Here is a 69,007-nt window from a genome sequence, read left to right as displayed (position 1 = left end):
TCAGAACAAGATACAAAATTCCCAAATACATCAACCCACCAACACACCCTAGAACAGACATAAAATCCAACAGCTAAAGAAGATCTTTGTCAGCAGTCTGACCTATGCCATAACAAATTGTCAAAGACAACAACTGATCCTGCGAGAAGAGAACATAACCAGAAAAACATGCACAAATCAGAAACAACTTTCAATCGCAACCCAAGACAAACATATCAATTCATCCCTTTCAGGTACAAAATCGTATTTGGTATTATCTGAAAATTAAAATATTATTTAATATATTTATAATATGACGTAATATAATTTTAAAATTGTTTTATTTTAATATAATCATTTTTATTTTTAATTATAATTTGGCGCAAGATGGTTTCTATCAGCCCTCTTAAAAAAACATAATCGATTTCATTTTCTTAAAATATATTATTTATAGAAAAAAAAATCCACCTGATGTAGCCAATTCCTCCTTCATCTGTGGACAGTAATTATCACCACACACAGATTCACAAATGCCCACATGATTCTATTCCTCATTTAAGATTTTGTAGTTTTCTTTTTACTTCAACTATTTAACATAAATGCACAGTGTGTACACAAATTATAAATTACTGGTTAAATTGTACCACTTAATCTCATAAATGTTTTTATATTCTTGAAAAACTAACATGAAAATAGAAGTTCTTTTGTAATGCTTAGTTGAAGAGAATAAAACCTTTTCACTTTTGAGCATTCCTCACTCACAATCAAGTAAACAAACTCATAAACTTTCCAAAACACAATTAATCTGTTCCACAAAGAATCCATTTTGTTCTCTACTAATCTTCAGCAGACACGTGATCTCTGCAACAGTGGTACCCTTTTCCTTAGATAAAAAAATGCAGCAAGGACCCTTTGGATTCAAGCTCCAATGCTGGCAAAAATTTTCTCCAATGTGAAGTAAACAATATAAGGGGTTTTGACTTGTGAGCAACTAGGCTTTGATAACTGTGCATAATCTGTGATCAAGCAAAAGTTAGTGGTAAGAATCTGATTCAATAATTAAGAATTACTGTGTACAATGAAGGAAGCTTATTGATTTTGTTGATGCTGTGTGGATATCTGATTAATTATGATTTCATTTCATATGATTGGATGAGTTGCCCCTAAGTAGGACAGTGTGCCTTAAGAGTGGGGTAGTGTCCAACTCCAACCATATCTTCCCTCTCTAATCAATCTATGATACTAACGTATCTGCACTATCTTTTATGAAGATCCAGAGAAAATGTTTAGGTACATAATTGCATGTTTCAGACAGTACTAGGACTACAATCCAACATCAACATGACTAGGTGAGCTTTATAAGAACATGGCTTATACTCTTTATGTTGTCTTATTGCTGTTTTAGATCAGATTTGTGTGTTTTTTTCTTAACATTTTAAAACTAATTTAGTTTAGTGAAACTTATGTTTAAGTAATTTGAAGTCAATGATAAGTTTATGTTTTTTTACACATTAATAATTTTATAATGGAAGTACGGATTTTTTTTTTGTATAATTATATGTCTTGAACAAGTGTTTAGTAGTTTAATCTTGAGATAAATATAAATGTATATTAAAAGATGTGACATTTAGATGGATGCGTGTACTTCTCTTTAAGGATTTATATTTTTATGCTGGAAATGATTAGTATTTAACAATGTTTTTAAAGTTGGAATGACATTAATTAAACAGTTTAAAGTTTAATGGTGGAATGTTGAATTGGTATTAATAAAATAATGTTAAAAGTATATAATATGATAATCTTATGATGTGAAAAGCTATAATAAAATATACATTTATTGGTTTTTAACATTTAAAAGCTATATAAAAAAATTAAATAAAATTTGACTATTATAATTAAATTGAAAGAAGAGCAAGGCAGCATAAAAAAAGAAAATAAATGGTATTTGAGTTGCCCCTTTTTGAGAAAAAAATGAGTTAAAATTATTATTTATTAAAGTATTTAAGTACTATAATTTATAAAAATGAATGGTACATGAATTAATTAAAAATAATAGGGAACTATTATCATGTTGACGTTGCTCACACATCACCGTTTACCAAGATTCATGCACTGTGCTCTGTTATGTTTTGTTCTGTTCTGCTTTATCTCACTTCATTCAGAGCAATTATATTATAAAGTCTGCAAACCGTTGACCACAAATATCAAAGATGCTTCTTGCTTATTTGCTTTGCTTTGCTTAGATATTTATTTCCTTCAATATCTATGAAATTCAATATACTAAGTTTTTCTTGGACCGTACAATTATTATTCAAGTTGTTTTTTCGTTTAAAGTGTTTCAAACTTTGAAATAATCTCTTACTATTATATTATGCAGCATACAATTAAATAAGCACTTCCACTTCAGTTCTTGTCTCTCACTAAATATTCTTAAAATGAATTTTGTTTGAGAATTTTACTGTTACATATATGAAATTGGCAACATCTGCTTAGATATATCTGATGTAGTGTTTTTAGAATACAGCTTGATTTGTAAATCATAGAGTTTAACAGTGATGTAGTGAATTTTACTCTGTTTTTCAATCATGGTTGGTATAATTCTGAGATGATTGTTGTATAACTTAATAAATTGCTTTATATGTTTCTTCAATTATTTAAAGACATTGTGATAAAAGTTGAACTCAATGTTTGATTGTTTAATTATTGCAATCTCATTTTCACACTGTTTGATTCTGGAGTGGTACTATAGTTAAAGACGGAGACGGATAAAAGGATGTCAAACATCCTAAACGTTCTTCACACTTTCTTCTCAGATCTTCACACTTTTATATCTATGTTTTTAATTTTTTGCTTTTCAATTCAAACAATTTCTAATCCAAACAAAACATTAATGTTTTCAGAAAACTATGAATAAATTTGATTGATGTGCTGATGTTTACTGTCACACATGAGGCCAAGTTTTTTTGTAATCTTATTTTGAAGATTTGAGGAAGTGAAAAGAAGAGGGTTAGTGTAAAGAATAAGGAAAACAATAATACAGTGAGTGATGGGAATGAGAGATGAGAGTGTGCAGCAATTTGATTATAATTGTTGGAATTGTGTGTAGGGTGTCCTCCTTAGGACTCATCCAAGGACACTCCATCGGTTGATCAGGACCATTGACTTGTTCAGTTGGTGGGCCGTCCCTAACTCTATTTACATGTGAGGTTGGTGAAGGGCACTATCAAACTTTTTTTCTTTCTTTCTTGTTTATTTTATTGTTGTTTTCACATTTTTTTCATTTCTTTCACATCATGTAATGTTGTGTAATTTCTTTTGATTTTCCCCCCTCTGGTAAACCCCTTCCCTCTGCATAGCATAGGTTGTAGTCATAGACATTAGTCTTATAGCTCAGTGCTCAGTGACTGTCTCTGAATTATTTACTCACTCGTGGGCATTTATGGCTGTGGGACACACCTACCCATGCCGATATCAATTTTTAAGTAACACTTGAGTGAGATTCAACCATTTTGAATTTGCCTGTAATTCTAGTGTGTGTGTGTTTTCTAGCTAAAGGAAAAGTAGAACCCTGTCTTTATTAGGAGGGATTAGTAATTAGTAAATAGTACTAAACAACTACAACAACGTGAAAATCTAAAAAGATGTCACTACTACATCAGATAATGTACTCCATATGTGTTTTAAATAGTGATGACAGTTCTACTTGTAATTTGATCACAGTCTGATATTGTAGAAAATTATTGTGGTGTGATTGAGATTGGGTGGGTCAGTGGGTGAATTTTAAAACCTGGGATGCATACATTATCTCATCATGGAAACAGCAGAAGATTTTTTACATTTACTATTTCTGTGGAGTGACTTTGGATTATATTTTTATTTCCTTTCAAGAGATATTTAGTAGTAGGATTGTTGTGATAAGAATTATTTATTTACACTAGTGAGCTAGTGATTGGCATGAGTGCACCCCTCAAAAAAAAGTGCAAGAAAAGGGCATTCAGTGAGGAAGCAGAGAGGCCAGTTATAAATTGATTGTCAGTAACTCAAATCTCACCTTCACAGTTCACACCACTTGTGTTGTTGTTGTACCACTCTGTGTCTTGTTTAGTTCTCCCCGTGTGTGATTAGTTTTGTTGTTTTCCTTTGCCTGTTGTGAAAGAGTTGTGAAAGAGTGAAAAGCAAAGCTATCTTCTAATCTTGTGAGTAGTCTCAAGTAACAATGGTGGTGAAGAAGCCTCGGATAGTGATAATTGGAGCAGGAATGGCAGGTCTCACAGCTGCCAACAAGCTCTACACTGCCACTGCCTCAAAGGAGTTGTTTGAGCTGTGTGTTGTGGAGGGTGGAAGCAGGATTGGTGGCAGAATCAACACCTCAGAGTTTGGTGGTGACCGTATTGAGATGGGTGCTACATGGATCCATGGAATTGGAGGGAGTCCAATTCACAAAATTGCTCAAGAAATCCACTCACTGCGCTCTGACCAACCTTGGGAGTGCATGGACGGGAACACTGATGAGGCCATCACCATTGCTGAAGGTGGCTTCCATCTCCACCCTTCCATTGTTGACCCCATTACAAAGCTCTTCAACAACCTCATGGAATATTCTCAAGGGAAGCTCAATGAAGCCACTGCAAAGGGTGAACTTGAAAGTTATCACAAGCTGGCTGCTTTGGCTGCTAAGGTTGCTTCCAACAGGTCTGGGAACAGCCTTAGTATTGGCTCTTTTCTGAGACAAGGCCTAGAGGCTTACCAGATTTCAAAGGAGCAAGAGGAGGTCAAAGGGTGTGGGGACTGGAGCAGGAAGTTGCTTGAGGAAGCAATATTTGCAATGCATGAGAACAACCAGAGGACCTATACATCAGCTGATGACCTCTTGACACTGGATTATAGTGCTGAAAGTGAGTACAGAATGTTCCCAGGTGAAGAAATCACAATTGCTAAAGGGTACTTAAGCATAATTGAGTCCTTAGCTTCTGTGTTGCCACCTGGTTTGATTCAGTTAGGTAAAAAAGTCACAAGGATTGAGTGGCAGCCTGATGAGAGGAAGAGTGTGGAAAATGGCTGTTGTTCTTCTAGGCCCGTGAAGCTGCATTTTTGTGATGGCTCCGTTATGTCTGCTGATCATGTCATTGTCACAGTTTCACTGGGAGTGTTAAAATCTGTTATTTGTGATGATTCAGGTATGTTCTGTCCTCCTCTTCCCCCTTCCAAAACTGAGGCAATTTCAAGGCTTGGTTTTGGGGTTGTTAACAAGTTGTTTATGCAATTAAGTCCAAAACATGGAGGAGGGAAACTTGAATATCAACATGAACATGTAAATGAAGACTCCAACAAGGGGTTCCCTTTCCTGCAAATGGCTTTCCATTCACCTCAATCTGAAACGAGGCACAAGAAAATACCCTGGTGGATGAGGAGGACAGCCACCCTTTTCCCCATCTACAACAAATCTAGTGTCCTCTTGTCTTGGTTTGTGGGGGAAGAAGCACTAGCACTTGAGTCACTCAAAGATGAGGAGATCATAAATGGAGTTTCCTCCACAGTTTCGTGCTTTCTACAACATCCTCAGTGGCAAAAGGGTTCCAGTTCACATAAATTGTGCAATGGGAATGTGAATTCTGAGGAGAGATCTCACCAAAATGAGGTGAAGTTCAGTAAAGTCTTAAAGAGCAAATGGGGAACTGATCCCTTGTTTTTAGGCTCATACAGTTATGTTGCAGTAGGGTCAAGTGGTGATGATTTAGATGCAATGGCCGAGCCATTGCCAAAAGATAGCAGTTGTCAGCCTTCTGCTTCATCTCCACTTCAAATTTTGTTTGCAGGGGAAGCAACTCACAGAACTCATTATTCCACAACTCATGGAGCTTACTTCAGTGGTCTCAGGGAAGCCAATAGGCTTCTTCAACATTATCACAGTGTTGGGATTCATAATAACTAGTTTTTTTTCCTCCTTTTTTTCTTAAAATTTTTTAACATTAATCTCTATGATATTATTCCCATTTTCATTTCAAACGTCTTAGTTTCTATTTAAGGATAGTAGTGAGTGATTTGGGAAAAATCAATATTAGAAGGGGGCAAGATGAATAGTGAGATGGGGACCTTTAGATGTACTACTTGAAGTAAATTTTCCCCAATATATTCCTTTCTCTTCATTTATGAGTGTAGTTCGTTTCATTTAATCTCCTTGTTAATCATCAAAAGAAAACTAGATGAGATTTTTTTATGACATTCAGAATTTGAATTTAGGACCAGAAAGCTTCAGAAATGCAATGCAACAACAACCCCCATCTCCATGTGTGTGTCTCTGGCTTCTCTCAAAGGACAGGATCCGCCAAACCCGGCTCTTTCCAGCTTGGAATCTCCTCATTAGTTCTATGAAATGAAATATGGCTTGTCAAGTGCTCAGGCCTATGTGTTCCTGTCATGTATCAACTCTTCTCAAAACATTGATGCTACCTTTATGAGAATTGCTCCTTCATGTGATATAGATATAGCTTCTGTAATTAAGTGCTAAGGAGTTCAGTTCAATTCAATTCATCTTTGTTCATTCCATTACATGTAAAATCAAGTTTAATTTCATCAGTGTAAGGCAACAAAATGGATAACTTTCTATGTACATATATTGTTTATAGCAATAAGCAAAACCAATGCAATGATGCTGGTTTGGTTGGGGCTAGTAAGCTCTTATGCATGACTTTAATTTATACATATGCATATCTATCCCAAACCAAACACACACTTAACAACTTTGATTCAAAAAAACAAAGGGTAACAGGAAACTCCATTGATTTTTTTGAGTCATATATTAGAGGGTGTGTGCGAATGAGAAGTTGGGACAATAAATGAGCTGGCTAAAACTGTATGCGATTCACATGAAAATGGATAGAGGCAGCAGAGGTAGGGTCCCATTATGCACCCCTCCTGCCCCCATGACCAGTTGCGGTCGATCAGACCAATAACCAAAATGTCCTTTAACAATGAGACAGAATTGTAGATGCTTATAGCCATCTGATTGCAGTGATCTTTTGTGCAGAAGCTCTCTTGGTCAGGATTCATGAAAACGACTGGTCCCATTCTTCTGCCTAATAGTACGTATTTTGGCAATAGGACAGACATACATATATGTAGACCACTTTGCTCCAAGTAACAAAATCCCCTACCTACCAATTCTTATTCAAAGCAAATCCACTATCATTCAGGCTTGTGTTGTTGTAGAAGTAGAAGAACAGCACCATGTTACAATAATACATACTTTCTGTCATAATGTGTCTGTCATTGCCAACTTCTATCTTCTGTGCTTAAAAATTTCATCCCTTTGAATTTCATTCATCATTGTAAATTGGCCTTAAGGGGCCCCACATATGTTAATCACTGCCTTAAGTACTCATCCGAACTAAAAACAGTACTTTTTCATATCATGAATAAATAAAACTTTAAAACCAATTGTATTTATGAAAAGTGTTTGATATTGTGAATTAGTAGTAACCTCAGGATAATGATTAGGACGACCCTTTTGGTAATAAAACACTGAACAAAAGTCACATGGAATAACAACCTGTTTTGGGGTCACTAAAATTCTGGCAATTTGGCTTCGTGCATTTGCTAGATAAATGCTAACGGATTATCTAAGAATATCTGTTTGGTGACTGTGTAGTCAAATCAAGTGCAATGTAAAGTGAGGATTATTGTAAGATTTCCCAAGGCCCTCCCCGTTCCCCATTTCAAGCTCTTTTAACTCCACCCTCCCCCTCCTTTTAAGAGAATAAACAAGGAAAAGAAAAGAAGAAAAAAATAAAACATTGAAATGGCCCACTTGTTCTCTCCTTTTGCCTCTTGTGGGCTTCAATCACCCTTTGATGATTGCACACCACAGACCAATCTGTCATCTAGTCCTTGTCTGATACATAAACCAACAAATGAGAATCTACATTTCTCACCTGCTAATCTAACATCTTAATTACCAAAACATCACCCTCTTTCCATCCAATTATCATTATGGTCACACCCCTTCATTAGCAATATTTCATGCTCACCACCACATGTAATTGACCACAACATCTGAGGTCTATTCTGCTATAATCAAGTTGGTGTGATAATTACCCCATTCATTGCTGAAAAATCTTTTCAAATTAATAAGAAATCTTTTGAATTAAGAATAGTCAATGCCACACAATCCTACTCTAGGCTTAGGGGCTGCCCCTTGATTTAGTTCAACTCTAGTAGGACCATTGAATTGACTACACGTGCACATTGGAAAGATTTCATTGTAAGGAGCTACACCACATCTTTTTATGATACAAACATATAGATGGCTTGTATGATTCTATCAAATTCAAGTGTATAATGTGCTCTAGCCAACAAAATACTCCCTCTAATCATTGAGCATATATTTAACACAAGGGCAGACAATTACCTCTCATTATTGGACTCATGGCCCTATCATGCACTTGGTATTGCAGGGGAACTGATTTAGTCACCAATTAGAAGCAAACAATATAAAATTGCAGAATGTAAATCACATCGTGAGACTTACTTTACTCCTTTAAGCAGTGGATGTTGTTTGTAGAAGTGTTGATATAATATACGTACCACTCAACTCCATTGCTTCTTGCTTTTCTGTTTATTCAGTTGGATGTACTTTAATCATTCTCTTTCACAAAATTATGATTCTTCCTATCATATTCACCTTTGGACAAACATTTCTTTAACTTTACGTGTCCAACTTCTTTATCATGATGATCCTGCTTTTCCTTTTTTGCAAATCTTAGATTAAAAGTTTAATGATAGATGATTAAGAGGTCTCCATCCCTTCATTCTTTCTAAATGAGAATAACGTTTTTTCATTCCTTGAGAGCCAATGATGACAAAGAGGAAGATGACAGATTTAAATAAGTTATCACATTGGAGATCTGGATTTTTCTTTAGGAAGACCTAGGTAGTGATAGGGGTAGATCCTTTACCAAATAATATATAAAGAAAGATCAAGAAGTAGGCCACTTAAATCTTGAGAATGGAATCTTTGGAGTAGTCATATTCGTAGGCTAGCTAATAGGCTTGTTTTGAGGTTTCCCAAATTCTTTTTTCAGCATCACACTTGAAGGGTCGATCCAACTATTTACCATCTTTTGCCCACATTCTCTTTCATGATGATTGAAGCAAAGCATAATATTTTAGCTGGACATGTCCGTGACATGAGAAGGACAATCCTCCTTCAATATGTTCTTTTGGCAAGTGATCAACCAAACAATGCTAAATGATAACGATTTAAGAACTAAAGTTCACTTCTTTTCCCCTTTTTTTTTTGTTTGAGTAGAAGGGGTGAGAGTGAGATGAGCTACATCCAATGTATACATGAATCTCATTCAATGGTGGGCTCTTCCAATTCTTTAGCTAAAGTGTAAACTCACCAAAGCCTTTCTCTTTTCTTACTATTATTATAATAAAAAGGAAGTAAACTTTGAGGGTAAAGGAAAGGATTCACTCATCCACCTCAGAAGAGGTTCTTACTCATCTCTTTTACATGCTAATAGCTTCTACACAAAACTGTTTTCTTATCAGTGTGTGTTCTTTTAATCAGTGTATCATCTTCTTTTACTTTCTTTTCTAGATTTCTAGATTTCTAGATCCCATGAGCTTCAACTATATAATTTTGTACAACCTAGGTGGTCAACTATGATGTCTAGGATGCAACAAAAGCTTGTGAAAAACAATAGTACATGACAAGGACTTCACAGACTAAAGATTTTTTGTTTGATTGAGGTGAAGGGAGTGGATTCTGAAGTTGGATTACTAATCTTAATCCAATATTCTTTCTGTCTAATACTTCTGTTTAAAAATGAAAAAAACAATAACTAATTGACCTTCTTTTCTTATATTTTATTGTGTTTTCCATTGGTTGTTGAGGGCTAAAGAACTAAAGTGGTGCCATCTTCTAATTAAATTATAAAGTTAGTGACAAATATCAGATATCATCTCAGATTTTTGTTTGTTTGAAATGAATGAATGTTTTGACAGTGTTTCTAATTCAGATTATTCTGTAAGCACTTCCTATCCTTATTGTAAGCACTTAATACTGAAGTTGCTTCTCCAAATTATTCCCATTGTGGTGTTCATACAATAATTATTAGCTACTTTCTTAGATTATGTCCGTTTATGTTCTTCTTAGCAAAAGAAGGTATCTACACCCCAAGTATATAGGATAATATTTATTATTAATCAAAGTGAATTCATAATTTCATTTGTTATAACCGTTTGTAATTATATTTTTGTTTGTGATGACTAAAAAGTCTATATAATAACATCTTCACTAATAGGAAGATAATCTCATAACTCATTTTTATTTTTATAAAGTTCTATATTTTTATTTACACAAGTGTTAGGAAGTTATCTTCAAGTGGATTTTTATTCGGTGTTTACACTATTGTTCTATTAACATTCCTATTTTATTACATATAATAAACATAATCGGAATAAAATATCAAAATATATATATATATATAATTCTTTCATACAGTATTTTAAAATATATATTTTTCTGTAAGAATTTTTAAATATTTACATAAAATTAAAACAAAATATTTAAAATAAAATAAAATATTTTCATCCTTCCGTTGCTCATGATGAATCGGTATTATCATCTACTTGTGTTTAGGGTTTAGGGTAAGCTAACTACTTTTAAAAATTCTAATATAAATATAACTTTAATTATCAACATAAAGTCATCAATTTCATGCATTTTCACCAAACCAAGTTGTGTCTATCATAATTCATCTTTATCATATTTTACTGACTCACAACACATAGACACTTGATTCTACTTCGAGAGGTTCATAATTCCTTTTATTTATTATATTTAATAAACATTCCTAAACTTTATCAAAATAACAAATGCTATAAACACTACAATAACATTATTAAATAGCAATTAAATTTAGAGACAAAAAAATAATTAGTCACTATATTAACTAAACTAGATACTAATTTAGAAACTAAAAACTTATTGATATCTAAAGTGGTTTTCTATTATTAATAAAAAATTATAAAATAGTTTCTAAGTTGGTATCTAAGTTAGCTACCTATGTTTTAGTTACTAATATTTTATATTCTAAATTAGCTCTAAAAGACTAATAGAGACTAATTTAGAATATAAAGTAGTAAGTAGCTAAAACCTTGGTAGCATAAGGATTAAATACCAATAATTATTTTATTTTATAAAATGATCTCTGATTTATTCAAATAGTAACTAATTTTTGTCTCTAAAATTAGTTTCTATTTAATAATTTTATTGTAGTGAAGGTGATATTAGATGTTAAAATAAATATTTAAATGAAGGTACCTTAATTGTACTCATCGGTAATTAAAATTAAGTTTTTTTAATCATATGAATATATATTATTTAGTCACTTTCAATTATTTTATTATTCTTGCATGCATGGTTAATAATCAAAATAAAATTCAACATACTATTTAATTAGTTTACAACTAGCAAAAATTGACAAATAATTTTCTATGGTTTTTACTTCAATGTTATTTACCCATTTCAAAAACTATAGGACCTCAATACGCATACTGATGGAAGAGGCACAAGCTCGAGCCCTAGTTCAAGCCCAACAACTAGGTCCATGACAAAGAGGATTCAAGAAGATTGGAACTCTGCTACTGATGGCAGAGAAATGTTTCTTTATATGTTCAAAGAGGACCACAGGAAGTAACCTAGCTTCTAGAACTTTGTTCCTAGGGTGCTACATTGACTTTAGTCAAAACCCTAACAATTGCTCTTTTGTGTATTCCCCTTCTTACCCTTGCTCCTTGTTCTCCAAGGCACTTGAACCTATATAATGGGGTGCTTGGCTCATGTTTTGTAAGATCAATTTTATGATTAAAATGCTGCCAAATATTGCAAGTTTCTACTCCCTTGTCTAGTCTCTCTAGGTTAGACACTTTGATCTTCACCTCCACCTTTCTCCAAGTGATATGGCCCAACCAATCACTCTCCATACCTTTCATGCACCTACAAAGAACTCATAGCTCTATATGAGCCCTCTTTGATCAATCACATCCATTGCTTCCGCCACCCTTTTCAAATCTCCAAGAAGAACAACCCATCTTTTTGGTATCAACCCATCATTTGGTATTTAGAGGCAAGGTTCTTCAAGAGATAAGTGTTCTCTTCATTTTATTTTTTATTTTTATTCAAATTCGTGTTGTTCATCTTGCCTTGATTGTCTTGCTATTTTTTAAGTCATTTAATTGTGTTGCTGTTTTTAAATTGTTGTACGGTTTTATTTTGGTTCAAATTATTCTTGAGCTTCCAAACTGTTTTTAGGTTCCATTGAGTATTTTGTGTTGGTTGTTTTGTTTTTAATTTTATTTGAGTCTTATTGATGTTTTAATCGGTCCAAAGTGTTTGTGGTTGAGTCTTTTTTATTTTTGAATCCATACAAGTTTTGTCAAAGTCATGTTCATCCTACAATGTCATAAATTCTCAGTGATGCCTTTTGGACTCACTAATGCATAGGTAAATATGTAGTAGTTTATTTTGATGATATATTAGTATATAGTCAAAGCCTAGAGTCCCACCTAAGTCACCTTAGGGAGGTTCTTTTAGTGCTTAGGAAAAATAGTTTGTTTGCTAATATAGATAAGTGCATTTTTTGTGTAGATAGTGTAGTGTTTTTAGGTTTTATAGTAAACAAAAATGGGGTACATGTTGACCCCGAGAAAATCAAAGTCATCCAAGAGTGGCCAACCCCACAAAATGTAGGAGATGTTAGGAGCTTTCATAGTCTAGCAAGTTTCTATAGGAGATTTGTTCATAACTTCTCAAGTCTAGCTTCACCACTCAATGAGTTAGTGAAGAAAGACATTCCATTTTGTTGACGGAGAAGCATGAGCAAGCCTTTCAAAGGTTGAAAGCTCAACTCACTAATGCACCCATTCTAGCTTTACCAAACTTTTCAAAAACTTTTGAGCTAGAGTGTGATGCATCGGGAGTAGGAATAGGTGTTGTGTTGTTGCAAGGTGGGCACCCAATTGCATATTTTAGTGAAAAACTTCATGGTGTCGCCCTCAACTATCTCACCTATGACAAAGAGCTCTATGCACTTGTGAGGGCCCTGCAGACTGGGAACATTATCTAGTTTCAAAAGAATTTGTCATACATAGTGATCATGAGTCTTTGAAATATTTGAGGGGTCAACATAAGTTGAACAAAAGACATGCAAAGTGGATGAAATTTCTTGAGCAATTTCCATATGTTATCAAATACAAGAAGGGCAATACAAATATTGTGGCAGATGCTCTATCAAGGAGACATGCCCCCTTTTCTAAACTTGGAGCCCAAATTCTTGGATTTGAAAACATACCTGAACTTTATAAAGAAGATCATGATTTTGCACCCACTTTTGTTGAGTGTCAACATAGAGCACAAAGAGGTTTTTATGTTTCTGAGGGATACTTATTTAAAGAAGAAAAACTTTGCATACCCCAAGGAACACATAGAAAACTCCTTGTAAAAGAAGCACATGAAGGAGGACTCATGGGCCATTTTGGAGTTGATAAAACTCTTGAGCTTTTAAAAAGAAAATTCTTTTGGCCACACATGAGGAAAGATGTCCAAAGACATTATCATAGATGTATTTCATGTTTAAAAGCTAAATCTAGGACCATGCCTCACGGACTCTACACTCCTTTACCTTTTGCAAGTGCTCATTGGAAAGATATAAGCATGGATTTCATATTAGGACTTCCTAGGACACATAGAGGTTTTGATTCCATCTTTGTGGTAGTGGATAGGTTTAGCAAAATGGCTCATCTCATACCCTGCCATAAAGTGGATGATGCTAGCAACATATCTAAGCTCTTCTTTAGAGAAGGGGTAAGACTACATGGTTTACCCAAGACCATAGTTTCGAATAGAGATCCTAAATTTGTAATCCGTTTCTGGAGAACTCTTTGGGAAAGGCTTGGAACTAAGTTGAATTTCTCAACTTCTTGTCATCTCAAACGAATGGACAAACTGAAGTTGTAAATAGATCTCTTTCCACTATGCTTAGGTCAATCATGAAAGGAAACCACAAATCTTGGGATGAGTACCTTCCTCATATTGAGTTTGCATATAATAGAGTAGTTCATAAAATTACTAACATTTCTCCATTTGAGGTTGTGTATGGGTTCAATCCTCTTACTCCTTTGGGTTTGTTACCTCTACCTAATCCACAAGATTTTGTGCATAAGGAAGGAGTAACAAATGCTGAATTTGTAAAGAAAATGCATGAGAGGATTAAGAACAAAATACAACAACAAACAGAGAAATACAGGAAACAAAGCAATAAGGGAAAGCGAGAGGTGATTTTTGAGGAGGGAGATTGGGTTTGGCTTCACCTTAGAAAAGATAGATTCCCTAATCAGAGGAAGTCTAAACTTAGTCCCCGGGATGATGGTCCTTCCAAGTTCTCAAAAGAATCAATAATAATGCATATCAAATTGACCTACCTAAAGAATATGGAGTACATACTACCTTCAATGTTATGGATCTAACACCTTTTGCAGGTAGTGAAGATGAAGCGGCAGAAACATATGATTTGAGGACAAATCCTCTTCAAGAGGGAGGGGATGATGGAAGAGACTCAAGCTCGGACCCTAGTTCAAGCCCAACAACTAGGTCCATGGCAAAGAGGATTCAAGAAGATTGGGACTCTACTACTGATGGCAAAGAAATGTTTCTTTATATATTCAAAGAGGACCACAAGAAGTAAAGCCCAAGCCATGAGAGTTAGTTTCTTTATTTGTAATTTCAGTAAAATAAGGCTCCTTTGGCATAATGGAAGGGTGTGCTTATCATTGTAGCTTGAGTAAAGCCTTTTAGGGTAAAAAGTTAACCTAACTTCTAGAACTTTGCTCCTAGGGTGCGACATTGACATTAGTCAAAACCCTAGCACCGCTCTTTTGTGTTGTTCCCCTTCCTACCCTTGCTTCTTGTTCTCCAAGGCACTTGAACCTATACAATGGGGTGCTTGGCTCATGTTTTGTAAGATCAATTTTATGAGTAAAATGCTTCCAAATATTGCAAGTTTCTACTCCCTTGTCTAGTCTCTCTAGGTTAGACACTTTGATCTTCACCTCCACCTTTCTCCAAGTGATATGACTCAACCAATCATTTTTCATACCTTTCATGCACCTACAAGGAACCCATAGTTCTATATGAGCCCTCCTTGATCCATCACATCCATTGCTTCCGCCACCCTTTTCAAATCTCCAAGAAGAACAACCCATCTTTTGGTATCAACCCATCACATACAAAAGTAAAAAAATTATTAATATCAAAATCTTGTTAATAAATCTTACAATTCACAGTACAAATAATTCATCATTCAAAATACAATTTTCATGTGAAGAAAAATCATAACTATAGTTAAAATCAAACTCACATAAGGTGACTTAACATTGTTGTCTTATCACATTAAATAAAAAGCATTATAATTTATAAACATATAATTTACCCTACATTAACTAGTCATTACTACAAAAAGTTAATCTTTGCACAATGAAAATTGAATGTAATTAAATATTGTAATCAAATTTAGTATTTTTTTTTAATTTAACTAAAATTGTTTACAAATATGACAACTTCAAGAGTTTTTCTTTTGTTTCATCAAAGCTTGAGAATTTCTTCAAACACGTAAACTTTAAACCTTTCACTTTTTCTTTTCAATTTGTGAAATGTGCAGTTATAAAAGCATTTTTTACCAGTACTTTATCTTCTCCAATGTGTAATCATAAGACAATAATATAAAGGATGTTTTGAATTCTCTTGTATACTTTAACCAGCTACCATATTTAAAATATTGATTTTGATTAAATTTATGAAATAACTCGCAAACTATTCTTCTTCATTTGGATGATAATATTCTTTTACCTTAAATCAGGAATATCACAGAAAATTTCAAAATTTACTGTAAAGATTATTTTCTCAGAAAAAAATTCTAAAGCTGTAATTAAAAATAATATAACCCCGCCTAATATAGAACAAATTAGCCAAACTCTTGATACAAGAATAAATCAAGACAATTTATAATAAAAAAATTCAAATGATTGATAAGCAAGAATAGAGTTATAAAACATTCAACTTGTCCTTTTGAGATAGTTAAAATATATTATAGGATGGAGACAATATATACACACACACAAATTGTACATGAAAGTAAAGATTATTTAAAATGGGTGACTTAACAATAGTAGAGGAATCATGCTACCATGTCAGGTTCATAACTTCATACTTCAGATTTTATATATTACAATATAACAAGTGAAAGGATCTTTGAACTATACTTTCTCTAGTTTAGAGGAGTCTTGCATACAAAGTAATAATGAGTTTTAATGTCAATTTTTCGAAAAAAAAACTCAAATTATTTCATGTTATTATACAAACTAGTGTCAAAAATATAAATTGAGTTTAATTAACTCGCTTAAAGTTGAGTGGAAAAGTTTTTGATAATTTGTTGAAACAATGGCACCATCTATTAACAGTCTATAATACTATCATCCAGCAATTAATTATGGGAACAAACATAAATATAGAAGCATCCACAATTTGCCAACCAACCTTAGAGGATCATGGATTGGTAATGTATATTCCGTTCAGGGGCTGGAATGGAACAGTGTGCAGAAGAACATGAGGTTCATGAACAGAAACAGTAAAATAAATTTAAGGAACACTAGACCACAAACCCTCGTCAGTTCTATGTTAATCTAAGTTTTCCCTACTCCAACCCCATGTGGGTGGTTTTAAAATGCTGAGAAACATGCACCGCAAATGTAGATTAAGTAAATACAACAGCAAGAATAACTGAACTCTTTTTGCCAGCGAATTATATCATTTTTCAGACTTTGAAGCGCAAGCCACTACATGAGATTTGAATTTCTCCAGCTCTGCCAAAACCTCCTCTTCTGGTCTGTAGATCAAATCACTCATGCGCCATATCTGCACAAATGAGTTTGAATGGATCACACAGGCAATCATTAAAACACACTAATAACTACTTACTAAACTTGAAATGCCAGAACCACCAGTTCAACCAGGAACCAGTTCATTTATGAGTCTAAGTAAACTATTCAGAAATGTAATGCACACAACCTGATCTGGTGTAAACCGGTTTGACTTGGAACATGAGAATCATTCACTTTAAAAAATAAATAAAAGTAAAAAATGGCAAAGAAAACTTGATCTGCAAAGTGCATACTCCACATCAAGCCCATTGTGCCCAAGAAGGGTGAATGAAACAGTCTTGTCACTGTCTCACCCATGCCAGCCCTCTGAATCTGCTCTACTGTGAGCACATCCCCACATCCAATAAAAAAACAAATGCCACTAACGAGCAGAAATACCAGAAGTTGTGTGCAAGTTACAGTGTATGATGTTCTTGGAAGAAGAGAGAGATGAGTTGCTCTTAGGGATCTGGTGTCGTGAATAGTAATAAATTATGCTTGCCCCATTAGGTCTAACCTCAACCAACCAATTTGATCATGTCACAGACAAGTTGCTTCCAAAAAGTAGAAATCTTCAATATAAAAATGAAAAAAATAGCCATTTTCTATAATCTATATTACATAAGTCGAAAAACGTTTCTCATACCTGCAATGTTCCCCCTCCACCGGTACTTTCACAGTCATCAGACACGCTAACAATTGTCCATGGATCATATGCATTCCAATGAAAATCAACTACTTTATCCCTGCATATAATAAATAACAGAGGTCGTAAATTACAAACAAAATATTTTGAAAAAATAATTAAAGAATTGTATCCTACAGAACAAATTCAGTATTATTGACAGGACTTCCAACATATGGAATAAACAATTCACGAGAGAAACAGTCAGAAGAAAGCTGGCAGAGGATAACAATAACTGCTATGCAAGATTAACTGATTTAGTCTTATCTTAGGATATCAGTACTGCAGAATTCCTGACGAATTGATATTGCAGGCTTGTCCCTTATACAAATTTATATTTGATATTGATACAAACTATATCAGAATTAAAGAAAAAAAAACTCTGATTAACAGAAAAAGTGAACAAATGACTTGCAGGATTTTGAGAGATCTGGACTCTCCCTCTGAAATCATTAGATAAATTCATCCTCAATCTCCCTCTCAACCTTTTTTCTTATTTATAACCAATAAGCCTTTTTCTCCAATTATCTCTCATCCCCCAACTAACTCAAATTAATTTACTATGTAACTAATCATGGAGGTTTCTATCACATATCCAGCATTTCATCAAAGTTTATACCAAAAGATGTCATGACAGACGAAAACATTGATAATAGGGAAACAGGTGACATAAGCATCAAAGAAAAACTCAACATCATAAGAAACTTTGGGGAGCTCCATCAGACAATGAACAAAACAAGAGCTTCAGATATGAAAGACGTTGCTTTTGGCCTTGGCTAAAAACTTTAAATAATGAAGGTTGATTACAACTATATGATTGGAATAACGAACAAAAATAGTTGACAATACCAGAAAAACAAGATTTATACCTATGACCTGCATGTTGGAAAAACAACCCTGGAGGAGCACTTATTGATTTTCCAGATCGCTCTATTTTTTTACCAACCTACATTGCAGGAAAAAAGAGCAAGAGACATCATGAGCAATTGACACCAAATAATATTTTTGGAGAAAGAAAATAGCTAGAAACTAATGAGATTGCACCTTCTCATAGTCCCAAATGTTCAAGAGACCATCCTCAGCTGAACTTCCGAATACAGATGATTTGTCTGGAGACCACTGAATTAAACAGTGATTCACATATATTACAGTGCAATAACAATATAATGCCAAGACGAAGGAAGAATTATTCATATACAAAAAGCATGTCCAAAATTACCTGAACACAAAGAACAGCAGCTTTGTGACCCTCAAATTTATGGATGGGTGATCCAACTCCATTAGTGGTGAGATTGCGGCGATCAAACATGCGAATAGAATTATCTGCTGACCTGTAGATATGACAACAAGTCAAATAGGGATGTGAATCTTCATCTTGTACACGATATGATCAAAAGGTAGTGTACATGTCAAAGCAAAATTTAGTGATGAACTAGTGCCAATAAGAACTGTAAAACAGCAGAACGTACCCAGTTAGAATCAGATTATCATCATGTGGATTCCAATCAACACAGTGAAGATCAGCATTATGAGCTTTTTCAACCTGTTACCAAATTCATGGCAGAGGAAAAACAATTTAAAAATACAAAAGATACAGTGTATTATTATGGATATGAATATTTTAAAATAGTGTAAGAAAATACAAAGATCTGGGGTGTATAAGTGTTATTTTATGAACATGAATACTTTAAAATCGAGATGCATGTTTTCAAAGATGATAAAACCTGTTATTATTGCATACTCCAAATCCAATAAGTTTGGAGTACACTAAAATCTACGAAAAAGAAATGGTCTGTTCACAAAATATAAAATAATGTGAACTTAAATAAAATAATAATAAATGAAAACAAATTTAAATACACGATTGGAGTATTAAACATATACCTTAACCACAGGGCTAGAGCCAACACGTGCATCCCATAATATGAGACAAGAATCATCTCCAACACTACAGAACTCCTGTGCACTTCAGCATGATCACAATGGTGTCAGGAGGATAAGGTTATTAATCAAATATGGTATTTAGTTTATGCTGCTACTGTAAGTACAAATACACTAGAGTGCTCAAACAAGAATTTAAAAATGAAAATCTAGAACAATTTCCCCCCTCCCCCCTCTCAAATTTTTTTAAAAAAAGGTATAGCAATACATTAATTAATAATGAATGATAACGAGTTGATGAGGGAGAGCAGGACACCCACCCTAGACTTCACCTTAATGCTTTGTTTGGCTGCAGAGAGAAAGTGTACAAAAAGAAAAAATGGAAGGAAAGGAAATAAAAAGAAAAACATTGTTCTCTTATATTGTTTGGAAGAGAACAAAACTCTTTCATTTTCTCAACCACCAAATAATGACTACAATTTCACTATGTGAAAAGTAAGATGAGAGAAGCGATTTATTGTGAAGCACAGCAGGAGCTACTCAGCATAAAGTAGGGAACTTACCTAGATGGACAGAAAGTCACATCTTCAACAGTATCCTCATGCCCACAGTAAACACCTCGTGGCCCTACAGCAGGGCTATCAGCATTTTTATCATTGGCATCTCCAGACTTTGGCTTGATAATTGATCCACCTGTGGCAGCAGATGTTATATGGTCTTCAATACTCCACAATACCACCGTTTTGTCCTTTCCTGCAAGTGTAAGTTCTTTCTTTCAGATATAGAATTACCACATACAGAATTAAGCAGTAATAAAAAACCTAATTGTTTAATAGTTAACCTCCTGAAAGAACATAGGGCTCAGTTGGGCACATTGCAAGAGCAAATTCTGCATTATCTTGGTGTCCAGTTAATATCTGCAAGTGAAATTATACGTGAATATATGAAGATACATCAATCATGCCAAATACCAAACATAGAAACAACAATAATGACGGATTAGGAGTTTCTTATAATAGATAACTCAAGGGAAATTAATGATGGTGGTGACATTTCAAAATGGACGGACAAATTTGGTCTTATTTGAATCCATGCTATGCATGATGCATTCTCCTAGGTTTTCACATTAAATATAGGTATGGGATAGTGGATACATATGTCTAATACCAATACATGGGGATGTCCTCAATATCCAAGTCAGTTTTATTAAGAGGAAACCGTATTGATTCCTCTCAGCCCATTACAAATAAATGTTAGCACCAGTGAGACACACAAGCAAGGGCACACAGACCATGACATCCTGGGTTGAATTTAGTTTGTTTAGTTTTTTTATAAAGCAGAAAATTATATAAATTTTAATGTGGATTTTATGAATTGCAATTAAATAATTATTGTGTTCTATAAACTATTTGTGCATGTCTATGTATGCATAGTGAAAATGTTCCATCTCACTTTTTTTCATGAATATCCACATCAAATGCATATCAGATCATGTCTTTGCATAATAGGTTTTCGCACCTATGGCATGCTCTAGCCCCAACAATGCTACTCCCACTCTTATGTTCAATATAGCTACAAAAGTAGCATGTCCCATGGCTTTTCAAGAACACCAGCATCAGATACATGTCAGATCATAACTGTAGATCACAGATTTTTTTATCCAGGGTGTTCTAGCCCCAATAATGCTACCCCTATTTTCAGTCCAATGAAGCCATACCCTAATATAACTAAAAAAAAGTTATTCAATACTGTAATCGAATGAGACAGCAGCATAATGTGACTCACATCAGAAGATGCTACACCTAAATAAGGAAGATCATGTTTCTTATGAAATAAATGGATAGGAGTACTCATCTGCTTCATTTTTTCTCACATTCCAAAATAGATTAAAATCTTTTAGTTGGAGATATTTAAGCAATATTAAAAGCCCAGACATACCAAATCAGGCCGAGAGTTTGTAGCTCCAAGGACAGCATGACGGTTTGGTTGATTTTCAACATCCCAAACAAGGACCTGATATTGAAAGAGTAATGTGTAAGGGACCACAAAAATCAAAACAAACTGCAAACTGTAAAGTTCTTACATCAGGGCTATCTGTATGTGTCGCCACTATCTTGGAATTTTGTGGTAATTCCCTAATTCTGTTCACCTACAAAATAAAATAATCACGTCATACTCTGATCATCAAAAAATGGAATTCAAACTAAAATATATACACCATTGATGATGGGTACTAAAAAATAAACAAATAAAAGAAACCAAGGCAGATTAAGGAACAGTTATTATCCCTTCTTCATTGTCAAAACAAGCTTCAAATGCATTCAATTTTTAACAAGACCATCAATGTAAATAAGTATACCTCGCCAGGATGTATGATGGTCTTGAACTTCTTCACAAACGGGGAACGTGCCTCTTCATTAAACTAAAAGGGATAAACAAGCATTCCTATCAGCTTAATCAAATTTCAAACACCAAAGTTAATAATCATTAAAACATGAGCAAAGCAACAATGGTGACCATGTAGTAGTTGTCCTTCAAATTGTAGACAAATGTGGTCCCAATGGCAACCATAAAGACACAGCAACCTTCACCTTGTGGCCAAAACCACAATTGCGGATCGGATCAAAACCTCGGACAAGAAACATGACATTCACAATCATAAAACAATAATTCACCTGAGAAATGTGCTCTGCAGCAGCAACCCTAGGCTTCACAACCTCGCAGTTCGCAATCACCAGAGTATTCGGCACACTACCATCAGTCTACAAACAAAAACAAAAATCATTTTTTCACAAAAAAAAAAAAAACACTTTTCCTCCCCTGTACAGCAACCAACCACATAACCCAACACATGCATTACACTGCACTAACACCCAGTAACTACACAACAGAATTAACACCCAGAACTTAAAAAAGGTTAATTTTGTTTGAAGAAAAAAAGAGTTTGCCTGCTCAGAAAGATAGAGTCGCTGGCGATTCTTGTAAGTGGCTTGTTCAAGCTGAGGGCCCCACCTGAAAACCCAAAATCAGCATTACAAAAATCACATCTTTGAAGATTAAAAAAGGAAAAAAAGAAAACCCTAGAGAGAGTTACCTGCAAGAGAGAGAGGGCCAAACGAGGTTGTGGTTGGCGAGCCAGTCGTAGAGAACAGGAACAAGGGACTTCCATTGCGTGTATTTCTCGTCCACCGAAGGTTGTTGCTGCTGCTGCTGTTGCTGCTGATATTGCTGTGTTTTTCTCCCTTCCTTTGTCTTGGAATGTTCCTCTTTCTTATCGTCCTTTGGCTTAGGTTTACGACCCCTTGTCTCCTTCTTCTTCACCACACCTTGCTGCGGAGGAGTCTCCATCTCAGTTCTCACTCTTCTTCTTCACAAACTCTCACTGCTCTCTCTCTCTCTCTCTACTCTCTTCCTCTTCCACACCTAAAAGTCAAAAATAAAATTAATAAGCCCCAATCTCATAAGGTTGATCTTATTTATGTGAATAAATAAAAAATAATATTATTATATTAATCATTATTAATAAATTAATAAATAATTATAAATTAGAGTCAGGGTTCATGTTTGTGCATTTTTTATTTATTTATAAATAGTACTTTTCCTAAATAAATTAGTGGAGATGGAGATAAATAAACTTAAATATGAGATATTTGAATAAAAATAAGAGGTTTTGGTAAAATTAATGTTTTTTTTATTAGGGTGGGAATGTTTGATTTTAAATATTTTATTTCAATGGAAATCAAAATTCCACTAATTTAATAGGCCTGGGACTTACTCAAATTTAATGATTCTAAAAATTTCATAGATAAAAAGTTATACAAATAGGTTGAAAGAGAAAATCTTGATATTGAGGTTATGTTTGGACTAACAGTTGAAAAGAAAATAAAAATAATAGTAAAAATGAGTGAAAGATTTAAAAAAGTAATTTAATTAATATTATAAAATAAAATAAAATTGATATATTAATAAAATGAGTAAAATGTCTTTATTAAAAATTAAATTAAATTTTAAGAAATATGTAATCTATTATTTGTGTTTGGTTAAATTGAGTGTAGAGATATAATTGTATGTCTAAGTTATGAGGAAAGTAAATAATTAATTATATTATATTGTCCATCTATGTAATAAATAAAAAATATTTTTTATAAATATAAATTATAGAAGTTAAAATACATCAAATGAATTTTACATAGTTTAGGTACATTAAAAATTAATATATGAAAATTATAAATTAATATATAAAAGGAGTAAATGTAATAATATGTACAAAATCCTTTTGTAGTTGTGGTGATTTAAATAGAGGGGATCCTTTACATGAATTCAGTTATTGTCTCTTATAAAAAATATAAATGATAAATTGAAAAGTATCAATAACTTAAATCAAAAGAGTACTTATATATATGAAAAATAGTAGGCATTCATTTTAAAAAATATATGCATTACAAAAATACACATCAATGTTAAGGCTATCTAAATGAAAATAAACATGTATAAGGCTAATATAATCCTAAAAATATTTCAAAATAAACTTTATGCAAACGAATTTTTAATGTGTTTCAAGATATGAGTAACATTTTATTAAACAATGGGATATATTAGTTGTCTCGTTGTGGGCAAGAGCAAGTTGTTCAATCCAAATACCATCTTCTCTTTTTATTTTGTCCATTTACTTTAAAATGATGGTTTTTAGTTGAGTTATTGCTTACAAATTAATTTAATTTTTCCCTCCATTACATTGTTTTAAAATGTATTAATGAAAATTAGAGCAAGGTAGTCATTTATGCAACAATCTTATGTTGTTGTGACAAAAATCTTATAAACAACAAATGCATGTTTTTAATGATTAAATATAGAATCTATTGGAAGTAAATTTGATTGTCAATTTATGTGAAATTTAATAAGCTTTAATGTTGTATTCTTAAATATTTCAACATTGATATTAGATGCTCTCTTAATTAGTCATATTTGGTGGAAACCTCCTCCTTATTCTTGGTTGAAATGTAATAAAGATAGAGTAGTCAAAACTACACTTGACTTATGACTTGTGATGGTATATTTTAGAATATAACAAATATTACTATAAAAATTGATATAGTTTGTTTTAGGACGACTCAATCTTTAACTTTTCAATATAACTATATTGTTTATTGGTATCATTAATCTATACGACATACTATGAAGTTTAAATGTAAGATGTTTTTCGTATTATAGGAAAAATAATAATTGTGCTGATAAACTTTAATGTTTTGATGTAAAAGAAGTATGTAATTAGTGAGGGATGACATTTTTTAATTTTCTTATATATGTTTTTTATTGAAATAGATTCTCAAACTTGTTATAGGTGTGTTTGTTGAGTAAGTTTTGATATACTCATCCTACATTTTTTATATTTATTTTTTGATATGGTACAAATGATTAGTATGACATAGACTATCAACTTAAGGAGTATCATATCTCATTTTCAAGGTGTTGATGGTAGACTATTAAATGTAACTTTTGGAGTGTAGTAAAAGAAAGTATAAAATGTTCCTTCAACATTCTAATTATATTTTAAAATTTCTTTAAATATATTTTTGTTACCTTGTTCAAACTAGTAAATCAATTAATTTGAGAAGAAGAAGGAAGTTTTATTATAAGTTTAAAAAACATAAGATGTTATAGTCAAAACTTGGAAAACTTGAAGGGTTAAACACATATTTTATACCACCAAAATTGGTACCTCTAAAACTTGTTGAGTGTTTTTATATTTAATATTTAATAAATATGCAAATTTGATTCTGATAATAGTTTCATAAAAGTCTAATAGTGAATCACATAATAAATTCAACAAACTTTGATAATTCGGATTTTAATATCGTATTAGAGGTACCAATTTTGAAAGTAAATATTGTCTTCACTTATGTATTGTAAATTGATATTATTTCTAAATCAACATGAGATCTTCAAAAATGAAAACATTTTGTAATTTCATTTTTTAATAATAAATTTTATTGAAGTAATGGTTAATATCAATACTTAAAAACCAATTCTAGACCATCCATTAGAATATGGTATACATCTGAAAGGTTAAACCAAGAAACCTTAGTTTAGAATGTTAAGATCTTATTTTGGAGAGTGTATTCTAAAACTACTTTCTTCATTCCTTTGCACCTCCACTCTTACTATTCCTACCTTAATTTCAACAGAAAAGAAACATACGAGACTGCACCAATGTTATAAACAAAAAGAGAATCAATATATTGAAATTTGAATGGTGCAATAGGTAATTATTGAAGTGCAGAAAACAAAGGTCCTTGCATATTGAACTATGTTTCGATGTTAAATTAGACTTAAAATCTATTTTAAAAGAGAAACTATCATCATATTCTGATATTCCGTAATGTATTTGTGATATATCATGTTCTACAGAACTAACTAACCAGATTCCATTCATCTCCTCTTCTAAATACATGTGTGTTTTTGACAATTTCAACATTACATTACTGATGCTGCTACTGCAAAGACTATACCTTGTATGTTGTATTGCCAATGGGTCTTAGTAAAGGCCATCTTCAGTCATCTTCTATTTTCAAGCTAGACTTGCATTGCTTCCTCTTTTCAAAGAGTTAGTATAGTTACATACACATGGTTTTGCAGGTTAGCAGAGAAACATGTCAACACCTATTTACAAGTTGCTTGTATTCTGTTGTCAAACTTCAAAGGGCTCAGGCAGAGAAGAGCAATGCCTTTAGCAGAGTTCTGAAGTGGACATTAACAAAGTGAGAGAGAGAAGTATGCACCTAGCAAGTTCAAAAATTGCAATTTGGTCATAACTTGAACATAGTTCCATGTTCACTGACACTACCACCAGAAAACTTTCTAATTATCTGCCATAATCGTTTGCTTCTTCCAGTATTCAGAGGACCTGAATAAGAATGTCTTCTAAATGACCCTGACACTCGCTTTCCATATCTAGCGGATGATGAGCTGAATAACTCTGATGCCAACAGTCCATTTTCAATATCAACTCCAGAATCGTAATTGGTGGCTGAGGATTGGCCTTGGAAATTATCTGATACTTGTCTAGAATGACTCAAATCAACAGAGGTAGAACTTGAGCCTGCTTCTCTTGCCTCATCACATTCATTGCACACTAGTTTTAAAGCCTGAACAACCTCACCCATAAAGGGACGGTCAGAAACCTCTGGTTGTACACACATTGAAGCAATGGCTGCAACTTTAGCCACACTATCAGAAGGCACATCAGGTCCCAGAGATGGATCTATTATTGCTTTCACTCCTTCTTCGCTTGAGAGCAATGGACGAGCCCACGCAACGAGATTCTCTTGACCGGGAGATCGTGACATGTCTACTGGTTTTCTTCCAGTCAAGAGCTCAAGGAGGACAACACCATAGCTGTAAACATCACTCTTCACAAGAAGATGCCCGGTCATTGCATACTCTGGAGCCACATAACTGAATTTGTTTTTCAAATATGAAAGAAAATTTAATCAGGGAATGCATAATAGTATAACAACAAATAATTAAAATAGTTTTCCAACAAAAAATAGTGTGGATATTTCCATGGGTTGAAAAGAGGTGGTTTTAATAACAGTAGCTGGCAAAAAGTTGGACAGTAGAATTTAGATGTTTGTCAAATCAGGGATTAAATATCATTATTCAACTTTTCAACTATTTTTTTGAGTGTTTACCCTTCTAAAATAAATCTATTATGGATTAGAGTGTTATTCAATTTTGAGATGGTAATTTCTGGCACAATTCAACATTTGTCACTCTGCCAAATGGACAATCTAGATGCAGCATATGAGTTGAAATCTGGTTCCACGAGAAATTACCAGAAATAGCACTAACATCTATTTATTTCTACACTACACTTCTTCAAAAATAATCTCAGTCAAAATTTATTTCAGACAGATATAAGTTCAAAAAATTGTTGGTTCTTAACATAAATGACTACAGAAGCAAATGTCTGTAGACATGGTTAAGAAATTACTTCATTCTGCTAAACTGATAGAGTTCTAGTTTTAATGTATCTGATCAATTCCACAAATTTATTATGTAAGAGGTGACAAGAAAAACTTAAGAGGTAGTAATGTGAGGAGATAACTTGTAGATAAATATATCAAAAAGAAAAGCAGGAAAGGAAGAAGCCCATTACCCGAAAGTTCCCATTACACGTGTTGATACGTGTCTGTTCTCCTCATCAGCTGCTGTTCGGGCCAATCCAAAATCGGATACTTTTGGTGTAAAATCTTCTTCCAGCAAGATATTACTAGACTTGAAGTCTCTATGTATGACATGAGGACTTGAATCTTCATGCAAATAAGCCAGTCCACGAGCAGAGCCGAGTGCTATCTTTATCCGAGCACTCCAATCAAGGGGGCTGTTTTCCTTGTCCACCCCTACCAAAGAACAGATCAAATATAAGAAAAACCATTAACTTATAGAACTAAATTATTGGAATGGTATTTGAAACAGAGTTAAGTACCATGTAAATGGGATTCCACACTGCCATTTGGAATGAGTTCATAAACCAGGCACCGGAAGCTGACCTCTGTGCATATACCGATCAACTTAACCAAGTTTCTATGGTGAAGGCGGTTAAGCATCTCTACTTCTGATAGGAATTCACGGTCACCATGATGATCCTCTCTTTTCAGAACCTTGACTGCCACTTTTGTCCCATCTTCAAGTATACCACTATAAACACGCCCAAAACCACCTTCTCCAAGTACCCTGGAGTCATGGAAATTATCTGTGGCTTTCTCAATGTCATTCATGCTGAAAGTCTTCGCAGATCCTGTATAAGCAGCAATGCTAGACCGGAATGATGTCGAAGCTGAAGCAAGCCTGCCTCCAACTGCTGATCCAGCAGCACCTGTGAAATTTGTATGTTTGTTTCTCAATAGAAAAAAAACACTGATAGCACAATCAATTTGACACAAAATGAGGTGATAAGGAAACACTAGAAATTATGACACACCAATTATTTAATTTCAATGTACCTTGAGAAAATGATCTTAGTTGTTAAAATTATTGCAACTGGACTTTTATCTTTCTGCATAGAATTCTACCATTGTTTTCCTAGCGCTTAGATGAGTTAAATACTAAGTATGTCGTCTGTAGTTCGTAATTTCAGGGTCTTTTCTCTCTTTTTGGTGGAATATAGTATTTTCTAAAATGATCAACCAAGACAACGTTTCTAACATGAAAAATGCACTACTTTACCAAATTTCAAGACACTACTATCTGTATTACCTGGTGCTTTGGTAAGTGAAGGAGACAGAACACGTGGGGTTGATGCCAGTTTACTTGCATGATCTCTGAACTTGAACAAGGCCCAAGCAGCAGCAAAGCATAAAACAACCACTAGAAAAACTGAGAGAGAAATAATAGCAATGATGCCCTTGCTAAGTCCACCTTTATGCTGCCTCTTTGATATGTCAACCCCAAGGGGCTTTATGGTCCTACTGTTATTGCCACCACCCGAATATGGACCACCATCAACAATTGTAATGCTTGAAGGAGGTAAAGGAGGGGATGGAGGCAAACCTATATTGAAAGGGCCACATAAATTTCTAACCAGAAAAGTCAAGAGGGTACCAGACATTCAAAATTTATATATACCTGGATAGCTCACATATAATACGTCATAATCACCAAAGTAAGAAGTCTTTATAGCAACCTGTTTGTGCCAAAATCTCTCAGAAGTTAAAAAGGCTGTAGGTTTATCAAACTTTTCCTCAAGTGGTACCAAATCAATGAATACAATAGTTTTATCAGGTTGCAGGTTAGCTGCATCAGCTCCCATAATGCGAACTTGACTTTGATTCATGAAAACCCCAATGGCAATTTCAGAAGCAAACTCTGAAACCAAAGGGAAGAAAGTATACAAAGAAACACTAAGGCGAAGACTGACTTTCATGGGCCACACACATTTGCAAGGTGCTCCAGGTGGAGTATTTGTATAGGGATCTGAGCAAACCAGTGATATACAATCTAAAAAATGAAGTGACATTTATATTTCAGTTTGATGGATACAGAAAGCAAAAAGAACATATACCAGGAGAAATAACTCCTTTATTACAGAGGGAACAAATAAAGCCCAAACTATTAACTAACCTTCATTGGGAGGTGGGGGTGGCAGTGCTTGAATACGAGGTAGGACCGGCTTCTTTGGGCTCTGGGAAGAAGGCCGAAAAGGGGATACTTCAGGAGGATGAAATGGAACTTGCAATACAAACACAAACAATGGATGCAAAAGGATAAGTAGATGGTAATGAAAAGACCAGATTTCCTAAAATATTTGAGATGAGTATGAAAGTTTAGTCTGTCTTACTTTTGGTTGAGTGGGGGGGTATTTTGAATGATGGAGAAGGAGCTGGTGAAATCTGGCTTATTGGTGACTGAATAGGGAACGCAAACGGGGAAAGTGTGGAACCTACTGTGAACAAAAGCTTCAGTAATCAAATTTCCCTTTATTTCTTCATTTATTTATCAGTCTAACAGAAGAAACATCTTATAAGCTCACCAAACGTTTTTAGGTACCTGTGCTCAATGGTGATGGAGCATGATGTCTTTGCCTACTTGCTGGTAGCAATGAGGGAGGAATTGGTTCATCTAGATAAAATAACCAAGCAAAAAGCAATATATTCAATTGCAGTGAAATTCTTAATATGTGTGAAACAGTTAAATAGATCGGTTAATAAAACAAACCTTGGTGTTTTAAAGTGGAAGGAGAAACTGAATATGATGATGCAGGAGCAGGGCTGTTGATTATGTTCCTTGTGTGGTGATGCTTATAGAATGTGGTTGATGGTGAAGAAGCAGGAGGATGATCTTTGTTAGGAGATGGCTCAGGAGCATAGTGAAATTGCCTTGCTTCAGGTGCAGAAGGAGCTACAACAGAAAAAAAAAAAATTAAGTTAACTCAGTATGTGTACATTACTTATTGGTTCAGTGTGTGTTTTAATAATTAAAATTACATTCCTTATTTTTTGCACTGATTTCCATCTGGTAAAACTTTAGGTTTGGCATATTAAATAATTGAACATGATAAAAAAAATGGTGTGCATAAGATAATTTTAAATAAGGTAAAATTACATTTCCAAAAGAATTCCACTTGTGTTTGGATAGGGAATTTCACAATTTCTAAGACATTCAAATACATTGAATTTGAATTGATCTCATTTTAAATTGTTTCATTTTTCAATTCGTTTGTTTGGATAATGGAATTCAAATTTAGTGAATTTTAATTTTCTTGTTTGGATAAAGTATTTCAATTACCACCAAATTCAAAAAATTATTTAAATATCAAATAATTGTTAAAAATTCAAAAATCAATATTGATAATCTTTTGTAGTAAATCTTGATTGATGTTATTTTTTTGCCAAAGCTTTTCAAGATTTTTTCATTTTATATTTGAGAAACTTTTTCTCAATTTTTTAGGTTAAACAAGATTTTATGAAATGCTAGAATGGGCTAGATCCAAGTAACCCAGGTTGGGGCAAGTAGGCTGAGTCGAGTTAGCGCAGGTCAAAATCAAGCCAAGTCAACTCGAGCCCAGGTTGAGTCAAGTAGGCTCAACCCAAGTCAAGCTGAGTTGGCTTGAAGCAAGGTCGAGCTGACTTGGATTGGACCTAGGTCAAGCCAAGTCAGTCCGAGCCCTAGTCGGTCTGAGTCCAGATCAAGTCAAGTCGAGGCAAGCCACATTTAGTTAGTCAGGGCGGGTCCATGTTCATCCGAGTTGGGGCTGACTCACTTTCAACATAGTTGGGTTAGGCGTAGGTCGGTCCTAGTCCAATCAAGACTAGATCAGGCCTAGCCCAACCAACACCAAGTCAAGCCGAGTCTATCCAAGCCCAAGTCAAGTCTAATATTGTTGTTAGTACAATATGTTTATTCATGTTGTTAGTACAATGAGCAATCCTCTAGTTAAGAAATGGCAACTTATCAAAAGCAGTTTAATATTACTGTATACCTTGAGCAGGGGAATGCACTATAGCCGGAAGTGGCTTTGGTATTTTGTATGGAGGAGCAGAAACTGGTTCTCCACCTTTTTTCCAATTGAAGCTTCTAGAAGGTGTTAATGCAGGAGAGACAACAGGTGCTGCATCAAATGTTTTGTGCTAATTAAATTTCCATCAATTGAAGAATGACTGATACTGTTAGTAGAATGGGCAATCCTTTAAGAATGCGACTCATCAAAAGTAGTTTAATGTTACCATATACCTTGAGTATGGTCATGTACTATACCCGGTAGTGGCTTTGGTGTTTTGTACACAGGTGCAGAAACTGGCTCTCCACCTTTTTTCCAACTAAAGCTTCTGGAAGGAGTCAATGCAGGAGACACAATAGGTGCTGCACCAAATTTTTTGTGCTAATTAAATTAGTTAATGCACTATAGAATTAACAACACTAAAGAAATTATAGTTCCGATGTGGTAAAAGAGATTTCATTGTTAAGCTATATACTGATAGTTGTAACTAAATTTATTTTACTGATTGCATATTCCTTTTCATATTTAGCAACTTCGTGAATTTAACTCCTTGGGATTGAGGTGTGCAAAGTGAGAAAGTAAGGGAGAATCCACCCTAGATTTGAATTAAAGTATCCCATGATTTAACCCAATGTGGATGCACCCTTTTTTCTCACCTTAGAAGATATACATCACAATGTTGATAATATTTTTAGAATTTAGGTTTCAGGTGTAGGTCAATCCTACAAATCCGACTTGTAAAATAAGGACTAACTAAGCCTTATAAGCACCACTTAGGCCATATTTATTATTTATTTGGGATCTCAAATGCCTAAGAGATTTCAAATTTGGATTCTAGGATGCTTCACTCAACCATTCTAGTCAAACCCTCCATAAGTATCCTTTCTCGAAACAATGGTAACCAATTCTAATAAGCTGCAAATAAAGCAGGCTAGGGGTAACCACAATTATGGTGATTTTCCAACTATTCTATTAAATATTTTGCATTCATAACTCATCAGACATCATTTATCAACAAGTTCGTGATAATTCTTTTATTAGGCATGTAAAGGAAACATTGCATATCAGTCATAATTTTTTTTATCTCAATTCAATTGTTCAGATATATAATCCAATCCACATTTCCTAACTCATTGTCAAATTATCATGTGAGGTTAAAATGAGAGAGAGGTATAATAACATCTCTTTGTGGGTCATCAACAGCTATAGTAATTCAACAACAACAAAATACACCTTGTACATAAGATCGGTTTTAAACCTTCATCATTCGAAGAGTAGAAAGACTATAGATGTGGAAATGAAAAGATTAAATGCTTTAACAGAAAATAACAACTGTAATGTATTTGAAAATAAAACAACAAAATCAACCAGGGGAGGGGGATAATGGAACAAAATCATTTCTCAAAATTTGCACCTGGTGATTTGGATGGAGATGCTGCTGGTATGAATGGGTGGACCAATGGTGGATCTACAGGAAATGGACTTGGTGGTGTAACTGATGCGCATGGATACAATAAAAGAAAAATCAATGAGACAAGTAAAAGGGATAATGATAAAATTAATACTAGATATTTTAATTTGTCCCTTCTTTCATCAAAATAAGGATATATTAATGGAGTTAATTTTGGTAAAATAGGTGGCCTATTCGTTGGTTATTTTCTATTTTCCATGTGATGATGCATTATATTTTGTGCTTTCAAGAAAAACAAAAAAGGGACTTTAGAATCATAACAGTTGAATTCTACAGAGCACTAGATAAGATTAAACAACATACATGACATTTTTGGTGCTGGGGTGTGAGTGTGACCATTATTTGCAGTTCCATTGTGAAGATCAGGTGGGAAACTTCCATGAGTTGGTTGACTGACTGGTGAATTTTTTGGCAAATTTGTAGGAGATGTTGCAACTGGGGCTGTTAAAAATGGCCATAGAAACAGATATTTGAAGTCAGTATCAACTGGAAATTGGCAATGAAAGAAAAAAAAAACAATTATAAACCCTCAAATAGAATTACCGTGTGAAACTGGCTCCAATGTGTGACCTGTGTTGATATCCCCACTGGGAACAGTTGGAGGCGAACTTCCATGTTCAGTTGGCTGACTCACTGGTGGATGTTCAGGAAAACTGAATACTAAAGGGGCTGTTGAAAATGCATTAGAAAAACATACTTTTGGCTTAATACAAACTGCAAGTTGGAAATGAAAAAAAGGAAATTTCAGAAGAAATCAGGTGATAACTTTTTTACTTTCATCACATGCCTGGTGAAATTGGCTCGGGGTTGTGACCATTATTAGCACCCTCCTTATGAGGCAAACTTCCATTTTCATTTGGTTGGCTTACTGGTGAATATTTGGGCAACTCAGTAGAAGGTATTGGAACTACGGCTGTTCCAAGTATTCAATAGAGAAGCATATTTTTAGGTCAATACCAACTGGAAGTTGGATATGATGAAATGGAAAAACCATCATTAAGAATACCAACTACATGACAAGACTTTTTATCACACCTGGAAATGCTGGCTCAGGCTTGTGACTCTTATTCCTCTCATCAATCTTAGGAGGGAAACTTCCATGTTCAATTGGTTGGCTGACTGGTGAAGTTTTTGGTGAATTGCCTGAAGGTATTGCAAAGGGAGCTGTTCAAGAAGTGATAAAAGAGATGAATTTGGGTTATTATTAATGGGAGGTTCCCCCAGAAAATAAACTTCTCAGTCATGTACCTGGAGCAATTGGTGTGAAAACAGGAGGACTAAAAGCAGGTGTTTTGCTTTGAGGTGGACTTAGTTGTATGGATGGTGAAACATTCCCTTCTGCAGTTGATGGTCCAGGAGCAGCATTATATGGCGGTGATGATGATGTTATGGTACTTGCACCAGGACTAGGAGATATGGATGGTTCAGATTCTTTTGTCTTCTCAGGAGTTGGAGCTGATTTAGGAGGTGGTAATGTAACCGAAGGGGACAAGAATGGCCCTGGATGGTGAAAACCCAAGTTTTTGTCAGATAACCGCAATAGATGGGATGGGCGCGGCGTGGCAGGTGTTTAAGCCAGCTGGAAAGGAAGTTTAAAGCATAAACTTTTCGGTGGTGTTATTTGGGTGGTATAGGGTGAAGTTAAAGATCAATTTGAAGTTTCTGAAGGTGCTGCTGAAAGCTATTCTGGTGGGTAAAATGTTGGTTAGGGTCTTCGTAACAGTGCAGCAGTATAATAGAATTAGTATGGGAGCTGGTGTAGATTTTACTTATGCAGTAGTTTAATTTATGCAGTAGGGGTTACTCTCTTCCTGTTTTGGGGTGTTTCTTTTGGAGACCCTAAAACAAGGTTTGGAGTTGTAAAGGGTTGGGATACCCCTTTTGTATCCCTCTTAATTTAATTTCATTCTTTGCTGATAAAAAAAAAAAAAAACCGCAATATAATGTAGTGGAAAGGAATGGGATTACCATTTGGTACTTCTTGAGGGCTTGGTGCAATGGTTCTCCATGGTTCTTTTAGGTGTACAAGACCAGGTGCTTCACTGGGGGAAGAATTCACATGTATGGTTTCTGGAGATGGGGATATAACAAACCCTGAAAGAAGGAACAAAAGTATTAAATACCAGAAGAAGCTAATAGGGAGAGGACAATGAGTAATCAAGTTCAAAAGGCTCAAAATTCAAACCCATTTTGTGTGATATTAGACTTAATTTAAGATTAGATTAGATATACCATTTGGATCTGAAGGTGATCTTGGTGGACTGCTTCCCCATGACAATCCAAGATGGATAGGAGCAGGTGCTTCTCCACTAGGATGAATGACTGGAAGAAATGCTGGAGATGGGGATATAATTGACCCTAGAAGATGATGTTATCAATTGGAAGCCAAAAGTTCCAAAGGAGAAAAGGAAAACATATCAACTTTCTTTTCTATCAGCAGGATTAAAATTATCAAATCTGATGACCTATGCTCATTAGTTAGGCAAGCATATGGGCTCACATCAGTTATATCTTCGTGTGTATTAGGAAAACTAAATTTGAAATAAAAATAAGGATTGTGGTTCAATTGACAGATGGAAGAGTTCAGAAATCAATTTTCTGCCCATACAAATTTAAATGTTGAAGGCCATTAGATTCTTAAGGAACAATACTAGCTTCTTATAATGAGCATTTAAATGGGATTAAGAAATCAATGCACATGCTAAAAGTACTTTCACTAGATGATCCTCCACGATTTTAAAATGATCACAGGGAGGGTAAGAAATCACTCAATATGCCAAAAGTACCTTCACTACTACAAACCCTCCTGATTTAAATATTCTGTAAATTACAAGCTACGATTTTCTTAAGCCAGTAAATCCTATATGCATCTATTTGTATGCATAACAAAGAAGAACTCCTGGTATGAAGGAATGATCACAGACAGAAAATCATTAGCAAGAACGAAGGGTGTGACAAAGGGTTAAAAGACCATTAGCAACTTGCCTTTGTTTAATATATTCAAACCAAAATAAGATTTGTAGGCAATGCAAGAGTACAACAGAAAGAGGACATCGAATGCCTCCTTTGGTTATCCTAGCTCTGAGTACAAAGGTTTAAACCGATACTATTATAACAACTTTGAAAACACCTACACTGATCAAGATCACGTACTTCTAGCCAAAGCATAAGTTTGTCATAATCTATAACAAACTCAGGCTAAAATTTCTGAAGACATTAACTTCAAGAAAGCATTATGAGAATAACGTACCTTGAGATCCTTCGAATGCCACAACAAAGCCAATGACGCAGAGCTTCAACAGCTGTAGAATCACCCCCATCTCCAAAGATAACCTCTTCAGAAGTGAGTCAACAGAGCAACAGGACAATAAATAGGAGAGAAAAAAAAAAACTACAGCTTTGGAACTTATTACTTGAAGCAAGAACAAATAGAGGTTAAATTGAAGAAGACCCACATATAGTGACACTAAAGCAATGAGAAGGAAGGTTATGGAAGAAGCCAGAAGAGTCTTTGGTGAAAAGGGCAAGTGCCAGAAGAAGTGTGCCCTGAGAACAAGTTGAGCTCATGAATTGTGAGAAACAGAACTCAGAGTGTTCCATGGCAGGGGTAGAAGAAATTAGAAACTAGAAGGTTGAACTCTTTCCACTGGAGTTGGTAACTAGATCAAGTATAAAATTGATGCAAAGCAATAAAAATATGCACTTTGTGTATTCCACAATCCACACACACTTCAAGGAACCTCAAGAAAGGAAAAAGTAACAGACCCCTTCTCAGAGAGAGAGAGAGGCAGTTGGGGTGGGACAGACAGGTTCAAAGACAGAACACAAGAGTCTTATTTTTTGTATTAAGAAAATGTGTACTTAATATTTTGTCTTCTAATTTTCAGTGGGAAAGTCAGATTTAAGCATTGTTGTCAACAGAGGATAATTACCAAACTTTACTTTGATTTAAGTTCAATGGAGGTTGCCTAGTTGCTTTTCCTCTTCCCTTTGGGCAGCTCTTGGTGGCCATCTTCAGAAAGTGATTTATTGATGATAATAAGGTGTGCCATGTGGCAAAATCTTGTTCTGCTCCCTCTTCAATCTCCCCCACATGATCTCATATTAATTAATGCTTAATTGACTTCTGCCACACCCAATAAATAGTCACCAATTAAGTTATTATGCTATGATCAATTTTAAATTGCTTCTTGTTTAGGGAAAAAGTAAAGGATTCAGTGTCCTACACATGCTCTTCTGTATCAGATAAGTCCAGAATTTCAGTCACATGGTTTTGCTGTGAGAAGGGACTAATTCATCTCATCACTGCATTTTTTTTATCCATAGCTATGAATCTATTTGGGTTGATTATGAGCTTTTTATCTAGCAGTATGAATTTTTCTTTTTTCTCATCTCTGATGGCTGTTCACAATGCACCATACTCTGACCTTCTCAACTTGATTATTGCCTAACTATTTGTTCCTATTCTTTTGTCCACCACCCCAGTTGAAATTAAGGGCTTGGGTCTGCTAAAGATTATAGTTTTAAATCAAATCATTATTATTACTAATGTTCTTGTAACTTTAAGTAACTTCTGTTAATGATGTCTTGTAACTTTTTGAAAACAAAAAACATCAACACTTCATAAAAAGAATTTAAGTTTTATATATTTTTTGTTCGACCAATATTAATTTGATGGACTGTTATGAAGGTGATATGTTCGGTTTCCATTTCTGAGCCTTTTTTTTTCTAATGATAAAGAAAGCTTCTGTTCTGATAAGGGAATCAGTGCAGTAAATTATTGTCCTCAAACCACGCATTCTTGAGAGATGCATGTGAAAAATAACAGAAAAAGAAAACAAGTTGAACAAAATTTAGAGTGCAAGAAGACAAAAGCATAGCTATTTGTAATTGATGTACATGAAACCAAGCGGTTCAAGAGAGAGAGACACTTTTTGTTTCTTAACAAAAATATTCAGATTTAAGTGTTGTGGATTAAAAAACTTAACTGATTTTATCATTAAAAATCATGTTTCTTGCTGAAATTTAGAAATATGTTCAATTGGAATTTTAAAAGAATCCCAATAAATAAAGATACATTTTATTTAAAGGTAAAAACAGTATAATAATATAATGATCCAAAATATATAAGAAACACAAGTTAATATCATTAAAAGATATAAAATAAAAACATTCTTACTAAAAGTTGAAAATCTCACTTTTTAATAAAATTGATGATGAACAAAGTTTATAAATATTTCATACTAATAACCCATCCCTGTTTAATTTGGTTATGGTGAAAATTTAATGATGCACAAAATCAGTGAAACCTGCAAGTTGGCTACAAAAATACAATTTTAACTATTTTTCTTAAAATAAATAAAAAATCAACCCAAAAACATTAGTCTTTCTCTCTTTTTTCGTATCACTTGCTCTTGTTAATTTTTTGAAATGATTTTTTAGATTTTTAATTATTAAAACAATGTTACCAAAAGCAAAAATGTTTATTAAAGTATTTAAAGTCTTGAATAATTTGAAATAGGTGTGATTATGGATTTAATTAGCAGTGTAGTGAGTGATGGTTTTGTTGGATTGTAGTGCAAAGACAATGGCCTGAAGATGGTGGTGGTGATGTTCACATGCACCATTGCACCATATCACCATTTAAAATGGTAGGGTCCATATGCAAACTCCATTGTCACACTTTTTCTTTCACAAACTTCTCTCTCCAACCATTAATTTATGTAAGTGCAAACTCACAAAGGGATCCTATGGCCTCTAATTTAGGGACACTAATCTTGAAGTGGCATGTGGCAATTCAAAATGGAGGATTTTGTTTTTTTATAATAAAGATCTAAAGTAAGTATTTGAACCCAAATGCCCTTTTTATTAGATGTTCTTTTATATATAATAAAATACTAAATTCCCTTCTATTTTTTTTTTTCAATTTATTTTGTGTTATGAGTTCGAACACATCTCTTAAATGGTGTGTACGTGTCGGACACGTATCGAACACTTATATTTATAGGACACGTATCAGTGAAGTGTCTAATTAAAAAAATATTTTTTGAATTTTTTATAATTTTAGCATGGTTTTAACACAATCTTAAAATGAAGAAATACATTAATTTTTTAAAAACTCAAACTTATTGTATAAATTTTTATTATAATTATAAAGATAAGAAATAAATCCTTTTGAACCAGGAGAAATATTTTTCTACTAAAAAAAATCTCATACTTATACACATAAATCTTTATTTGTCAATTTATATAATATTAATGTCTATCCTATTTGTAAATAAATATTAAAACATTTAATGGAAGCTTGAAAACTACTTTTTTTTTAAACCGTCTTGAATGCATTTAAATTTTTAGCTTTTTTTTTTCCCACAATGAACAAACTAAATTGTATACCCCGATAGTTTTGTTGGATTAATCTTAGTGTTCTTTTGTTTTAAAATCAGATAAAATTAAATTAGTGATATTTTCTTTTCAATAATTATATATATATATATATTTCATCTATTAATTTGAATTAAAATCTTGCCTAAAGATATTTAAGCTTAGTTTCATTTAAATAAAGTGACATTTATTCAAAAAAAAATTCTAAAAATAAAACAAACGTGTCTTACAATATTATTCTTTCATTAAGTATAGTTATAGTTGCAATAGCTTTCAATTTTGACTTAGTATATCTTGAACAAGTGAAATTCACACTCCCACCCAATATAGGGAAACCCACCAAACATTCTTCACAACGACCAACCACCTTAACGTATCAAAATAGTATATATTCATGTCAAAACCATCAAAAGAACAACACACCAATTTTAGGAATTGTCTAATTATTAATCTAAACAATACAACAAAATTATTAAATAAAAATTATTTTTTAAATACTAAAATAATTAATTATTATTTAACTAAATTAGCCATCATTTTATAAACTTAAAAAAACTATTATATCCAAAATAGTTTTTATTATTAATAAAAATTTATAAAATAGTTTCTAAATTGATATTTAACCATTAACTACTTACTACTTTATTTTCTAAATTAATCTCTATTAGTCTTTTAGTTTATTTTCTAAATTAATCTCTATTAGTCTTTTAGAGAGTAATTTAAAATATTAGTAATTACAACTTTTTGGTAGCTAATTTATATATTAATCCAGAAACTATTTTACTTTAGATATGAATAAATTTTTAGTCTTTAAAATAATATCTAATTTTGTCAATATAATGATTAGTTATTTTTTATCTCTAAATTTACACTACAAGAAAATCATGAAATAAAAACCAATTTTAGAGACAAAAAATAGTTAGTTGTTATAGTGACTAAATTATAGATTATTTTACCGACTAACAAAATTTTTTATTTCTAAATTAGTTTCTATTATTATTAAATGGTTTTTAAATTGGTATCTAATTAGAAACCAAGGTTTTTATACCAAATTTAGAATCTAAATAATTAGTAGTTAAAACCTTGATAACTAATTAGATACCCATTTAGAAACAATTTACCAATAATATAAACTAATTTAGAAAAAAAAATAGTTTCTAAAATAATCTCTAATTTAGTCACTATAACAACTAATATTTTTTGTTTTAAAATTGGTTTCTATTTCATGATTTTCTTATAGTGTTAATTGTTATTTAATGATTTTTTATATGGAATAAATAAAAATACATGAAGTGTGTAAACAAATTCAAACAAAGACAATTCTCAAATTCCACTCCAATAATCTCACTAAGCAAAACAAATAAAAAATGTCACATGGTGTGTGGAAATGGACAAGCAACAAAGAATATAACCACGTATACATACACCATGGTCCACTTTGTCTTTCAACATACACTTATTTTTTTCTTTCTTGATTTTCAAAGTCCCAAACCCTAACCCCACAAAAAAATATACTTGTTTTTTCTAGAGTTCAAATTCATAGTTCAAAAGGAACAAAGCTCCAAGTAGAATGTGACATAATGCATGTTTCAAAAGGTTTCCTTGCATCCCTTTGTTTAATTTCTTGTCACTCACTCCACCATCTTCTCCTTTGGAAGAATCCATTATTAGGGTTTCATCATTTATATACTTCTTTGCCTATGGTGAGCTAAACCTAATCTTTTCCTGCAAGTAAGAACCATGGAAGTTAGCAAAGGAAGAAGGGGACCAATCCAATGCTTTGAAAGCATGTGCAAGAACTTTTAACATAGAATTCTTATATCACATGCATAGCTTTAGGATCTTCACTTTTGCTAAGGCTGAAAGAGGCACTTTTGAAGAACATTCCCATGGTTGTTAAGGTGGTTCCTTCCAACAAAGCTGAATTCAGAAGAAACCTCCATAAAATATATTAACCTATATATATCAAAATTGACTCCCCAGCAGCTCAATAGTGTCTTGCATCTTAAAACTTTTTACTTACATTTACATATGCATAATATTTTTTTTTTTTAATAATTCTACATGTGTATTTTCTTTTGCGTGTTATGATTTTATATATTTCTATAGAATTATGTTTTAAATTCAACCAAGGAGTATCTATGAATATGAATAAACAAAGCAGATATATAATTTTTTTTTCTGATATACTTTTTATTATTAATTAAAATTGATTAAATCTCATATATGTTTGGGTCGTATTTCTTATTCAAGAATCTCAGTTATCATTTTCAATAGATTTTAATCCATATTACAAAAATAATGTTATAAAATAATATATTTTAAAAAGAGTTAATAATTTTTTTCTTTTGATTTGTTAAAGTTTTCTCGATCACTTAAAAAAAAGTTAATTGTTATATTAATTAAATTAGATACTACTTTTTAAAAATTAAAAAATTATTGATATTTAAATTAATTTTTAAATTGGTATGTAATTAGTTATTAAGGTTTTAACTACTAAATTTAGAATCTAAATATTGGTAATTAAAACTTAGCACTACAAGAAAATTAAATAGAAACTAATTTTAGATACAAAAAATAATTAGTTGTTGACTAAATTAGAGATAATTTTAAAGACTAAAATAATGATTGGTTTCTAAATTTGTTTCTATTATTGATAAATAGTTTAAATATTGTTTAAGTCCAACATTCTAAATTTGTTTAAACCAAGGTTTTTGCTACCAAATATAAAATCTAAATAATTGGTAGTTAATTAGATATCAATTTAAAAATTATTTTTCAATAATAGAAACTAATTTAGAAACTAATAATTTGTTTAGGGTCTAAAATGGTCTCTAATTTAGTCACTATAACAATTAATTATTTTTGTCTCTAAAATTAGTTTTTATTTAATGATTTTCTTGTAGTGTAGATAACTAATTATATATCAATTTAGAAATTATTTATTAATAATAAAAATTAATTTATATACCAATATTTTTTAGTTTCTAAAATAATATTTAATTTATTTAATATGACAACTAATTATTTTTTGTTTTTAAAGTGTTTCTATTTAAAGATTTGATTTTCTAGTAGTATATTTTAGCATGTATATATTTCTATCGAATCTAAACTATTAATTAAGGTAAATCAATTCCTATAAACTATTTAGTTGTGTTTAGACAAGTTTATACACAAGCATTTCTGTAAGAAAAAAATAAAAAAATTAAATGAATTTTTTCATAACCAGAGTATACATTAGATAAAAAATAAAAATTTAAAAAAGTTGTATGAAAAATTTGTACAAACTAATTTATGCATGAAGGAATTTATTTCAATTTTTTCCTCTTAAAAGTCTTTTTCAAAAATTGTGTTTAAATAAGCGTTTGGTAACATATTCTATGTTGATTTAACTTAAACAATAACCCTTTTAATCTAAAACTGAATTTTGGCGTTATTATTATGATTTTATGGGATTTTCCAAAAAGAAATATATGCAACTTGACATCTCAATTAGACGAACACTTCAAACCATAATAATCATAAGTCATCACATAAAAAAATATTAATAAAAAAATAAAATTTAATGAAGACTAGTTTTGTTAAATCTTTGCTAAAATTTGTCAACAATCTGCCTAGTTTTGTTGACAATCTTCAAATGCATTTTGCTAGCAACCTAATACATAAAACTTTTGACTACATACATGTTTTGGATTAATTTCCCTCTAAGAATCCTTCCATCTAAAGTCCTTAACACCACCTTGAAAATGTTATAATTACTTGAGCACTATCTTCATATGCTTTATGATGCACCAACCTCTCTACTTCACTCTATCCACAAATTATGCATTCATTTCACTGTCAATTTCCCCTTATATATCAGTACCATATCAGTTCATGCTTTTACTTGAGCCATTTCATGATTTGCATACCTTCCACACCTTACTAGCTCCAATCTCCCTACAAAGTTTTGAGCTCCATGATTGCCTCAAAACCAGCATTTATACACTCATTTGTATCTCAGTTGCCAACGTCTCCATTCATTTTCCAAATTCCATCGAAATACAAGTTTCAATACTAGATACCATACCTACTAGCAATTACTAAATAGACTCTCTTTTTTATGTCCTTATTCCCCCAATATAGATAGCATCACCATCATAACATTTGTAGATACTTAAGCAATATCATGCTTTGGTTTCCTATTACACCTACCTGCATTAGTTTTGCCACTAAAACTTGGCACTATAATTCTTTTCTCAACCTTCTTTTCATCAGGGTATTCACGAAAATATCACATTGATTCTGCTTTTGATTCAACCCTGGGAAAAAAGAGAAGTAGGACTCAGACCCTATTCACAATCCTTCAACTCCCAACTCCATTTTACTTGTGCATTCTTTTTTTTTATCAGCAAAAATGATTGAATAACAGGAATCACTTAAGGGGTAGTTCAACCCTTATACATACCTAAAAAAATATGAGACAATTTATCTGGTCTCTCAACTCCATTTTACTTATGCATTCCTATTATGCAAGCTTTTAGAGATAAACATCTGCTATTTCATTGCTGAATACTACCCACATAGTCTTCCAAATTTGGTTAACTTTTTTGTCCACACATGGTATGGCATGTTGTTGTATCTGCACCTTTTTTGAATAGGTAAGATTGTATTGATGCACACCCATGTATTACATCAATTCCACATCCTATTTGCAACTATACAACCAAATAACAACTGGTGAATTTTTCTTCAGCTAACTCGCACATCACGCGCATAAAATTTCTCTTTTGGATTCATCTGTTAGTGAGGTTATTTTTGGTTGCCACTCTGTTCAATATTAATCTCCATATAAAGTGCATAGCTAATTGTAAAACCTTCACTTTCCAGAAATTTTTGAAAAAAAAATTTGAATCATATTATCCTGCAAGATGGATTAAATCCCTTAATTTTTCATTCTAGAATTCTAAGACTAACAAATTATCTTTAGGATAAATTTTGATAACATTTTAAAAAGTGAACTTTAATCCTAATTTAACCTTATAAAATCGATTTATAAGAAAATGAGGTTTTCATCTAGTAATATACTATTGAAATAATATACTAGTGAAACGTTATTATTTCTTGTCAACGTGGGATCTCCAAGATTTGTTGTTTCATTTTTCAATTCCTTAAGATTTGAATTCATTTATTATGTGACTATTTTTTAGTCTACATTTCCCCTCCATTCCATCCATCCTACCAAAATCGTATGTATATTTATTGGAATTTTAAAATTATTATATTTTTCATATAGATGTATATAGAGAATGTATCAGTGTAAATAAGACAATAGTTTTGTGTAATAATTGTTGATAGATAGGCATAACATATAAAGTAACAAAATATATGGAGCATATCTCTCCAATTTGATTGTATATAAACAGTAGACTTGCGTTGAATGAATATACAAAAATATTTTTTCCATAATATTTGATATGGTATTACTAAAAGCATCGTTTCTGGTGACTTTACAAAATTTTCTTTCGCCCTTTTTTTCCTTGACAGTCAGTCTGTCGAAAACTCCAAAAACTCAGTTACAAATACATCAAATTCATACTACGTACATCATTCAAATCAACCAGACACCTACTTGTCTAGGAGAAATTGAATGCCTCAAACTACCCAAAGTGAAACAAATCAATGACTCGTGCAATTTTTCAGATACAGAAAGTCATTGCCAAAATTTCTCAAGGTATTATGTTTGTTTCGCCATATTATATAAAAACAAGAGCCTTTGGGATGAGTTAGACATATATCGCTCATTCTTGCCTTATAATTAAATGAAATCACGCAATGATGAGAAGGAAGAAGATCGTTTAATGCAATTTCATATGGGTCTCAATGATACCTATAAAGGTGTCTGATATAATATTTTGGTAATGTTTCCCTTACTTAACATTCGACATGCATATTCATTAATTATATAGGAAGAGACACAACAACAATTGTCGATGATTAATTCAACAGGTTTTCTAATGAACTTTAATACTTCAAATCCATAATTATTTATTAATTCAACTCCATCGCCAGGTTTTTTGGTAAATCTTCCTACAAGCTCAACAACCCCAATTACGTCCAAATGGACCATCCAATTTAATAGGGATATAAAATTAGAGCATGGTTTATGTGTCCCTTATTTTCATTTAAATCTTATTTCAGTAAGTAAACTCAATAAAGTTCTAAATTGTTGTATTGTCTTACTTCCAAATGGTTGTATCTTCCAGGATTTGGCTACGGGAAGGATAATTGACTCAGGTGAACAACGAGGTGGTCTTTATTACATGAAACCTTTAAAAAAATTGTCAGACTGTTTTCATGTTTCTAGCAACACGAATCTCTGACATATGAGATTTGGTCATCCATCTTCATCCCGTTTAAAATTAACATCTTTATTATTATTTTTTCAATATGTCTACTCATAATAAATGCAATATTTGTCCCATTGCTAGACAAACAAGATTGCCTTTTACTTCTAGTGCAATAAATACACAACGTCCATTTGATTTGTTACATTGCGATATTTGGGGTCCTCATAAACCTACTTATTCAAATGCACAATTTTTTTAACCATTGTTGATGATTTCACTAGATGCACTTGGGTTTTTTTTATCCAACACAAATCAAATACTCAATGTCTACTACAATCTTTCGTCACATTTTCATATACACAATTTCACATTCGTGTTAAAGTCATCTGAACAGATAATGGTACGAAATTTCTTTTCATGCCTCAATTTTTTCTTGATCACGACATTGAATGTCAATGTACATGTGTCTATACCCCCCAACAAAATGGGGTGGTTGGGCGCAAACACCTTCACATCCTCACAACTGCGTGATCTCTTCTTTATCAGTCTAATTACCTATTCGTTTTTGGGGAGATTGTGTTTTAACTGCGGTTTACCTCATTAATCGCTTACCTTCCCACATTCTATCAGATAAAACACCATTTCAACTATTATACAACCAAGTTCCATCTATTACACATTTACGTATTTTTGGCAGCCTGTGTTATGCAGCAGTGAATAATCCCAAACACAAATTTGATCCCTGCGCTTGACGATGCGTTTTTATTAGATATTCACCTAATCATAAAGGCTACAAATTATATGATCTTGAAGACAATACTATTTTTGTCATTAGAGACGTAGTTTTTCACAAAACCATTTTTCCTTTTTATGAAACAACATCACCCTCACACTCTTTTGTCCTACCAAATTCGGTCCTGGACTCTTAGACCATTAAAATTCTATATTTCCTACCACACTACCGAACTCACAATTGGCTTCACCAACTTTGCCCAGTAAGCTCATTACTGAACCCATACCCATTACCGAACTCATACCCATTTAGCCCATTATCAAACCTATACCCATTAAGCCTATTCCAAAATCTATGATCATTGAATTTCTTGTGCCTAATTCATCCCTTGATATTTCTACACAACCACTTCGACATTTTACATGTCTCAAACATCCTTCTGCATGGCATAAAGATTACTTAATGTCACCTCACGCTAATCAATCCAATCCTAGCCAAGGTTCTCTCCCAGATACACGATACCTACTTTCTCATTTTATTTCTTATTCTAACTTATCTTTTGTTCACTGTACTTTTTTAGCTAACATTTCTACACATAGAGAGTCTTCATCATGATCAGGTCCTTCTTTCTCCCCACTAGAAGGAAGCCATAAAATCTGAATTCTCAACATAGATAGAAAATAACACCTAGAGTATTGTTTCATTATCAGCTGGCTACAAACCCATAAGATGTCGATGGGTTTATAAAATAAAATACAGGTCTGATGGGAGCATCGAACGATATACGGCGTGCTTAGTCGTCAAAGGCTACACGCAAGTGGAAGGGATTGACTATATTGCGAATTTTTCTCTGATTGTTAAACTTACGACATTACGTTGCCTTTTGACTGTTGCAGCTGCTAGAAACTGGTTCACCTACCAACTTGATGTGAAAAATGCATTTTTGCACGGTAATTTGCGTGAAACTATTTACATGGAGCTTCCTCCCAAACTTTGCCGACAGGAGGAAAATCTGGTTTGTCGGCTTCTTAAGTCCTTGTACGGATAAAAACAAGCATCTTGAAACTGGTTTGCTACTTTCTCTAAGATTATTCAAAAGACATGATATATTTAATCAAAAGCAGACTATTCTTTATTTACCAAGATTGTTTGATCATCTTTCACAGTTTTCTTACTTTATGTCAATGATATACTTTTAGCAGGAAATGATGATGTCGAAATCAAGCATCAAAAGGAATTTTTACACCAACGTTTTCGAATCAGGGATCTTGGTACCTTAAATTTTTTTTTCTGGGAATTGAATTTTCTCTGTCTAAAGATGGCATTTTTATGTCTAAAAGAAAATATGCGTTGGACATTTTGGATAATACAGGTCTAACTGAGACAAAATCGAAGAAGCTTCCCATGGAGCAAAATTTTAAACTCATGATGATTTATTACATGACCAACTAAATATAGCAAGTTAGTTGGAAGACTCATTTACCTCACCGTCATAAGGTCAGATATTGTCTACTCAGTTAGAACTTTAAGCCAGTTTATGCAAGAGCCTCGCAAAACACATTGAGATGCAACATTACGGGTTCTAGCGTACATTAAGGGACACCCGGGAAATGATTATTACTTCCCTATGATAATGATCTTAAGATGAAAGCCTATTGTGATTTAGATTGGGGAGGATGTCATATAACTAGAAGATCAGTCAACGACTATTGAATTTTCCTGGGAAATTCATTGGTATACTGAAAGTCTAAGAAACAAACCAACGTGTCAAGGTCATATGCCGAAGCAAAATATCAGGCCATGGCAAATGCTTGTCTAAAGCTAACATGGTTACGTTATATCCTGCGAGACTTCAAGGTTCCAATTAGCATGCCTACACCTTTGTATTGTGATAACGATACTCCATATTGCAACAAGTCTTGTATTTCATGAGCATACGAAACATATCGAGATAGATTGTCACATCATACAAGAAAAGTTCAAGCTATGATAAGTCCATGACATGTCTCTTCACTAAGCCTATTGGGAAAGAACAATTTGTGACTTTGCGAAACAAGTTGGGAGACCATGATATTTACTCACCAACTTGAGGAGGGTATTGAAATTATTATATTTTCCATATATAGGTATATAGGAAGTGTATCAATGTAAACAAGACAATAATTTGGTGTAATTGTTGATAAATAAGCATCACATATAAAGTAGCAAATTATATAGAGATATGAAGTAGCAAATTATATAGAGCATATCTATCCAATCTGACTGTATATAAACATTAAGCATACGTTAAATGAATATAAAAAAAATATTTTTTCATAATATTTGATAATATTCTAAACCAACTTTCCATAAAACGTTATGGTCAAACCAAGTAATTTAATCCTAATCTACGTAATTTCCTCGTATCCTCCCCCAGATGAATCCAATTTAGATGCATTCCCCTTGTTTAAGTTTCTCAAATCCTCTTTATTTAGACTCAAAAACCCCTTTTCAAAGGCTTTTCTTTTCTATTAATTACTAGTCCCAATTTCCATTTTATCAAGAGAGCATCATTAAATAATTTGATGTTTTTTGTTTTCATTACAATATTTATTCATTGTCATACATTAGAGACGTAAGGATTTAGAAGGTGAATGTGTGTACGATAAAGTAAGATTTTTTGTATTATCTTAACATGTCAATCGTTAAATTGCTTATGAAAGTGATGAATTATGGCAATTGTTTTCAGCCAAACAAACCCCAGCCCAATCAAATCTCGAACCTGATTGTTGAAAATAATGTTATGTCATTTGGGCTTTAGCCAAAGCCTGTGGGTACTTTCACTTTAACAGTATTTGGCAAGAGTGAGATTCTTAGATAAAGAAAAGACACTTTTTTTTTATCTGATTTTGCACATTTAAAGCGAAGACCAAAATCTTGAGTCTATCTAACAAAATATTTGAAATATTAGGACGTGTTTAGTGTAAGAAAATTTATGTTTTTCTCTTTATATATTGTTCATGTTATTTACACTTAATTAACATCAGTAGAATATATACATATATCACTAAAAAAAATCATTAGTAAAAATTAAGTTTAGAAATAAAAAATAATTAGTTGTTATATCGACTAAATTACATACCATTTATAGATTAAAAAATATTTTAGATTCTATTATTGTTAAGTTGTTTATAAATTGGTATCTAATTAGCTACCAAAATTTTTGCTTCCAAATTTAGAATCTGAATAATTGGTATTTAAAACTTTGATAGTTAAATAGATATCAATTTAGAAACTACTTATTAATAATAAAAACTAATTTAGAAACCAACAAAATTTTTAGTCTCTAAAATGGTATCTAATTTAGTTAATATAACAACTAGTTATTTTTTATCTCTAAAATTGATTTATATTCAATTATATTTTTGGTAGTGTGTATACAAATTTTGTCTATAGAATATTTTTAATAATATTTATAATAAGTATAACTACTATGGTGAAAATATTTTTTTTAAAACTCAAAATGTTTAAATTTTGTCTAAAGTTAACAATTTTACACCATAAATCGAAAAAACATGTGTACATAATGTTTGAAGTATTCAATGCATACATTTGTGTACATAATCAAAATCAAACACTGTGATTATTAGATTTACTTTATTTGAAGGCAAATGATGTCTTCAAAGAATTTAGATTCATAACATGGTGTGCATATATTTCATGCCAAATGTTAAATAATAATTTAAAGAAGCATATATATATGTGTGTCTACATGTTAATGATTCATGTTGAACACTAGAATAACGTGGGTTGATCTTTAATATCAAATTCTTGTATAAATTATCAAATAAACTAAAGTTTTTTTAATAGTTTATAACAGAAAGAGAATAAAAATGTTTATACTTATTTCCAACTTGAATTACAGTAGTCATATTTTGATCATGAATATCTCAATATTTTTCATCACCATATTAGAAAAATAGCACCTTTATGAATTAATTTCTCATCCCTTGCAAAACACTCTCACATCCACTCATAAAAAAATGAGCATTTGTTCAATTCATTTCATTTCTTAATGTCTTATCATTACCCAAATTCCAAATCACTCATAAGCTCAATTAACAATATTATTCAAACATGGATGAGTCAGAATTGTCTGCAAGGAATAAATATGACAACGTTAATTTAAAATACTCAAACTCCTCAGTATATTCTTAAAACACACTAATACTAAAAAAAATCATTAATTTTAAAAATTAATTAATTATTATATTAACTAAATTAAATACCATTTTAAAAATTAAAAATATTATATTTAAATTAATTTATATTATTAATAAATAATTTTTAAATTGATATCTAATTACTTATCAACCAAAATTTAAAGAGTTAATAGTTTAATATTAGTTGTTGATTAAATATTAATTTAAAAATTATTTTTTAATATAAATTAATTTTATCAATAACTTTTTTAGTTTTTAAATTAGTAAATGTGGTTTTAAAAATTACTCTTAAAAAATATTTATAGAAATATGTCTTAATATCTTACCTTTTACGTTTACATATTTTCACCTTTCGTTTTAAATACGTTTTAATGCTTTTAAATGAAGTTATTATTAGTTAAAATTAACCTCGTATCACACTGTAATTTATTTATAATAAATTTAAAATATAGTTGATATGTTTAAAACATTTATTTTTATTTATGAATTTCAGTATAAAAGACATTACAAAATTACTAGCTATACAGAATAAATATTATTCTATATACACATCTACATTACTAGTGCAAAACATACTGAACTATTATTTAATAAAATAGTTTGGGAGAAAATATTGGTAGAAAATTTAAAGTAAACTAGTCTTTGATATTATGTTTTACTCCAAAGTATATGACGCAAAAGTCGGTGGTGTGCATGCTCATATATTATAAATAATTAATCTTTCATTATTCACCAGAATTTGTCTTCTTCATTGTTGACCATATATTTCAACCACTCTTTTGAGTCTTCTGTTTCAGACTGCATTAATTTATTTTTATCAATGAATCAAACACATCTTCATCTCAATCCATAACCCTAAGATTAAAATATATACATGTTTTCTAATCATTATATTTATAACCTTGTAACTATCACCTAAAAAAATAATGTAATTTATACACAAAATCTTTATTACTATTAAATGTATACTTTTATCAATACTTTGTAAATATTAGAAGAATAGATTAAGAATGGGTAAAAAATAATAAATCTAATTTGAGCTACCAATGAAACATCCAAATTTCTTCTTTATTTATTACTTTTTCTAAAACGTGGGTTGATACAAGTTGTATAAGAAAAATTATATAAAATTAGGCATGCAATACGAAAAGGTTAAAATGTCGATGCTATTCTTAAACTGTATAAATAAAAAAGGAGTTAAATAAAGAAAAAAGAGAGATAAAAATTAATAAATATGACTAAAAATAAGGATAAATTAAAGTAGAAGTGAAATAATATTTTTTTTAATAATAATATATATATATATATATATATATATATATATATATATATATAACAATAACAATATATATTTAACGCAAGTATCTAGGTTTGTATCGTATTTAAAATACTGTATTTTTTTCCATTAAAACAAAATTACATAACATGAAGTTTTTTTTTTTAGTTTTGTATATATCTTCCACAGAATATGATTGCATATACAAATAAAAATATAATAATTTATTATTTAAAATTAAAATAACAGATGTTTTATTATAAAACAAAAATCAAATCTATGTATAAATATGAATTGTTAATATTTTTATCATTAAAATGAATTTAAGAATTAATTCAGATTTAGTTGCATTCTTTTAATAAAGTAGATATATATTAACTTACAAATATAAAGTATAATGATATGTGTAATACATACACTTAATTAATATTTTTTTTTATCAAAATATACAATTTAGTTTGTTAATTACTATTAGAAAAAAATCATTTACAAATTTGAGTAAGTCGTGTCTTTTTTATATGATTTTGTTTTAAAGAATTTGTGGTGATGTAACCACTTTAGCTTGAATAATGTCAAAGAAGTGTTATCATAAGACGACTTTAATTCAAAATTTTAAAAGAAAAAATGGTGTTGAGTCATGAATTTAATTAACATTTTGATAAGACCTTAAGTGAAGTTGTAAGGGGAAAGGTTGAGTCTCTTGTGTCTTGTTCTGTATAAGGGTTGTGTCACCCTGAAATGATTCATATTTATTCATTTATTTTTGCTGATAAAAAAAAGTTGTGTATGGATAATACGGGTAAAAGGAAACAATTAAAGTCATGCATGACTATGGCGACATCAGTCATTTGTTTTGCACTAAAATCGTGTCACTCATGAACAACTTCTTCAATGATTAATTTGTTTTTGTAAGGTAATGTTCTTGTGTCAATTAGGACTGTTAATTTGTGCACCTGATCACGATGTAATGTTAGTTGGAATACTTTGGGGAAACCCAGACTTCCACATGATCCTATCAGCTTGATGAAATTCAATTTTTGTAAAATAGATAATAAGAACAACCGTCCGACTTGAATGAAAATATCAATAGTAATCAGATGACTAAGTTCATTATGACAATAAGGAGTCTATAACAATTGTCAAGAAATGTCGTTAGCATGAGTAAATGAAAAATTATGGCAAAATGTATAAGTTTATCAAATAGTATGATGGACAACTTCTTTGGATTAAAGGTGATCAAATGTATTACGTAATTGAGTAAATGTAATGGTGGCTATGTTAGTACTTTGCATCTTCCAAAACCATCAAGGTGTGACCTTATATTGGTGGTTCTTTTAATCGTATTAGAACTAAACTTTTCTTCTTGTGTTAAAGTTGAATCATCATTGAAATGGTCTAATTAATTTTATTCATTCTTTGTCTAAAAAAACATGAATTATGTTAAACTTAAAAGCCATGATGCTTCAAGGGTATACTAACATGAAAGTTTATAATTTAAGTCCAAAGAAATATTAAAATAACTTTTTCATAAGGAAAAAAAAGGTTTGTAGCAATATCTTTATAATGTACGTTTGGTTCAAACGACTAAATTATAAGAGTGAAATATTTTATTTTTTTATCAGCAAATAATAAAATGAATAAAACGGAATACTTCAGGGGTATCCCAACCCGTATATAAAAACCAAGAGTTATAATAACAATCCAAGAATGCAGCTCAAAGCAACACCAAGAGCTGCACAATCCTAACTATTAATGTGAACCCCATTAACTAGAGCTACAATAACAAGTCATAGTTACGAAGGACCCTAGAAACACAAAAACATAATTGTTGCAGATTTAGCATGCTGTAAAACTGCATCTCACAACTTTATCTCCTCTCCCCTACCAATTCTGGTTTTTATTTCCTAGAGAGTGGCCAAGTTGGTAGGCTTAGTTGAGGTGTTAACTACTGAACAACAATACAACTTAAGAAAATTTTGAGGCTTAATCTCTCTCCCCCCCCCCGGTTTTTATTTATTGCACCACCCTCAGTATCTTGCATTTTTGGTTCCTGCACATCTGCAAAACTTTGCGACAAGCTTAAGAGGTTTCCCTTCAAGACACCTCTTCTACTCGCTGTTATTTCCTTTTGAAAGCTCCCCAGTTTTCCTGCCAACTGATTCTCCATCCTTACCACACATTCCCTTCCATGCTTATATTCTTTCTGTTGCCCTTCATATACTGCATACAAAAACAAAAACCCTTGTGTAGCACAATTCCAATAAAAAAACTCAAACTAATTAACTACACATAAGCAATCACAACTAACCAAGCCAAACACTATTGTACATCAACATACCATAAATCAGCATAAATATCATAAGAAGTTTAGAGGATATAGTACCCAATCAGAGTAAGCAAAACTAAAGAATTTAATCTTCCTCCTCATCCAGAACCAAGTCTGTAATTGTGCTAAATGTAAAATCTCTTCAGAATCCACTACCCCTCCCCTGAAAACTACTTTATTTCTTTGACTCTAGATACTCCATAGAATTGTTACCCAAACACCTTTCCACACTTGATCCCTAGCCCTACTTAGTTGCATCAAGTTGAACTGCATCAACTGTTGTTTAAGGTTATTATGGTAAACAAGTTGTTTCTCCACCCATTTAGACACCATCAACCAAATCTGGTAGGCTATCTCACATTCCACAAAAAAGATGATGAGTCGTTTCCTCGATCTTGATACACAACATACATAAAGTAGAAGACAGGGTAATACCTATTCTCAAGAGGTTCATTTTTGTCTGTAATTTCCTTATAAGAGTGAAGAAGAGGAAGAAAGTTCACAAATCAAAAAATAAAAAACTAATAAAAAAAATAAGGTAAAAAATTTCAACTAATGTTATATATATTTTATTTTTTTATTTTTTTATTTTTATTATTATTATTATTTTTTTATGATACGATTTTTTTGTTTTACCTTATCCATGCTGAAGTGGTCTTGCACAAAAAAACTTTTTTTTCTGTCCAGATATGGTAATGAAGAAACTAAATTTCAGCATTTTTACGAAAAAGGGTCCTTTGTCTCCTATTAGTTTCACACACGTGTCTTTTTTCAGAAATTATAACATAAAGTATGTTTATCCATTTTGTTTCATTTTCAATTATCATAGCTAGTCACGCCATGGTTTCATTGCAGTAAAATAATAGTCAGTGATGGTTGTTACGAGCATAATAAAGAATAAAGAATAACAACAACACGCACTAATGAAGCCCCTGACGTTTGAACAAAAAGACCAAAAAGAAACAGACGAAGCAATGAAAGCAACGTTAACCCTTCCTTTTATATAATAAATCCTTCTTTCAATTACCAACACCAAACCTCATAACACAACACAATCTCATCCAACATGACTCCAACACCTTCTTCAGTTTATGCTCTCATGGCAACTTGGTTCACACCCTCCTATCTCTTCATCTTCATCAACCTTGTCATCGGCACCATAGCCATCACCTCTCGTTTCACCAACACAACCAAACGCCAACGCCAACACCAACTCCTCCGTTCTCCCTCTTTGTTAGACCGCTTCTCATCCTTCCGTTATCACAAACATGAACCGACACCAACGTTAACGCCTCACAACGTTGCTCTGGAGCCTGTCCGGACTCTAGAATCGCCGCCGGCGGTTTCGATCATCTCCTTCGGTCCCAGTTTAGATACGCCTGAGATCGAAGAAGATGATCAAATTCAGAGTAATAATTCACCCCAGTTGGACCGGGTTCCCTCTTCGTCGTCGTTGTTAGACCGGATTAGGTCTTTTAGTTTTCATAAAGGTACTCATAATAACATCAACATATACTTCACACCATAATAAATTAATATTTTATTCATTTTTATTCTACTTTTAATTTAAAAATATTATTATATTATTATAAATAGTGTCAAATGTATATTTTTTTTAAAAAAAATAATATATTGACACCTTATTTCAAGTATACAAATTTCAATTTTTATATGAAATAACAAAAATATTTTTTTTATATTATTAAGTAAAGGTTGTATAGTGAAAGATATATATATATATATTTTTTTTAATTTTCATGAACTTTTCTCTTTTGATAAAACAGAAAGGGAAAGATCTGAGCCGGTCCAAAATCCTGATATTGGAATGAAGCTGGTTCGAACTCCATCTTTAATGGAGCGTGTGAGGTGTTTTAGTCTGGATTTGTGTAAAGTCCAGAATGAAAGCTGTGACTCCGTTGAGCAGCCATTGAGCCGTGCTCCTTCCTTCCTCCAGCGGCTCAAGTCGTTGAGTTTTAACAGATCGGAGTCGGAAAGTGAGGTGGCGGACGGTGGGGAGTTGGTGGAGGAGAGGGAAGGAGAGGAAGGGGTGGACGCCAAGGCTGATGATTTCATCAACAGGTTTAGGCAGCAACTGAGGTTGCAAAGGCTTGACTCTATTCTACGTTGCAGGGATATGCTGAGAGGAAGCTCATAACAACGCGTGGGAAGAGAAGAAGAAACTCTTGGATTGATTCAATATTATTTGAAGGAGAAACGTGGAACAGTATGAGATCGCTTTTTTTCAAATGTTTCTTGCGTTAACACGAGAATTTGGCTACCTTTGTAATTGTACTGTGTTTGCTAGGGTTTTTTATTGTTGCTGTTTTTGTTTTGTTATTCGGAAAAATTAATCGATATGTATACCAAGCAACAAGCCATGATCTTTTGAATGGAAACAATTTTTAAGGATGAAATCTTAGGTTATTCACCGATGTAGTTGTTAGTTTCTTGTGTTCGTGAGGGGTGCCGTGTACTATGTTATTTATTTGTCTGGATGTTAGTCTCATCACTAGTGGTGCCAAACAAACAGAATTTATAATAGAGAAATCGTTGACACTCTTATTTTTAGTTTCACTTTACAACTCCTTTCAATAATAAAATATTATATTTAACTAATAAAAATTTAAGTAAAATAATAATATTTTTAATTGTAAAATGAAAGTGGATAAGAACAGTGATAAGAATAGTGATGTGGAAGTATTATAGCTCTTTTAAATAATGATAAGAATTAAGGAAAGAACAAATAAATTAGAGACAAGATACTCTTCACCAAGACAACCTAATTGAAACTTTAAAAAGGAAAAAAACTATAGAAAAAAAAAAAGATAATTATTTTATTACAGGAATTCCCTAAGCTCGTGGCTATAACAGAACCTCTCTCTCTGTATATATCTATCTATCTATCTATTTTTGTCATAGGTAGATGTAGGAATCTTCTTCAACCTTGTTGGTGATTGTAACTAGAGTTACTTTACCATGGTCACGTTTATCGGCTGACTGTTGGTCAAAAAGTGTTGATTAATAAATACTTCATACTCACGTGTTCACACTAGGATTTTTTTCCACATTTATAACATAGAAAATATTAGTTTCCAACGTCAGAAACCATATGCACAATCACATGTTTAAGGAGGGAGGGCTTTAAAATTCCACACCCACGATAAAATAAAACGTTTCATTTTAGTTAAATAGCCTAAATCTTCTTTGCTCTTTCACATTTAACTCTAGTTCTTCAACTGAATATATAGCATTATCAAGTCATATACAAGCATTTAATATTAAACTCAAAATATACGTCATTCAAGTACTGCAATTCGGTTGGCAAATGACAGTTAATATTAAACTAAATATTAACAACTCCAGCACATTGAACACAGATAAGTGAATGCAACAAACCACGGATTCGTCACTTGTTTGAGAACTAAGTAAAGGCTCGCATTTAAAATGTATAAGTTAGGACTATTAAATTCTAAAAATCACTGTCAGAGTAGAAAAGTTATCATCACTGTCAAACAGAAGAAAAATATAATGTAATACCAACCTGTTTAAAGAAAGGAATTCATAAAGATGTTTAACTGAGAAAAAATTAAAATAAACTCATCACTATTTACTTTTAGTTTCTCCAAACGAATCATACTTTCAATGGGGCACTCACCCTTATCCCCTTCCTCCGATGTCCGAACAGAACAAAAGACCAATGATAAATGAAAGGGATTAATTTATCTAAATTCCCGTTTTATTTTCAGAATCTATACCCTGTATTATTATAAACTTATGGAAAAGGATTCTGCGACTGGCAATTATTGCAAGCAGAGCCTTATCACCGCAACTTATATGTGGCTTAAAACCTCAATGAAAATACAAAATTGATTATATGAAAAGGAACTTTCCTTCCTCTTGCCTCTTTACACACATCACTAATTTGATTATCGTTAAACTAAAAGTACAACGCTGATGTTCATCGGGACCACATTATGTTCTTTTTTGGGGGGGATATGGTGAGGAAAAAAGGAGAGATTGGGGATTACAGTAATATAGAAGAGTCTAGCAATCAGTACGAAGTTTTAATGACCAGATATCAAAATCAAGCAGCTGGAACCTTTCTCCCATCTTCTATAAAGAAAATTGCTGTTTCTGGAACCTGCAAAAGAAAGATAGATTTTCGATCATATGAAGCTTCTACTGTACTGGGGTGGAGCGCAAAGAACTAATTGCATTTATAAAGAACCAGTGATATGTATAACAGACAAAACAGCGATATTTGCTCACAAGATTTAACTCCCGGTCTCCTACTGTCTTGAAATTATTCATAACAAAGAAAACATGTGAAATGCTTTTCAAAAGATTCTTTGTGTTGACTAGAGATTACTTAAATTTTTGTTTAGAGACTAATCGTTTAAAATTGTCAAACAAATGGGGGTCTATAATAGATGTCAACAAAAATAGATAAGATTCTCACTATCAACATCTCTTTCAAATAAGAAGAAGCAGGCATAGCTTAGCATAGTTTCAAATAAAAACAGAGGTATCTTTACAGCTAATGTTTACAAACTCCATTTTCATCATCAAATTCATCCATCAATACTGAAAACAAAATATTGAACAAATCATGCACAAAATATGCTCGCTACATTCAGCAGTGGTATCGTAGATAAATGAAATGTTCCATATATCATATAAGATGGTGTCAAAGATAGATTGCCAATTTGAAAAACAAATTTCCTTGCTCAGTTTAATAACCAAATTAAAATAAGCATCGGTCTCCCACAAAAGAAGAAGATTAGAATGGAAATTATGTTACTGAAACTTGATAACTCAAATTTTCCTTTTTAATTGCTTCTTTTTTCACCACTATCAGCAATGCATATGTTTAAATTAGATCACATAATTATAATGCCAAACAATCAACGATCAAAATTACTTACATCAGGCCATGTATCTGTAATGAATTCCACGATGTCATAAGCTATATCCCCTTGAACATCAATTTGTTCTTTCTCAGTTGGTCCCTAACACCAATCAATCCACACAAAAATAAGACATAATATCCATATATGAACCAACAATACTGGGTGTTGGGATCGTAGTTGTCAATACCAAATAGCAATGCAGAGGAATTGACCCTGAAAACACTATAGCAGGATAGAGGGTAGCAATATAGCCACTACTGTAACCAATTAGAAGAGAGCACAAGACAGCGAGATGAAAGACGTGTTTCAGAGAGATTAAATAAAAAAAACACGGACAGAACAAAGTAAGGCAGAAAAGGTCACGGTTAGCCAGAGGTTTAACAGCCTATTAAAACTATGGATAGCAGTGGCAGCTGGGGTTGGGGATGGCCAACTGTCACAGCTGACCAGAAAACACTGGGAAGTGCTAGAAACGTTGCTCGAGAATGATGGGTGTTAATCAGAAGGGAGAATAGTGGGCGCTACTTTGTAACAGAGTGCTAAATGACTAAGAAACAAGGGTTTCAATTCGTATTCATAGGAGGGGGTAAATCCCAAATTGACCCCCAAAAAAGCTTAAATAGTGCTGTTTCATAGTTTAAACAAGTTTTTTGTGACCCACTCCAATAGCACCCGCTCCAGCAGCAATTTTCCATGATTTGTCCACTATTGCTGCTGTAACAGCAGCTACTCCAAACTGCAACAATATTCTACTTTTATTTTACCGCTCAATGACACAATTCCTCAATAACACTGCTATTTGGCGCTATTGACAACTATGGTTTGGATTGGTTTATTTTTTGAGGTAAAAAATGTTTTCTTTCGTAAATACCTAATCAACTTTTTGGAAGAAAAAAAAATCCCAGGAAAAAGGGTCACAGCATGAATTTTATGAACACCATATAAAATTTCAGCAAACCTTGACAACAGAGGCTCCTGTAGCAAACTTTTTCCCGAGTTTCTTGGAAGCATCGCTAAGCTTGACACCTGAATGCAATAAAAAAAAACAAGTTGAACACTAAAGCACACTATATAATAATACTTTAAGTCTGTGCTTGTATTGATACTTAATAGAAAGGGATGAAATAAAATGATGTTAGTTATAATTTTTAGGAATGTTTAAGATGAAAAGAAAATCTATATTTTCTAATTCCATTTTTGCCTCATTTCACCATGAAACATCCAAAGACTGGTATGCCAAGTTCATCCGATTCCATCTTAAATTCTACCTGTCCATAAGACATCCAAATAATGCTAAGAGAATAACAGAAATAGCTCACCGAAAAGCTCCAGGCCCTTCACAGTGGTGATACACTTTCGCTTGTTACGTACAACCTTTTCAATAATCACCTCTTGCTTCTCCTGAAAAAAGCAAGATCACTTCGAATCACACCAAATGACATAAAGCTATGACATTCAGCATCATACAACAAGTACATTGATCAGAGAGGCTTAAGACATGCCTTCTTCTTTATCTTCCCACCAGGAAGACGCTTCACCTCTTCTTGCTTCGGTGCTGAAACATCAAAACCAAAACACATCATGAGAGGATAAGCTAAAACCACAAAAAAACATATATCATTGAAATCCAAACACCTCATCTAAATCAATGCTCACTACTAAAATACAAATCCTGAAATTTACGGAATATCAATCGTCTTCAATGACAAACACACTAAACAAAAATTTAAATAAAAAGACCTGAGGAAGCAGCTCCATCACCAGCTCCTGATGATATACCGGTACTTTGCAGCTTGTCAGAAACTTTATCAGCTTCCTTATCATTTGCCTCTGCGCGAAAAAAATAAGTAATAACAATTCGCATTTGAATGAAATCGGAATGATCGAAATAAAATAAAAAACGAGTAAATTGGGGGAATATTTAATTTCTTTTGAGAGAGAAAGAAAATAAAGGTACCTTTAAGAAGATTAGGGTATAGGTCAGGGACGTTTTGGATCAACCAGGGTTTGCATTTCTCGAAATCGGATCCAAATTCGCAGTATTCGGGAGGCAAGCTGCACACCCCACAGTACAGCATCCGAACCGGTTGGGGTTTCTCCGCCATTGTTGTTTATACACAAGCTCGCAAACCCTGCTTCACTTTTGCAGTTTTCTTAAGAACGAGAACACAGAACGGTGCGTTTTCGCAACGCAGCTCTAGTGAAAAGACGATGGTGATCGATGGGCGCGGTGAAGTAGGGATTTTGATGATTCTTTGATACGGTGTCGTTTAGGGAACCTCTCTGTTTAAAGAAAATATTAAAAACAATAGTTAATTGCACTTTTAACTCCTTGTCTTTTCAATTGTGGTCAATTGGGTTAGTTTGTGATTTTTAATATCTTTTGTTCCAACTTTGTTATTCGAATGTTATAATTATAATTATGCAATTTTAATTCCTCTCAAATATATTAATGTATATTCTATGTATTACATGTTTTTAAAAAATAAAATCGTATCACTGTAATAATTAAGTGATCAAATTGACATAATTAAAATAAATAAAAAAACTAAAATTGCATAATTATAATACTTAAGTGATTGAATTAATACAATTAAAATTCAAAAATTAAAATCGCATGGCTAACGAATCTAATTCGTACTAAAAAAGTATTAAATTCATTCAAATATGATGATTTGTGGTAATAAAATTGTTATTTTTTAGGGAGAAAAACATCATACATTAAAAGAATGTTCCATACAAAGTTTGTATCACATGGCTTTTTCTTGTTATTAGATAAAATTATTTATTGTCCTTCCTCAAACCCTAACTTAAATACTAATTATTAGATTAGATTGAGTGATTAACACTAAAATAAAAGTTGTATTTGATAGTCATGGATAATTTATTTATTTTTTATTTTAAGAGTATAACAGTCTATTTTTATGGTTCCATGAAGACCTGAGACACCTAATATTTATCATGAATTAATACATATTAAAAAGCTTCTATGATTTTTCGTTTTTATAATTACAAGTATTCGTCCACGATTTAAGCATACTAATTAATAATGTAATATATTTAAATAACATTGATGTATTTAATCATGCAAATTTTAAAATATAAAAAATATAATTATAGATATAATATAATATTTAATATCTCTCTATAATAAATTTTATAATCATTTACTAAGAAAATCAATAAAACGTTTTTTTATGGGAAATGAACATCAGTTTGAAATTCACTGGACAACATATACTTTAAAAACGGTATAAATTTTTTAATATATATAATTAACTACTTCATATTTTTTTAATTGTTAAATTTTTAAAAAAATGATAAAAAATATGAGGTTTGACCATAAATATGTAATGTTGTAATAAATATTTCAGTTACATGATGAATATTTAGATAATTAATTAAATCATTAAATCTCTAATTAGAAATTAAGATCGATATAAGTAAATCATAAGTATTGGATAAGAAAGAAAAAAATAAAGAACATTCAAGGTATAAGTTATCTTTGTTCTTGTATGAACTTTTAATGCCCACCATAAGACATAAGTAAAATTTTATGAGACCACATGTATCAACAAGGAGCATGATAAGCAACAGACATAAGATTTTATAAGCTTAAAAATCTTATGAAAATAATTCATAAGAGATCAATGCTCTTAAACTTAAGAATGCTCAGATTTGTAGAAAACTCAAAAAAATACCAAGATGAATTGTATAGGACGAATAATGATCGTGAGTCATCCCCAACATGTTCCCACTCCTTAATAAGAAAATAAGAAGTTGATAATAACCTTAAAATGATGTAGATTTTGGTGTACTGGACTAATTTTAGAAGTCGTGTTTGATGGTTGTAGATGTCATTTGCTAGTAAGGTTGTTTAATGGTTGTAGACATCGTGTGACAGTAGGCATCTAATAATTTTAAACATCACCTGATAGTAGGTTTTTTTGATGGCTTAATGTTACGTCTTCTGGTGAATCAATAATTTGTTGTATGCATTTTGTTACGTGTTAACTTGAGTGCATACCACAAGGTAAAAAACTAAAACTTATAGTTAGGATGTAACTATTTCTACTTAAGAGTATAACAACCCAAGTGTCACCATTTGATTATTCACTTGACCTCTATCATGGTATAATTAATGCACATGTAACAATCTCTCCCTCAAGAATTGCCCCATTGGGAATCGAACTTGTAATTTGACTCTAATGCCAATTGTTGGGGCGAGCTATTACCACTAGGTCGAAAACTATAACTTATAGTTATGATGTAACTCTTTATACCTAAGAACTCATTATGATTCAATTTTGACTTGACTCATTGAACTTTTGTCACAGGATAATTGATATCACCAACAATATTATGTTAGTTATTTGTCATTGCATACTTCTAACTAATATATAATTGTTTTGTAGCCATATAAAGGTAACATGTACTAGATGTCTGATATACAACAAAGTACTGATTTGTAATGCTTATTTGCATAATAAACGAGAGGATTATTCATGTTTATCTTGATTTGTGTGTTTTGTTGTTTTTCATCTCTAGTTGGTGTAAATTTCAACATTGCATTGTTTATTTCTTTATTCTTTGGTTTCGTTTCAGACTTGGTGCATGATAAACTAATATAAGAATAATTTTGGTATTTTTGTGTGTTTGTGATAAGTTCTCACAAAAAGATTGATATCAAATTCAAGATTGAAAGTTCAATGGGAAGAACAATTTCAACCTATAAAGAGGTATTTGTGAATATCTTTCTAGAAGCACATCCAGGTAAAGAGGCAAACTTTAGAGCAAATGGAGAACACAACTCTTATAATGATCCTTCTATCATTGTCAAACGAGACTTTTTATGAGGTTGTAGAGGAAAAGACCTTAGCAACATTGTGGTTGAAGTTGGAGAAGTTTGTCATTAAAAAGTTCATTTACAACAAGCTTTTATTGAAAACGTGGTTATTTGTGCTTTGTAAAAATAAGGTATGTCATGCAAGGTTCATCTTGATGAGCTCAATTCAATCTTAATGGAAATTCTACACATTAACATCAAGGTAAAATATGAGGATGTGCAATAATGATTTTGTTGACCTCTCTTCCATTATTCTACAAGAAGTTTGTGAGTTCAAGGTATAGGGAAAGTTTGCATTATGCTAGAAAAGGTTGAGTCTAACCTTTATACAAAGGGGTTTTTTCTCAAATCATTTAAGAATGTAGAAATGAATTTTCTTTTGGGTCGGTGGTCTTCAATAAAGACAAGAAGGTCAATAAATCAAACAAAATGAAGACTAATACTAAAGATATTTGTAAATATTGAAAACAACTTGGACATTGAAGGATAAACTATCTAATATTAGGGAAACAAAATCTAGTGGCAACTACAATTTAGAAGGAGGAGTCATTTGATGATGATCAAATGTTGACTGCCATGACAAGACTATAGTCTTTTGGTAGGTGGGTGTTGGATTATTAGTGCTTCTTTTACCATGTTTGATGATCGGGAAAATGGTAATGCATTGATAGGCAATGGGACTTCTTGCAAGACATTTATTATAAGATCTAAACGAATATGGATGCACGATGACATCATTCATATGTTGACTAACATTAGGTTTTAGAGTTGAAGAATAACCATATATCCATATATTCATTATATCATTGGATCTGAAAAGCTAGAAATGTTGTATAGAGTGATGCAAATCATGGAAATGGAGTGGTGTTGTAACAGTGCATGGATCTAGGGAAGGGAATTTGCATTTCCTTTAGTTTGTTGTTGCATCTAAGGCTATGCCTATCTTGTTTAGTGATACCCATATGGAAAAGTAGTTTGGCTTATGCGTTTAAGACACATTATAGGGTTGGATATCTTGTCTAAATAGGAGTTGTTGGGGGAACTAAAAGGTAAGAAATTTTCCGTTTAGTGAAAAATGTGTGTTTAGGAAGTAGCCCATACAAAACTTTCCTACATGGTTGCATAAGACAATGGATACGTTGGACTATTTCCATGCAAATTATTGTGGGTCTTGAAAGTTCCATCATTAGGAGATGTACGGTATTTTCTTTGGTCACCGATGATTACTCCAGTTCACATGAGAATTCATGATGAAGAAGAAATCAAAGACCTTTGAAACTTTGAACATTCCTAATGTTTAACCAAACTAGAAAGATGGTCAAACATCTAAGCACTAACAACAGTTTGGAATTATACTATAAGGAGTTTATTGAATTTTGTAGAGATAAGTACATTATGTGACATTTAACTATTCATCACACTCTATAATAGAATGAAGTCACTACATGATGAATGTCTTTGTTAAAAAGGATAAAAATCTTGTTGTGACATTGTGGTTTTGATAGATATTATTGGAGACAAGGATGTGAACACATAATGTTATTTAATGAATCATTCTCTATTTATCATCATACAATTTAAAATTATAATTAAGGAATGATGTACAAGCAAACCAACCATTTAATATTGATGATATTTGGGTGTGGTGCTTACTACCGTGTACACAATGCTACACTTAAACCCTTATCCAAAAAACAAGTGTTATGTGGGTGAAGGGTTTCATAGTTTGAACGTCTTCAACAAAATTATCCTTATTTTACTTATAAATATAGGTATAAATATGGTTTACTTATAAAAAGTAATTTCTTGTATTTGAAAATGAAAATTAAGAAAATGTGTGGAATGGAATATAAACATGTTCATATACAATTACAGGAGAATCGAAAGGACTATAAATGTTTTTTTGAACAATCCAAAATGTAAAGTTGGCAAATTTGACAAATTAAAAAATCAGGTTTTCGTTAATTGCATCAATAAGTGAACTGTGTCATCTCCTATTTGGAAATACAAATTTTCGTTTATTTTTATTAGAATGTTAGTTATATAATAATCTATATTTAAATATAAAGGGATTTTTATTATAACTATTTTTAGTATACCTAAATTTATTTTTATATTATTCTTATTAATATTTTATTTCATTATTTTATTTTTAATATTTCAGTCATTTTTTTATATTTTAAGTATTATTAAATAACTAATTATTTTTATAATTAATTAAAAATTGTTTTTTATTATTTTTAATATTAATATATTGTTATTTTGTAAAAAAGAGTTATCAATTTTAAAGTTTAGATGTGGAGTAGTTTGTCAAAGGAAACATGTTTATTAAAAGTGAAATAGTTGATTAGATGTAGAACATTTCTTACAATTTTTCATATATTTATCTCTCTTACAAATTATAATTTTTATCTCTTCTCATTTGGTTTAATTAGTATCTCTTTTTATCATTTTTTTTCTTTAAAAAAAATATGAATATGTGATGAGCATATATTTATTCACACTCACTAGCCTTATTCATAGATTATTGGACTATAATAATAAGTAAATCTATTGTTTTAATTAATATTCTTATAATTGGGTTTATTTGGGCCTTAACTATTATTATTGTTAGTTTTGTGTTTTTAGAGTAAATTATCCAGAGGAAGCATCTACCTTTGTGAATGGGCCAAATATGTAAAAGTCCAAGTTGCTTCTTGAACCAAAACAGAAAAAATATTCTGAGGAGAAGAAAGAGAAAATAAAAGCTACAAGATTCCAGAAACAGAATTGGAAGCAAATCTTCTGCAAAATAAAAAGAATTATGGAAAGTGGAAACTGTTTACAAAATCTAAACTGCAATATTTTCCCAAGATCCTTGGAGCAGAAAAGCCCTATAAAAGGACACAAGCATCAAGGAGAAAAGAGAGAGCTTCATAGGGTTTTCTTAGTTTCTTTTCTTATTTGTAATTCTTTTGCCTCCGCATGGAAAGCTAAACCTTTTGGTTGATTCCTTTGTGATTCCTCATTGAGTTATGAGGTTTTGTTAAATAAAAGTTTCGATTTTTAATTCTCTATAGCAGTTGTTTTTATTGTCTAATCTCCTGGAAAACTAGTTTTTGTGAGAGGTTGTACTTGAACGCATGATTGAGAATCTTCCTTATCTTAAACTTTGGTTTCTTAGTTAGTTCATATTGTTCTAATTAATTTCTTGGGCGCATGATTCAAGAGAGGAGATAAGCATTCCCATGTAGTATACGCATGGAACAAAGTGGGTATTGATTAAACCGGTAGACGCATGCTTTACTGGTGAGCTTCGGTTGAATTAGGTTTGGCGCATGTTCAATCTAGTTTAGCTCTGCTGAGGATTGAGAAAAGAATAATCTTTAGAGAGCCTGTGAAGAATTCATTGGTGGAAGAACTTGGGGATCAACTTATTTTTATTTTCTATTTCAATCTCTTATATATTTTTTGCACAACTATCTTAACCCCCTTTTTATTATTATTGTTTTTGCTAACTTTTATTGCTTACAGATAGATTCTAAACCCTGATCAACTGATTTTACTATTGGATTCGTTGGGAGACGACTTGGGGACATTTGTCCACATTATACTATCATCTCTCTAGTGTTAGACAAGTCTACGCTAGAATCATATTAATTTGACAGCAAAACGACAGCTATCAATATGATAATGATAAAAATAAAAAATGCGGATATACAAAACCTCCCAACCCAGAACACTCAAATCCCAGCACACACTGTTTCCAACCTGTTGAGATGCAACCAGTAAATGAAAAATAATGATAAATTTTGATGAAGTTCCTTAGGTGCTTTTGGCATTGTTTTTTGAGGTTCATCCATGTGGCTTCTCCATCAACACCATCCTCGCGGGCGGTGTTGAGGATTAGAAACATAGATGAAACGTGCTGGAACTTGGTGGGCACGGGGAGAGAAGTTTGTTGCACGCACGGGACACGCGGAAGTTCTTTTCCATACCTAGCGATGCGGACATTGGGTCACTTGATGTTTCCATTTGCTCACTCGCCAAGTGCGAGCGGGGGTGGACCGTCCGGTGGTGTGGTGAGTTGTAATGAGGATGTTGTTGTCGGCTGGATCCATGCCCCGTGCATCGAACGGTCAGACACGCATCCCCCTCGTTGCCACCCAGTTCCCTGGGCGAGAGATGACGTTCCCTGTGCTGCCTACCTACTAAAAGGCATCCTCGTGTGGTTGCAAAGAGTGTTTTCGTTCGCGGTGGAGGTCTCGGAGGACCCCGAAGTCACGCACGTGGTCTGTCATGTCCTCGCAAGCAAGCAACGGGCATGGCGGCACACGCGGCGGGACATTTCTCTCGGATTCGATGCATGCGGCGAACCCCCGGGGCAACCCGTGCGGGTTCTAAATATTCGGTTACCCACCATTTTGGATGCCCTCCCGGCTCGGCCCCGTCCGAGCCGGGGAAAAATCGGGTGATGAATGGAAGATGACCTTTAAAACCAACTTTGGTTTATATGAGTGGTTAGTTATGCCCTTTGGTTTAACTAATGCTCCAAGTACTTTCATGCGCCTCATGCATCATGTTCTAAGACCTTTCATTGGTAAGTTTATTGTTGTTTATTTTGATGATATCCTCATTTATAGCTTATCTTTGAATGACCATAGGATGCATGTTAGACAAGTCTTGGAAACCCTTAGGAAGGAACATTTGTATGCTAACCTTGCTAAATGTATGTTTGCACTTGATCATATAGAATTCCTAGGGTTTGTTGTGAGTAGCAAAGGGGTCCATGTGGATCAAGCTAAGGTGATGGCCATTCAAAATTGGCCTACGCCTACAACTATGAATGAAGTCCAAGGTTTTCATGGACTTGCTTCTTTTTATAGAAGATTTGTACCCAACTTTGGTACAATAGCTGCACCTCTCAATGATATAGTGAAAAAGGATGTGGTTTTTCAATGGGGAGAAGCACAACAAAAAGCTTTTGACCTTTTAAAAGAAAAATTGACTAATGCTCTCATTTTAGCCCTT

At 32.4% G+C, this 69,007-nt stretch overlaps 5 protein-coding genes across 25 annotated transcripts; 2 read left to right on the top strand and 3 right to left on the bottom strand.

Moving 5' to 3' along the window:
* The first annotated feature begins 3,243 nt into the window (after positions 1-3,243).
* LOC137821062 (probable polyamine oxidase 5) lies at positions 3,244-6,591 on the top strand. Its single transcript, XM_068625481.1, has one exon. It carries the CDS (start codon positions 4,196-4,198, stop codon positions 5,909-5,911), a length of 1,716 nt encoding a protein of 571 aa, XP_068481582.1. The 5' UTR covers positions 3,244-4,195; the 3' UTR covers positions 5,912-6,591.
* A 9,972-nt stretch (positions 6,592-16,563) lies between these two features.
* On the bottom strand, positions 16,564-22,987 carry LOC137822638 (WD-40 repeat-containing protein MSI4-like). Its single transcript, XM_068627578.1, has 15 exons — positions 22,620-22,987; positions 22,474-22,537; positions 22,201-22,287; positions 21,885-21,947; positions 21,609-21,674; positions 21,464-21,538; positions 20,367-20,442; positions 20,089-20,278; positions 19,529-19,610; positions 19,114-19,187; positions 18,864-18,975; positions 18,689-18,763; positions 18,514-18,590; positions 17,606-17,705; positions 16,564-16,954 (listed from the first exon to the last, which is right to left on the bottom strand). Exons 1-15 carry the CDS (start codon positions 22,871-22,873, stop codon positions 16,847-16,849), a joined length of 1,503 nt encoding a protein of 500 aa, XP_068483679.1. The 5' UTR covers positions 22,874-22,987; the 3' UTR covers positions 16,564-16,846.
* A 2,875-nt stretch (positions 22,988-25,862) lies between these two features.
* LOC137822635 (receptor-like serine/threonine-protein kinase ALE2) lies at positions 25,863-37,005 on the bottom strand. 21 transcript variants are annotated; one of them, XM_068627575.1, is made up of 21 exons: positions 36,450-36,797; positions 36,245-36,329; positions 35,227-35,352; positions 34,963-35,088; positions 34,243-34,494; positions 34,030-34,137; positions 33,769-33,907; positions 33,538-33,663; positions 33,298-33,435; positions 32,938-33,018; positions 31,757-31,885; positions 31,506-31,634; positions 30,242-30,424; positions 30,074-30,145; positions 29,865-29,966; positions 29,648-29,755; positions 29,153-29,536; positions 28,784-29,077; positions 28,014-28,403; positions 27,684-27,927; positions 25,863-26,980 (listed from the first exon to the last, which is right to left on the bottom strand). In XM_068627575.1, the coding sequence occupies exons 7-21, from the start codon at positions 33,848-33,850 to the stop codon at positions 26,332-26,334; spliced, it is 3,111 nt and encodes a 1,036-aa protein (XP_068483676.1). In that variant the 5' UTR covers positions 33,851-33,907; positions 34,030-34,137; positions 34,243-34,494; positions 34,963-35,088; positions 35,227-35,352; positions 36,245-36,329; positions 36,450-36,797; the 3' UTR covers positions 25,863-26,331. The 21 variants fall into 21 exon arrangements, with proteins under 21 accessions (XP_068483676.1, XP_068483657.1, XP_068483659.1 ...); XM_068627556.1 differs by having other exon boundaries at positions 29,865-29,969; positions 33,782-33,907; positions 34,030-34,158; positions 36,450-36,591; XM_068627558.1 differs by having other exon boundaries at positions 29,153-29,524; positions 29,865-29,969; positions 33,782-33,907; positions 34,030-34,158; positions 36,245-37,005.
* Positions 37,006-55,175: 18,170 nt separating this feature from the next.
* LOC137820225 (pathogen-associated molecular patterns-induced protein A70-like) lies at positions 55,176-56,655 on the top strand. Its single transcript, XM_068624183.1, has 2 exons — positions 55,176-55,731; positions 56,026-56,655. The coding sequence occupies exons 1-2, from the start codon at positions 55,308-55,310 to the stop codon at positions 56,394-56,396; spliced, it is 795 nt and encodes a 264-aa protein (XP_068480284.1). The 5' UTR covers positions 55,176-55,307; the 3' UTR covers positions 56,397-56,655.
* Positions 56,656-58,090: 1,435 nt separating this feature from the next.
* On the bottom strand, positions 58,091-61,413 carry LOC137820224 (translation machinery-associated protein 22). Its single transcript, XM_068624182.1, has 7 exons — positions 61,109-61,413; positions 60,892-60,981; positions 60,654-60,706; positions 60,471-60,552; positions 60,110-60,177; positions 59,167-59,250; positions 58,091-58,382 (listed from the first exon to the last, which is right to left on the bottom strand). The coding sequence occupies exons 1-7, from the start codon at positions 61,254-61,256 to the stop codon at positions 58,326-58,328; spliced, it is 582 nt and encodes a 193-aa protein (XP_068480283.1). The 5' UTR covers positions 61,257-61,413; the 3' UTR covers positions 58,091-58,325.
* Positions 61,414-69,007: the final 7,594 nt, after the last annotated feature.

Source organism: Phaseolus vulgaris, chromosome 9 (genome assembly GCF_000499845.2).
Source record: "Phaseolus vulgaris cultivar G19833 chromosome 9, P. vulgaris v2.0, whole genome shotgun sequence".
Taxonomy (NCBI): Eukaryota; Viridiplantae; Streptophyta; class Magnoliopsida; order Fabales; family Fabaceae; genus Phaseolus; species Phaseolus vulgaris.
The sequence above is the reverse complement of the archived record's forward strand: the minus strand, read 5'-3'. Positions and strand labels throughout refer to the sequence as shown.

Coding starts and splice junctions, on each gene's coding strand:
- LOC137821062 (XM_068625481.1), top strand. CDS start 4,196: ATGGTGGTGAAGAAGCCTCGGATAGTGATAATTGGAGCAGGAATGGCA.
- LOC137822638 (XM_068627578.1), bottom strand. CDS start 22,873: ATGGAGACTCCTCCGCAGCAAGGTGTGGTGAAGAAGAAGGAGACAAGG. Junction 18,591..18,688: donor ACATTTGGGACTATGAGAAG/GTGCAATCTCAT, acceptor CCTGCAATGTAG/GTTGGTAAAAAAATAGAGCG. Junction 16,955..17,605: donor GTGGAGGGGGAACATTGCAG/GTATGAGAAACG, acceptor TCATTTGTGCAG/ATATGGCGCATGAGTGATTT.
- LOC137822635 (XM_068627556.1), bottom strand. CDS start 36,314: ATGGGGGTGATTCTACAGCTGTTGAAGCTCTGCGTCATTGGCTTTGTT. Junction 34,495..34,962: donor CCCTCAAGAAGTACCAAATG/GTAATCCCATTC, acceptor TTCACCATCCAG/GGCCATTCTTGTCCCCTTCG. Junction 33,664..33,781: donor CCCCGAGCCAATTTCACCAG/GCATGTGATGAA, acceptor CATTTTCAACAG/CCCCTTTAGTATTCAGTTTT.
- LOC137820225 (XM_068624183.1), top strand. CDS start 55,308: ATGACTCCAACACCTTCTTCAGTTTATGCTCTCATGGCAACTTGGTTC. Junction 55,732..56,025: donor GTCTTTTAGTTTTCATAAAG/GTACTCATAATA, acceptor TTGATAAAACAG/AAAGGGAAAGATCTGAGCCG.
- LOC137820224 (XM_068624182.1), bottom strand. CDS start 61,256: ATGGCGGAGAAACCCCAACCGGTTCGGATGCTGTACTGTGGGGTGTGC. Junction 60,982..61,108: donor ATACCCTAATCTTCTTAAAG/GTACCTTTATTT, acceptor TTTTTCGCGCAG/AGGCAAATGATAAGGAAGCT. Junction 59,251..60,109: donor CAGGAGCCTCTGTTGTCAAG/GTTTGCTGAAAT, acceptor GATTGGTGTTAG/GGACCAACTGAGAAAGAACA.